This window comes from Pinus tabuliformis, chromosome 1_1, assembly GCF_031772625.1.
Source record: "Pinus tabuliformis cultivar Carrire ecotype Pingquan chromosome 1_1, CPIR1, whole genome shotgun sequence".
NCBI lineage: Eukaryota > Viridiplantae > Streptophyta > Pinopsida > Pinales > Pinaceae > Pinus > Pinus tabuliformis.
The window spans coordinates 62023649-62095737 of NC_142297.1; the positions used below are offsets into that span (position 1 = coordinate 62023649).

Consider the following 72089-nt stretch of genomic DNA (forward strand, 5'->3'; position numbering starts at 1 on the left):
CTTTGTTGGTATCTGCATCCAAGTCAAAGGGAGTGTGTCAATCTGCCCGGCCAGTGATGGATCACTTCGTGTATGGCATCATTAGTGGTGATATATGGCAAATTGAACCACTTCTGTTGTGGGTCCTTCCGCGCCCGAATATAAACAAGGTGGAATTCTGCCTTGAACTCAACATATTCAGACAGATGTTCATACATGGTTAGAGAAAAATGTGGACGCTAGTTGATAGCCATGCGGATGCTTGACTCCATCAGTGCCAAAAAAATATTCCTATTTGTGACCCACACAAGGTCCTTTGTGGCCCAGAGAGAGGCTAACTGTGCGGCCTTCAACAATCCTTCCTTTAATGGAGGAAATTAGTTGTCCTCCGACAGTTCCCAAGAAACCAGCATGACAGAGAGCAGCAACCACGTGTAGTGGAAGGGTTTTCTCTCATCTTGGGCCTTGCAACAATTCGCGAGGAACACACTACATAGATACTGCAACCAGTTAAATTGCACACCCTCCGCGCATTGTGCAGCTAACGAGATCATAGGCACCAGAACCTTGTCCGTGTGACATTTCCTCATAACCTTGCCAGCCAGTATCTACGTGGAAATCTTCACCGTGAGATCATTGATGGACATGATGGAATATCTACATGGCTCCTTGACAAGCTCAAACTTATTTTTCATTTTTTCTACTCAGTATTTCTCACTTGTCTTTTTGCCAAACTCTTTGGCTAGATTCAAGCCCTCATGTGGAAGGAGTGTAATCTTGTGGATGAGCATGTACATGATGGGGATAGGTGCGCCAAGCCATAAGCACCCATCGTGAACTAGAGTAAGAAGTTATCATATATAAGTGGTATTAATGTTGGAACAACAGTAGTGGGGCACCCATAGCAGGCTCAACAACCCAGATTTCTCTACTCCACGGATCCATTTAACTGATTCTAACTCGGTGACGCCAGAGGCTCTGTAATACACCTGTTTCATGTAGTTTTATGTCACAATATGGGGGAACCTCTCATGGTCATCTAGGTGTCAATACTCCATCTTTAATAAAGGGATCCCCGCTAAGCGAAGACCTTCAAAGGTTAGCTTTTCTGGCAATAGGGGTGTGTCAATAACAAATTTCTCTGAGTCTAGTTCCTTGGTGACCTTCGCCTTCCCTTTACACAGAGGGATATCTTCCCGTAGCTTATTGATGGGCTCTGCTCCCTTGGCATATATATCTTTCGCGCCCTATTCTGCTTCCCAATCTACAACCTTCTAGGGCTACTTGTCCTTCTTTTGGGAAATAGAGTGCTTTCTAGGTGTTGAAATATGGCAACAAGAATATTCCAATTTAATTTGTCCTTGAATTAAATTGTGAATTAAAATCGAATTTAGCCTTAACAGCTACTTGGAAATAATTAATTAATTTATTTTTTAAATTAATTAGCTGGAGAAATTCAAGTTAGAAGTCTTTCTAAATTCATGCAAGAGTTATCCCTTAAATTAAGGAGATAAGATTGAGTTATATTTGAGTCGTTAAGGAGATAAGATTGAGTTATATTTGAGTCGTAATTAGTTAACTCGGTTTACTGAGTTAAGTCTAGTTAGATTAGTTCCAAACTGTTTGAGGAACTAATAGTGAGTTAATAGTCAGTTGATGCATTAATGCACTCAACTAGTGCTACTCCAGTTAACTGAAGATTCCCTCATCAGAAACTCATGCATGTCTATTCTAAGAAAGACCCAGTTGAGACTAATGTTCAAGGATAGTGTACTATCAATTGCATGTGTTTTCTCATGGAGAAAACTCATGCATGCAGTCAAGGATTTATCCTTGAGGATTGCGTAGTTTTGAAGGAGGTTTTCCACTTGGTAATAGGCTAATCATCCATAAGGAACAACGCAAGGAAATTGGAGCTTGGAGGGCAGAGAGGAAGGCTAGATAGAATCCAATATTTCCTATGAGCATTTGTGAGGATTGTACTCAGAGCTAAGGCTTTGTATAATTCCTATGTATTTCCACCATGTATGATAATACAATAGTGTGGGGTTTTTAGCTAGCGCTTTCCCCAAAGTAGTTTCATGTGTATTATGATATTGATTCTTCTTCTTCTGGTTATATTGTTCATCTCGATCTTTAAGCTTTCACCAATTGATAGTAGAAGTAGGTTATAGTATTCTTCTTTGATTTATATTGCATTATCAGGTTAACCTATCACAAATTTTATATACTAGGTGACTCGCTCACTGGCACCAACCTCTTCTGCTTGTCCTTCTTTGGCTTTGGGGTCTCTCACACTGGTGTAGGATTTGGCCTAGGCGACCTCGATGCCATAGGCACAGGAGCCAGAGCCTCGATGCTCACAACCTCCGAAGAAACTCCTTCAGAGGTGACAGCTCCTCCAATGCTTGCAGTTGTAGCGGGACCTGGTCCTAACATGGCGTTGCAAATGAATTACCAGGTTAACTTGGCCAATTGATCGAATATGGGACTGGAGACCAAATCTTCAAAGAACTTACGACTCATATGTGTTAAACAGCATAGCTCAAAAATTCTAAGGATGTAAAGTGTTCTCTGTTGGACCAACATGCATGATTTATAGGGAATTTTGTATTCACATATAACCGCTCCCACCAAAATTAGTCCATTAATGTTGATTTGGTGATAGATCTCCGAAGATTTCAGCCTTAAATGTTTCCCACCCGAACATCTTAACCATCTTCTGGCTGTCAAATCATGAATAGTGACCTTGACGGTCACTTTTTGGTTGTGCTGTGTGATATCTCCCTCCATAGCACAGCTTCCTTCATGTGGCCTCTGGTACTATGACATCACCGCTTTTCGTGCAACCCCTCTATCACGTAGTTCCTTAAAATGGGCAGTGTAGTTTATAGTCCCATGCTCCCTGGCAACTTCCCGGAACACTGAGACTGTCCTGCCGTCATGTAGTCATTGAGTCGTACATCCTGTATACAGCTTCAATCGACTTCCATCCACCTTTCTTGAAAAAGGTTCTCCATTGAGCTTCGCGATTTGAACTGTGCCTCCATCTATAATTACTTTGACAACATATGGCCCCGGCTAGTGCATCTGAAACTTTCCTGGAAACTTAGCGAACTTACTATAATATAATAAAACCAAGTCATTTACCTTAAATGTGTGCAACTTGATGTGTCGATCATGCCAAGTATTTTCATATTCCTTCTGAACTTGCTAATGGAATCTAGCCAAGAATCTGTCTTCTTCGATCTCCATTAGCTATGCGAGCCATTCTTCTAAGGCTTTGCGGTCTTCCATCCCTGTGAAAGCCGCTATGCGTAGACTAGGCATGATATATTCCATAAGCATCACAACTTCTACCTCATAGACCAACCGGAAAGGTGTTTAACCTGTTAACTTCTTGCAAGTAATCCTGTACACCCATAGCACTGCCAGTATGTGCACATCCCAATCATTTCGTTGTGTATCGCAAATCTTGGTTAGATAATTCTCCAAGATCTTATTGAAGGCTTCCACTGTTCCATTAGCCTAAGGATGATATGGTGTACTCTTCTCACGATACACCTGGAATTCTTAGGTCAGCGTGATGATTGTCTCATTGAGGAAATGCGTATCGTGATCGCTCATCAATAATTTTGGGAAGTTGAATCTGGTTAACACATATTCAAACAAGAACTTTGTTGTTGTGTCCCCTGTACAATCATTCACACATTGTGCCTCCACCCATCTGGTCAGATACTCCGTCATGGTGATGATATAGTGTGCACCCGTTTTCTTACCAGGGAGTTGAATTGGTCCTACAAAGTCAATTTCCCATTTCTCAAAGGGCTGCAATCACACTTGAGGGTTCAGTGGTAGCTCATCCCTTTGCGATGGCTTGCCCGTTCTCTAACAAGCATCACACGCCCTACAATATGATTTGATATCATTGTGTAACGTAGGCCACCACAAGCCCGCACACAAAATCTTTTGTGTTGTTGCTCTTCATACATAATGTCCTCCCGTAGCTCCTCCATGAGCTTCAGCGAGGATTCTATTTCATTCAAAGTCAGGGACATACCATTGGAGTATTTCGTTTGATCCCATCTGATATAAATGTCTAGCAATTACTGAGAAATTGATTGTGCACACTACCAACTATTTCTTCTGTTGGCTGGTGTATCCTTCTGGAGTCGTCCCTGTGGTCAAAAAGTGGATAAGATCTGCAAATTGATCATCCACTACGTGCATTGCAAAGAGCTACGCGTCGGGCGGCCCTTACTCCAAACTAGTAGGATCCTCCCCTATTTCAATCCACGACAAATGGTCAGGTCCCACATTCAATCTTCCAGGCTTCACAATTACCTCAAAGTCATATTCTTGGAAAAAAAACAACCATCTACATATTTCCCCCCCAACACAAGCTTGTTGACCAAGTACTTCAAGGCAGAATGGTCGATGTACATCTTGAAATGTTCGCCCAGAAGATAATGTTTGAACTTTTCGAGTGCATACACCACATCTAATCCTTCGCATTCTGTTGTTGAGTAATTCTTCTCAGCCTTTGAAAAATTTCTGCTTGTGAATGCTATAGGATGATCCATCTCTCCTTCACCAGCCTGTGTCATCACTGCTCCTAACGAAATACACGAAGCATCAACATGCACATGGAATTCCTTCTTCCAATCTGGGAAGACCAAGGTCAGCGTGATGACCATCTTTTCCTTCAACATATCCATATTGCACTGACATTCTTCATCCCAATAGAATGTAGCATCCTTCTTTAATAGCTTCTCCATGGGTGCGGTAATTTGAGCATATTGTTTGATGATCTTTCGATAGTATCTAGTATGGCTAGCATTGCACGCAGCTACTTAATGCTCCTTGGGGTCTCTAATTTGACTATTACCGTAATCTTGGCAGGGTCCACCTTTAGTCCTTGTTTTCACACCACATGACCCAGCAAAATCCCAAAGGGGACACAGAATAAGCATTTCTTTAGGTTCAACATAATCTGATATCTTCAGCATGTATCCAAAACTAAGCGTAGACTAGAAACATGGTGCTTCATTAACCAAAACATTGTCCAGTCATCAAAATATACCTCCAAGAATTTGTGAATAAACTCCTTAAACATCGCAACAACTACACACGAGAATATCATCGACGCATTCTTGAGTCCAAACGGAATTACTGTATACTGGAAACAACCCCATTCTTTCACGAAGGTTGTTTTTCTCCTTTCTTCTGGCGTAATCTTAAAATGATGGTACCCAGAGAACCCATTAGTGAATGAGTAGGCCTCCTACCCTCCAACATTACCAATGACCTTATTGGTAAATGGTGTTGGAAAAGGGTCATGGACACGGGCATCATTAATCTTCCTATCTACGTAAATCCGTATTTCTCCCTTCTATTTCTTTTCTTGGACCACCATTGGGCTTACCTAGTCAGATTCCTCCACGGGCTCAATAATACCTGCCTCAAGCATCTTGTCCAACTCTAAGCAGACCTTTTCCTTGTATTTAGGATTAAGGCAAATTGGCCTCTACTTAATAGGCTTTACATCCGGCTTCAAGATAAAATTCATTATGTCCAAGTCTCCTATGATACCTATCAGGTCCGAAAATTTTGTAGGAAACAAATCCTGATACTCGCGAAGCAACTCAACAACTTTATCCACTGTGGCATCATCCTAGTAATCCCCAAATTTTTTCAAATTTTGTCTCTGCTTCCATGCCAATGTTTACTTGCCTAGTTTTTAATGGCGGGGTGATGTCCGGATTTTCTATCTACAAACCTTCGACCTTGCGGTGGCCCTCTACCTATGGAATACTGATATCCCTTGGATCTACATCCTCCCCTTCCGCAATCATATTATATCATTCCAATGCATGGCGCAGCTGGGTGCTCCAATCTGGTTGAACGAATTCCAATGGATCATGCAGAATTCTGAAGATCACTGCCTTAACCTCCTGCAAGGCTTCATCAATGATTTCGAACCCATCTTCAAAACTGAAAGTCATTAATAATCCTTCCCTTAGTATATCCCACTCTATGTTGCCATGGCAAAGCTCCATTTCTAGGTACCAATTCATAGGGATTATATCCAAAGTGTGACAGAATAAATGCACCCATTCTGGTTGCGGTTTTGTTCCATAAACTTTAGTCCATTTTTCTGAATGATCATGTATATCATTCCTCCCATCATATTTCTGAGTAAGAAAAACCTTTGGGCAACCAAATTGCAACCTCATCGTTCTCCTATAATCTCGTCATTCATCAAAGTTGTCTTTGTGTGTACCCCACCACCGTGCAGGCGTAGTACACAATGCCAAAACTAGTGCTTGAAAGCGATGGTCCTCAAGTACTTTTCTTTCAAAGGCGTACAAAAACTTATCCACATCAGTTAAACCATTATAATAAGGTAATACGTCTACTGACACACGACACAACGATTTAATCATCATGTTGCAGTGCAGCGTAGATACCTCATGCAACATGTTCTTCCAATGCTCCAATTCTTCATCTAAGTTTGAGGTGTATGAGCTTTCGCAGTCCCATGCAATCCTTCCATCATCTGTCGGATGAATCCAATATTGATCTCACGTTATAATTTTATAGATCTGATCCAAATCATTATCATTCTCTTCATAGTCACAGATTGGTTCAGTATAGCGCGGTCCTTCTACAGGGCCCAACGTCACTACCACACAGAGTGATTTCCTTTCAAGCCACATCATCAGCTTCTTCAAGTTGATGACTCCATTCATATCGATGGCCTAGTCAATTCCAAGGAGCGCGGGGCATGGATTATTGTCATCGATGATTTCTATCACTTCAAAATAGACTAGTGCGCTCACACCTTCTATATCCATAGTGACTCCATGTAGTTGTCCCATAAGGATAATATTATGTTGGTTTGCCATCCTCAGTTGGACCGGGGACCATTGCAGCACAGGTCTCCCCATTCGCTCCCATGTCTATTTAGGCAAAACGTTCACAGTAGATCCTAAGTCTAAAATAACCTGGTCCATCTCATAGTCTCTTATTTATGCGATGAGCCTCATCTCGCGCCATGTTCTTGCCTTATGTTTACCATACTTTCGGACTATGTGGTGTCCCTCAGGAGCATTTTCCTTACCATCACACTTGTTTATCAACTCTTGTAGCCCTTTCATAGCCTTTCTATCACGCAATAATTTCATACACGTTTCAAAGAATGTGGTAAGCACAGAAGGGTCAACTTCCATCGGCGTGCTGGTTTCTAGCAGTTTGTCCTAACTTCCCGAGGTAGATGCCTCAGGGAAGCTTTTCTTTGCGTCTGTAAACGTTTCCTTCACGCATTCCAGATGAAAACCAATCTCCTTTTTCGGGGCTTTGCGGACCCATCCACCTTCTTCAGATGTTTTTCCCTTATCTTCACCTGTCGTCATTCTACTTCACAGCATGATATTCACATTTGGATCCTCCTCACGGAGCTCAACCCTCATCATTTATAAGTTCTGGGTAAGTTGTTGAGGCTACGCTTTCTTCTCCTACATCTTAGCAATCAACACAGGACATTCTTCTATTATGTGTTCAAACTAAGTACAGTATTGACATGATGGGTGAGTCTGACTCGTACACTCCCGTGCATAGTGCCCTAGTGTTCCACAATTATAGAAAATGATCTATCCACAGCCTCTATGAGGTCCTCCTCCTCCTCGGCCTCGCCCGCGCACTTGATATCCTCCACGCACTCCTCCAGCGCCATGATTCGGAGACCAAGTTTCTGATTGCATTCGATATGTAGGTGTCCTTTCCATCATCAATTCATAGCTACAGCAATGGTGCTCATCATCCACCAACTTCCAAAAATCACAGAACAATTGTTGTGGTGTCTGCACAAACATTTGCAACAAATGGCAATTATATGTGACATGTTTTCCAACCACCTGACAAATAGCACACCATAGTGTGGGTCCCGCACTTGGTCCTACTAGAGCCTCCTGCCTCAAGGGAATTGCCTCCCCCCTTTGATATAATTTGCAAAGACAGGGCAATGATATTTATCATGCCCTTAGCTTGAGGCACCACACCTCTTTGTGCACCTCCAGCCTAGCCTCTTTTTCTTTCTTCAAGATCTGCAATTCCAAGAAGAGTTTCTACAAATAAGAGTGAATTTGTTAGACTCCCAAACGTGTCCTATATAGGTGTTTCATGCAATCTCCGGAGCTTCCACATGAGTCCTTATCTTTTGTTGTGATAAAGCAATCCTTAGGTGGGGTAGGAGCGAGGTTATAAACCACTCGCGGTGTTGACTATCTGTGAGATGCATATTAGCTTTGTAGATCACGCACTTCAATCTTTGATCTAACTCCCAAGGCATTTCACTGACCCTCATCATGATTTCCTTGAAGCCAATTACTGGTTGTGAGTCAGACTTAGGCTTACCGAATTCTTTGTTCAAAGCGGCCTGAGTGTCTACTAATGATGCCAATGGATTATCGGTGCATTACTTAATTTACCATGTCAGCACGTCTTGTAGGGCGGTAGCCAACTATGCCTTCTTTATATTATCATCTGTAATCTATTGTGTTGTCCACGCAACCTTCGCAACAAACCAAAACTGATCTGCATCCTCGCTTCCTAAGCCCTTGATAACATGCAACTTCATTGTATTCAACATGTTGAATGATGGTGGTGGTGGTAGCCATGTGGGTTATGTCTCTTGTGGAGGTGGCATGGACTGATGATGTATTCACGGAAAACCCTGCTTTATCAATTAGAAAGAGCTCCGTAGTGAGGTCTATACTACTCCTTCGTCATCACTTGAAGGAGGCCCGCTCAACAGGGTATATTCAGGACTTGTTTTTCCTTAATTTCTAAAGCTCCATCCACTCCGCGTAGATCCAAACATCAAGGCAATGGCATAATCCATTTTTCACACAATATCATATTAATCCAAGTATACAAAGATCTCAAATACTTACCTCGCGGTCCTTTGAAGAAGCGTCGCTCTGTGATCTGATAATCACCCTATGAGTGACCTCAGTTGAAGATTTATTAAACAAAAGGTATTACATACTCGTGTGCTGGTGTGTGTGTGTGTGTTTTTTGTTATTGAAACAACGGATCGATCAAATTGCCAATACACAGAAAATAAGTGGAAAGACAGCAGAGAAATACAGTAAGCAACACAAAGACACAAACAGTTTTTAATAAGGAGTTCACCCTATTCTCCAAGGCTATGTCTCTGATCCAGCTTAAGTGGTGGCCTTGTTTTATTGTGTCTTACAGCAAAGAAATTACAATACAGGGACTCAATATGAGTTCTCCTGAAGTAGATTTTGCTTGGTAGGGTGGTTCTTGGATTCCCCAAGCCACTCAGAGTACACAGACTCTTTTTCATCCTACCAGCTCTGTGACCCTTGGTCTACAGTGGAAAGAGCCAAATGTGATGCTAAGTCCAGATAGATTCCTCTATGGGAAGGCTTGAATCTTCAAGCTCTCCGGTGTTCGACGCTGCCTGTGGTCAGCTCGGCCCTCTATCTCCTCTACTTGGCTTTACTGTTCTCTGTATTCAGTCCTCCTCTCAGGGTTCACTATTCACTGTCTCTCCTAGTATCTTGGACTCCTCTCAATTTGGGTTCCCAATCAACTCCTCTCCATTCGACTATCTCTGTTCATGGCTTTAGCCATTCAATCCCTATGCCTGTTCAGTTCCTCTCCCGCCTGCGTCGATTCTCCTTCCGCAATTGTGCTTGGAGTTCCCCTGTTCGGCATCAGCATGAACGCTCGGGAAGTGGCCACGTGTCCCCATCTAACTGGTGCCAGCATGCTTTGTCAGTTCGTTTCTTCGGTTATGTCGTGGATACGTTATTTCTCCACCATGGTGGTCAAACTGATTCAAAATCCCTTTAGAATGCGGCTTAATTCCCTGTCAATTCCGCTTCTTTCTATTGAGCATAATCTCATCCGTTTGATCTAGGCTCCTCAAGATCCGACGTCATATGCACGTCAAGCGCGGTTGACTTGCTCAAACGATAACGCGTGATCATCGGTGGTTTTCTCTCTCCTCCGCTGCCACGTGTCGATCAGTGTATGGGATCTCTCCTTTCCTGTCCAAAACCTCTTACCATTCAAGGGCGCCCCGATCAAAACCGTCGATTTCCAAGTGCAGGTCCCGCCATTGTACTTTAGCGCTTTTACCTTTTTCCGCCCATGGTCCTCTGGTTCCCCCACGTGACCAGGTGCTCGGGCTTTCCTATTTTGGCCCTGTTTGCCCAGCGATGCGCTAAACGCGCATAGAAAATCACCTCCTTTTCCCGATCCGGGGCTCCCAGGGGCTATTTTGGCCATTGTGCGGTCTCTATGGGCCTCGGTGAGCGCGCTTTGACCGAGGTCCTCATCGTTCCACGTCGGCTGCCATGGCCACTAGTTCTAGGTGTTTTTGAAGCCGTTTTAGATGTCATTAGAGATTTTTTCGACCCAGTGATTTAGTCATGGTTCTTAACAGTCTTTCTATGGATCCAATTCGGATCATGGCCTCCCTACTGAAAAAGCTTTTGGACCACCAAAAGTTGGTTTTCTTCAAGCACCCACTAAGTGAGGAAATTTATGTCTCACCTGCCCAATCTCAATCCACTTCGTACTGCTCAGCTTCAAAACTTTAAGCCCAATCCTGAGGTATTCCACCTGTCCACTGTGTGTCATCCTTACCTTCCTGTCGAGCACTATGTCTTCACGTAACTCATTAAGATATTCAGGTAGCAGGTCATCAACAGAAGGTAATTGACTCTGCTCTTTAGGGTCCTCAATCATTGAAGGTTCAAACAACCTCAAGAAATCTACGTTCATGACTGAGTAGATGTGCATGTAAGCTAATAGATCAAGGCGAAAAGCATTTTCACCAATCTTCTCAAGTATCCTGAAGGGTCCATACCTGAAAGGTTTTAGCTTTTTACCTTCACCTTGCATCCTGTCCTTGCTGATATACAGCCAGACTTGGTCTCCAACTTGAAAACTATGCTCCATCCAATGCTTATCATGCCTAGCCTTGTACTTGGCCTAGCTCTTTTCCAGCTGTTTCTGTGCTGCCTGGTGGATTTCCTGGATCTGTTCAATGAACCTAGTTGCCTTGTCCACATCACTGTGTTCATCAACCATGGTATCTTTACCAAAGACAAAATCCAAAGGAGACCTTGGTAAAAAACCCAAACAGGTCTCAAAAAGAGATCTCTGTGTAGAAGAGTGTTTGGCTCTATTGTAAGCATGATGCACGTAACACAAGTGTTCATCCCAAAGCTTAGGGTGTTTGCTGCAATATCCTCTCAGTAACTAGATCACCATCCTGTCAACTACTTCTGTCTGGCCATCTGTTTGTGGATGAAAAGTTGTGCTTTTCTTTAATTTGGTGTCCATTAGTTCCCACAGACTTGACCAAAACTTCCCTACAAATCGGGTGTCTTGATCAGATACAATAGAAGTGGGCAATCCAAAATGAACCCATACATGTTCAAAGAACAATTTTGCAGTTTGTTCAGCTGTAATATGTTTACTACAGGGTATCAAAATACACATTTTGCTGAACCTATCCACAACAACATATAGGTAATCATGACCTTTCCTAGATTTAGGCAGTCCTCCAAAAAAATCCATGGAAATTATTTCCCAAGGGTGAGAAGGAACTCGCAATGCAGTGTACAAGCCTAGTTTTCTATTGTTGGGCTTGCTTTTAGCACACATAGCACACCCCTTTACATATCTAGAAATTGTCTCGCTCAATTTCGGCCAATAGCAGAACCTTTGCGGCTGTGCAACTGTTTTACTTACCCCAAAGTGACCTGATATCAGAGAAGTGTGGGCTTCCCTAATTATCTTTGCTCTCTCAGTTTGTGGAATGCAGAGTTTCCCACAATGATATAAGAGTCGGTCCTTCACATGATAGTCCAATTCTTCTACTCTTTTGCCTTGACTCAAATTTCCATATACATCCTTGAAGTCCATGTCCTAAGCATACTGTTCTATGTAGCTTTCATGCAGCACATAATTATGCTTGAGTATGGTAGATGCATTTATAATGGGTCTAGATATCATGTCTGCAACCTTGTTATGTATTTCCTTTTTATCTCTTATGACTAAATGAAACTGTTGTAGAAAACCCATCCATTTGTAATGTCTTGATTGTTGCAACTTAGTTTGGGAGTGTAGATATTGAAGTGGCTGATGATTAGTATGTATTACTATTTCTTTGCCCATTAAGTAATGTTTCCACTTTTTCACACTCTAAACTAACGCATACAATTCTTTATCATATGTAGGATAGTTAACTACTGCAGGATTAAAAGTCTCAGAATGATAACATATGGGTTTACTGTGCTATGTCAACACTGCTCCCATGGCATAGTCACTGGCATCAGTTTGGATCTCAAATGGTCTTTGTAGATCTGGCAGTGCTAGTACAGGTGTTGTACTAATTTTTTCTTTCAAGGTGTGGAAGGCTTTCTGTTGTTTGCCTCCCCACTGAAACACCTTGTTCAATATTGTCAAAGCATGTAAGGGAGATACAATTGAGGAAAAATTGGAAATGAACTTCCTCCAATATTGTGTTGCTCCTAAGAAGCTTCGTACTTCTGTAGCAGACTTGCGTTTAGGCCAGTTTACAATGACTGCCACTTTAGAGGGATCGATTTTCAATTCACCTCCCCCTACTATGTGACCCAAATAATTTAGAGAGGTTTTGACAAATTCACATTTGGAGAGTTTAACATAAATTTTTTCTCTTTTCAAAACATCTAACGTCTGCTTAACATGCTTTAAATGTTCTTCCCACATTTTACTAAAAATCAAAATGTCATCTAGGTACACGATAACAAAATCATCAAGAAAAGGTCTGAGTACATCATTCATTAATCTCATGAAAGTAGCAGGAGCATTAGTTAGGCCAAAAGGCATAACCAGCCATTCATACAATCCCTGCTTTGTTTTGAAAGCAATCTTCCGTGCATCTTGCTCTGCAACTATGACCTGATGGTATCCACTGTGCAAATCCAGCTTGGTGAAATAAACAGCTTCCTTCAATTGATCTAAAAGATCATCTATGTGAGGAAGAGGATAACGATTTTTTATTTTTATCTTATTCAGTGCTCGGTAGTCAATGCACATTCTCCACGAGCCATCTTTCTTTCTCACCAAAACAATTGGTGACACACATGGTGATATGCTAGGCCTGATGAACCCTTTCTCGAGCAACTCTTGCACCTGCTTCTTGATTTCAGCATTCTCTAAAGTAGATAACATGTACATCCCAATGTTAGGCAAAGGAACATCTTGTTGCAAAACAATATCATGTACTATTCCCTTTTTGGCTGGCAGACCTTGAGGTTCTTGAAACAAGACATCATACTTTGAAACAATCTTTTCTATATCAGCTTGCTGATCAGAATTACAACCCTCAAATGCATTGGTTTTATCAGGTTTCTTTTCCTTTACAACCATTAGTAAGAACTGTTTGCAGGAATTTATCATTCTTTTCATCTGCCCTGAGTTTATGAGAGTATAATTATTCTTGAGCTTGTGAGCACTTACAAAGTATTCGATTCCTCCTTTAACAAGTAGATACTTGTTCTCGGCTCTATAGAAAATAGCCTTCCTATCATACAAGTAAGGACTTCCTAAAACAATTCCACATATATCTAAGTCAATTACATCTAACTCAACCTCATCTACAAATGCTGACCCAAAAGAAAACTTGAGTTTGCATTGTCTAGTCACTTGTAGTTGTGCTTTATCATTCAACCATCCTAATGGGTATGGTTTCTTATGAGGTGTAGTTTTTAATCCCAATTTCTTTACAATTGCTTCAGAAATTAGATTCACTTGTGAGCCACTATCAAACAAAGTATCAATCTTTTGATTTTTGGAAACAACTCGAATATGGAAAAGCTCATGTCTTTTTCTCTCATGTTCTTCATCAATAACAGATTGAGCGTAATTACTATTAGATGCTTCAGAATTCTTACCTTTTATACCTGCGGCTGCAATGATTGTTTCATCTCCCGAGTCTGACCCCAAATCTTTTTGAATAGCTGCAGCAATCTTCTTCTTCTTGCCCTCGGACTTCTTAGGTCTCAGCTCTGGATGTAGAATCCAACAGTGTTCATCATCATGCCCCTCCTTTTTACAGTGAGTGCATGAAGCTTTGCATTTTTGTGCAGTGTTAGCCTTCCTTGCTTTCCACTTCTGCTTTCTTTTCTCCTTGCTCTTGCTTACAGTGGGTTGGGATGGTCCCCCAACTTCTGGATTTCCATTCTTTCCTCTAGCTTCTAGATGAGTAGCTTGTACAGATACCTCATCTATACTAGTGGGATTAAACATGAGGATGGTATGCCTCATGTAGTTGTGTAGACCACCAATGTACTTCAAAAGAGTTTCTGGTGAGTCTAATGAGATATCCAACATCAATGCTCTTTTTCTGAACTCTTGAGTATACCCTTGCACACTTTTCCCTTTCAACTGCCGAAGAGTTTGCCAGCTCATCATGGTTTGTTGCATGTAGGCCAATGGATAGAACTGCTTTTTGATTGCAGCAACAAATTCACTCCAGACAGAGATGGTCTTACCATGCTTCTTCATATCATCTTGGGTTCTGCCTTCCCACCAAACCAAGGTAGTGCCTCCTAGGCGTAGGCTTGCCAGCTGAATCTTACTCTTGTCCGAGTCTATGTTCTGGTAACTCTGCAATACACATCAATTTGTCTAATCCAATTGTCCAACTTTTCAACATTTATTTCTCCATAATATATAGGCAAATCAAATTTAACATCTAGTTTAATCAAAGATGCTTTCTTATTATGCACAGGGCTATTAGGAGGTGTAGGGAAGCTTTCTACTTTTCCATTTCCTTTTGAGTGGTCATGGGAATGAGATTCATCTTCTTCTTTATCTTGTTTAGAGCCTGATGAATCTTCATCCTTATGCTTTCTAAAGTCCCTATACACTTCTTCTACCATAGACTTTATAGCCAGGAAACTTTCTATGAATTGAGGGTCTAGCCCTATAGAACCTTCTTCTGACATTGTCTTCCGAGAATAGACTCTCCCAATTTCAGGATTAGTTCCCACCAACTCTCCTTCTCCTTGTTTGAGGTTTGATATAGTGAGAATTCACAGCTAAACTAGCACAAGCTTGTCTAACCTTACAGCCTAGAGATCTGATACCACTTGATCTGATAATCACCCTATGAGTGACCTCAATTGAAGATTTATTAAACAAAAGGTATTACAGACTCATGTGCTGGTGTGTGTGAGTGTTCTGTGTTATTGAAACAACGGATCGATCAGATTTCCAATACACAGAAAATAAGTGGAAAGACAACAGAGAAATACAGTAAGAAACACAAAGACACAAACAGTTTTTAATAAGGAGTTCACCCTATTCTCCAGGGCTACGTCTCCGGTCCAGCTTTAGTGGTGACCTTGTTTTATTGTGTCTTACAACAGAGAAATTACAATACAGGGACTCAATATGAGTTCTCCTGAAGCAGATTTTGCTTGGTAGGGTGGTTCTTGGATTCCCCAAGCCACTCGGAGTACACAGACTCTTTTTCTTCCTACCAGCTCTATGACCCTTGGTCTACAGTGGAAAGAGCCAAATGTGATGCTCAATCCAGAAAGATTCCTCTATGGGAAGGCTTGAATCTTCAAGCTCTCCGGTGCTTGACGCTACCTGTGGTCAGCTCGGCCCTCTGTCTCCTCTACTTGGCTTTACTATTCTCTATGTTGAGTCCTCCTCTCAGGGTTCATTGTTCACTGTCTCTACTAGTCGCTTGGACTCCTCTCAATTCGGGTTCCCAATCAACTCCTCTCCATTCAACTATCTCTATTCATGGATTTAGCCATTCGATCCCTATGCCTATTCGGTTCCTCTCCTGCCTGCGTTGATTCTCCTTCTGCAATTTTGCTTGGAGTTCCCCTATTCGGCGTCAACATGAACGCTCGAGAAGTGGCCACGTTTCCCCATCTAACTAGTGCCAACATGCTTCGTCGGTTCATTTCTTCGGTTATTTCATGGATACGTTCTTTCTCCACCGTGGCGGTCAAATGGATTCCAAATCCCTTTAGAATGCGGCTTAATTCCCTGTCGATTCCGCTTCTTTCTATCGGGCACAATCTCAGTCGTCCGATCTGGGCTCCTCAAGATCCGACGTCATACACACGTCGAGCACGGTTGACTTGCTCGAATGATAACGCACGATCAATGGTGGTTTTCTCTCTCCTCCACCGCCACGCATCGATCAATGTATGGGATCGCTCAGCTCCTGTCCAAAACCTCTTACTATTCAAGGGCACCCTGATCAAAACCGCCAGATTCCAAGGCGCAGGTCCCGTCGTTGAACTTTAGCGCTTTTACCCTTTTCCACCTGCGGTCCTCTGGTTCCCCCACGCGACCGGGTGCTCGCGCTTTCCCATTTTGGCCCTGTTCGCTCAGCGATGCACTAATCACGCATCAAAAATCACCTCCTTTTCCCAATCCGGGGCTCCCAGGGGCTATTTTGGCCACTGTGCGGTCTCCATGGGCCCGGGTCAACACGCTTTAACCGAGATCCTCGTCGTACCACGTCGTTGCCATGGCCACTGGTCCCAAGTGTTTTTGATGCTGTTTTGGATTTCATTAGAGATTTGTTCGACCTGATTTAGTCATGGTTCTTGACAGTATTTCTATGGATCGAATTCGGATCACTCTACTACATTGTAACTGACTGAGGTATCAATCGCAAATTCTGTTACAAATCCTCCTATGACTCGATAAAGCCATTGATCAATAGTGAGTGCGATCTTATCTTCAGAAGCTTCCAATCTCCGCACTAGCTCCGGGGTCCACATTATTGGACCGTCAATCCTCCACCTTCCTTGGTCGTCTGCCAACTTAGCGATCCACTCATATAGTTCAATCGGGAAGGTGCAAAAGAAAATTTCATGTATTTCTATGTACAAATACCTATCCAACCACTGTTCTTTTGTCAGGCGCAGATTTATATTTTTTTTCACCCCAAATTCTTAGATTTTTTATCCAACCACTTCTCAATTTCCTTTTTGGTTGGATTCCACTTATGTGACATCACAGATCTCTTTATGCAAATCCCGATTTTAGCAATGGAACCATTTTTTGGCTTAGGGGGTCCCAACCCAAGTTCATATTTAGTTGCACCAAACATATCCCTACACTACTGGCCCTTTAGGCATCAACCCGCGAAGCGCGGACTGAAGTCTCACCCGAAGCAGTAGGGGGGGATGCTGGAAACAAGTTTCTGCACCCAGAGATCAGTGTCATGGAAAATTTCAGGGGTGAATGTTAGCCCTTTGGTGAAATTAAGGGGTTTTAAATTTTTAGTGGGCGAATATTTTGTATCATAGTACATTTTTACAAATCACCTTAAATAGCCCACCTTGTTTTAAGGGAGAGGGTAAAAAAGGTAAATTTAGCCCTTGAAATTAGGAGTTACAACCTTCCATTCGCCCTAATTTTCAAGAATAGGTTTTATTTAAGTGAATCCTATGGGCCAAATACCATATTTATAAAAGAGGTATGGTAAATTAATAAAAATATAAATAAATGAGAGGTATGGTAAATAAATAAAACATTTTTTATATTTACTTCATAAGTCACCTTACATACATGCAAGGGTGTAAACAAATAAAAATATAAATAAAGTGGAGGTATGGTAAATAAATAAAACCTTTTTTTATACTTACTCAAAAGGTATGGTAAATAAACGCGCCTGAGCTGCAGCCGCGCAACTGACCTAGGTGATCACAATGCAGGAGACTGAGCTTCGGCCCTCCATCATGGCCCTTCCGGAAGCTCCACCGGAGGGGATCGATCCTCAACTGGCTTTTTCAACACTAATTAAATCATTGCCCCCACAGCGCCCCTGACCAACAGTATCAAAATTTATCAAAAATCTGGATGTTCTTCAAGAAGTCAGCTTGCCTTCACAATGCCCCCGACCAACAGTATCGAAATTTATCAAAAAGCTAGATGTTCTTCAAGAGGTCAGCTTGCCCCCAGTTCTCCCATGCATGGCTACCCTGTCCCTAGCAGAAAGAGGACTTATAGGTCAATTCACAGGCCCCTGGCCATCTCCAAAAATTGTTCAAAGATGGGTTGAAAGGAACTGGTCCGACAAAATACAAGGGCAAATCTCCATCAGATTATGTGGGAAAGGGTACTTCACCTTCCACTTCGAAACTACAGAAGATAAGGATTTAATCTTCAGAAATGGGCCCTATTTCATGGACTCAAGGGGCCTGTATCTCAACAAATGGACCCCGGATTTTGATCCAGAGCTGGATTTTCCTAGTGCAATCCCAATTTGGGTCCGGCTCCCTCACCTCCCTCTTCATTGTTGGGGAGATGAATCGATTCGCGCCATTGGGAATGCAGTCGGCAAATATATTGATCACAATGAAACAAAAGAAAATATGCAAGCATGTGCGCGGATCTGTGTTGAAGTGGACCTATGCAAAGGCCTTCCGAAAGACATCAAACTTAAAGTGGATGAATGGAGCCACATATAGCAACTGGATTACGAGCAGATCCCCTTTAAGTGTAAGGTATGTCACGAATATGACCACTTTTCCAATAGATGCACTAAGCTTATTGATGTAGAAAATGGATCACAAGAAGAACAATGGGAAATGGTTAAAAAAAAGAAAACGGTCTCTTCAGTAAAAGCTCCCCTTGATTTAGGCCCTTCGACCTCCTCTGCAGCCCATCCCACCCCTTCCTCCCCTGCTCCCTCCTAACCACCCCCCCCTCTCCCGTCCTCAGACCCTTCCCTCATCCAACCCCTTCTCTGTCCTCTCCCCTCCTGATCCCAGGAGCCCCCTCTCCCTGAAATCCAACTCCAAGACACTATCGAATTCTCATTGCCTCTTACTATTTCCTCTCATCCTCTTCTTGATCCTCCCCTCAACTGAATTACCAGAAGCTCATCTAAAGATCACGGGGTTTCTAGTGAACCCTCCAAGAAACCTGGCCCAGGCAAGAAATCTACTAAGCAGCACAAGAATGAGAATGCGCAAAAGGACATAGCAATGGGAACGTAGACACCCATAGAAACTTATATCCTAGAACAGCATGACAAAGAACCAATCAACAAGGACCAAGGGGGGCGAGCATCTCCCCGCACACCGCATATCCAATGATGAAAATTATTTCTTGTAACATCAGGAGACTTGTGCACCCCTATAAGGTAGCATCCCTAAGGGATCTTATCATTTCTGAGAAGCCAGGAATTATTATGTTGCAAGAAACAAAACAAAACCACAAGGAAATTAGTAAAGTCATTGAGTAGTAGAGATAGTATAGAGGAAGCATTAGTGAAGCAAGAGGAGCCTCAGGAGGAATAGCAACAATTTGGAATCAAGGTATATGGAACTGTATTTTGGAAACAATAAATCAACACTGGATCAAAACAACTCTGGAAAATAAAGCAGATCAGCAAGCCATTATCATCTACAACATCTATGTGCCGAATCACCGCAGAGATAAGGATAGTTGTTGGCATGATCTAAAAGACAGTCTGGACGCAGAAGAGAACACTAACATTATTCTAGGATGTGACTTTAATTTAATCCTCCACGCAATGAGAAAAGGGGAGGCAGTTTTACACCTGATCCATATAGAATACAGTTGGAAAATATCATGCAGGAGCATGATCTTATGGATGTCCTTCCAAAAAACCATAGATACACCTGGAAAAACCGCAGGATGGGTGCTGGTAACATCATGGAGCGGTTGGACAGAATTCTCATCAATATTACACTTCTCTCTGCTTTCTCCGTCGGATATGCTAACATTCTAACGTGCTCTGCCTCCGACCACTTCCCAATAACTCTAACGCTAGAAAATCATAGGCCACTTGAGCCCATCCTATTCAGATACAGTTCTCTCTGGAATGATATACCAGCAGTTGCAAGAATTGTATACAGCTCTTGGATCCAACACGTGGACGGCTCTCCCAGTTTCATTTGGGAAAAAAAACTACGGAAAACAAAACAAGCCATCAAAGAATGGGCTAAAACAAAGTATCAAGAACCAGAGAAGGTAAAAAATTAAATTAGAAACAATCTGGAGAGTATCCAAAGTGCAATAGAGGAAAATGGCCTTTCCCAAGAGAACAAAGAGCAAGAAAATGAACTCTACTTACAGCTATACTGAGTTAACAGAGAAGAGGAAACAAAATGGAGGCTCAAGTCGAGACAATTATGGTTACAAGGGGGTGACAAGAACTTAGCTTTTTTTCACAAGCAAACGACAGCCAAAAAGATAAGGAATAATGTTAGCTCCATCCTAGATGCAAAAGGTGATAGACAAAGCATTCAGGAAGCCATTCGAAGAGCTGCTACAGATCATTATCGGGACCTGCTAACTGAAACAAAGGAAGCAGAGGATTATACAAATTTATTGCAGCATCTCCCAACAGGGATAAGTAGGGAAATGAATGACATTTTAAGCAAGGAGATAAATGAGGATGAAATCGGGAGATCAATCTGGACTCTTCAACCTGATAAAGCCCTAGGACCGAATGGTTTTCCCATCTGCTTTTATCGAGCATTCTGGAGAATTATTAAAAAGGACTTGAAAAAAATGCTCAATTGGATCCAACAAAAAGGCAAAATAGGAGGATATACCAATTCTACTCATCTAGCACTCATCCCCAAAGAAAACAGGCCATCTTCCTTTGCTTGTTTCAGGCCCATATCACTCTGTAACTCCTCCTATAAAATCTTGACAAAAATCATTGCTACCCGCCTAAAGCCTTTGCTCCCTTCTCTCATTTTCGAAAATCAAGGGGAATTCCTATCTAACAGACAAATAAGGATTCCATTTTACTTGTGCAAGAAGCCATCCATTCGAGTCAAACCAAAAATGAGAAAGGGTTTATCCTCAAGCTTGATCTGGCCAATGCATTTGACAGAGTCAGACACTCCTTCCTCTTGGCAACTTTGAAGAAGATGGGATTTGATGACCGCTTTCTCAACCTCATTCGAGCCTACATTTCGGGGCCATGGATCTCCCCTCTTGTAAATGGCGGACCTGGAAAAGCTTTCCAATCCTCTAGAGGCCTCCGACAAGGTTGCCCCCTCTCACCCTATCTCTTCATCCTAATGGTTGAATCCTTCAGCAGAGCGTTGGACTTCAACCGGAGGGTTGGCTTAATCACAGGAATAAAATTTGGGGATGAGGTCAAGAACATAAATCATTCGCAATTTGTCGATGACACCCTGCTGTTTGGAGGGGCCTCCACCACAATAGCCAAGGGCTTCAAATCTCTCCTTGACAAATACATGAGCTACTCTGGCAGAATGGTAAATAATTTGAAAAGCTACATATATGGCTGGAACACAACAGTACAGGTGCTTCACAATATCGCCAACATATTTGGAGTCACATGCAAGTATGATTGGACTCACTTCTCTTACTTGGGCATGCCTATAAGTGCTGAACCTTTGAGAGCAGAAGTCTGGGACACAGTAGTCGACAAAATGAAAGAAAAGTGCAGTAGTGGGGATCTATTTGGCTCAGCCCAGCTGGTCGCCTCACTCTTCTTAAGTCAGGTATATCTTCTCTCCCCCTATATCATTTTTCTCTTCTTCAAGCTCCGGCCTCCTTCCACAACAAAATGGAAATCGTCCTTCGCCAATTCCTATGGCAGGGGAGGAAAATGATAAAAAGAAATTCAACTTGATTAATTAGAAGCAGGTGATCCAGCCCCAAGACCGAGGAGGTCTTGGAATTAGATCTCCTAAATTTATTAATTTAGCCTTTGGGGGCAAAATTGTCTGTAGGCTCATTACTGGACTCCCAACATGGTGGAAAAAAGTTCTAGAAATTAAATACCTCAATTTTCCTAGATAGTAGCTTCTTGATTGAGATATTCCCAATAGAGAATCCTCCAAAATTTGGCAATTATGCAAGAGAGCAATTCCACTAATCGCTCAAAATACTTCAAAAATCCCCAAGGGAGGTGCAAGCATCAATATTGGAGCAGACAGAATCATGGGTCAGCAACCAATAAACAGACATGGGGGAGTCCACCCTATCCTTTCCTTTTTTGAAAGAACAGGCATTCATTACCTGGACTAGATCTCCCAATGGGATCCCCACACCCTTCTTTGGTTAGGTTGGGCCTTCCTAGCCATACCCAATAGTCTTAATGCAAGTCTTTCTGTCCTTCAATCCCATTTGCACAGTATAGCCCCTGTCAAAAAGAACGATCTTGATGGGTTTCGTTGGGACCCATCTAGATCCTCTTACACCATCCAAGCTGCTCACCATTATATTTGCAACATCAGCTACCCCATGCCAAGTTGGCACCACTGGAAGGTGGTTTGGAAATCCGAGGCAATTCCAAAAGTCAGGCTTTTTCTCTGGACCCTCCTCAAAGGGAAAGTCCTCACGGCAAAAAATTTGCAAAAGAGGGGAATTAATGGCCCCTCTCGTTGTCCTAACTGCTTAGCTGCTGAAGAATCAATGCATCATCTCTTTATTGAATGCCCTTTTGCCATCAACTGCTGGAGGAACTTGTCTCATAACAATCAAATCCCATGGAACACCCAAAACACCATAGGAGAAATTATTTACAAATGGAAAAAAACTACCCCTGGCAGCACAGGAAAAATAACACAGTGAAGAGAGTCTGGGACATTCTTCCCCACAATATGCTATGGAATATTTGGTTGGCACGAAATCGAAAGGTTTTTAAGGATAAGGACTCGACTGTTAGAAGCCTTTGCACCAAGGCAAGGAGTCTTGCCCTTGAGATCGTCTCAGTTAAGAATCTGAGAAGTATAAATGTTAGTGAACTCAGAATAGAAGAAATAATTTTCATTGGACACCTGTTAGACCAAAACACCAGCAATCAAAAGGGCAACGCTGCTAGCAACAGAAACAACAATGTTTCCTCTAACTAGAAGATCAGGTTAAAAGAAGAAGAATTCGCAAGTTGGCTTAAAACAACAATAGGCATTATCTTTGTTTCGATGGGGCCTCAAAGTCGAATCCCGAGGCAACAGGGGCGGGAGGAGTTATTTTTAATGCTAATGGGGATAACATACTCTCATACGAGTGGGGTCTTGGCCACACTTCCAATAACAGAGCAGAAGCCTTGGCCCTTTACCAAGGTCTTATCCAACTTGGGAAGCTTGGTATAGACACAGTCACGATATTGGGAGACTCGGCGATAGTCGTCAGTGCAATGGTTCAGAACAGGGATCTTCCCAATGCTCTCCTTCAGCAGATTATCAGACGGTGCCAAATTTTAGGACACACCATGAAAGATGTGCGCTACTATCATGTTTTGCGATCGCTCAATAAAATTGCTGACAGTCAAGCCAACAAAGCTTGTGCCAGATCACTAGGCTGCCTTATCTGCAATGGCGTGGAATCATTTCAGCATATACCATAATGAAGAGACCTCCTGGATCCGAACAACATCTCAGCTCATCCGATATACCTTTGGTTTCTATTGTTCCTTTCTCCCGAAGGAACAGTAGAAAAGGAACAGCAAAAAAAATGAAATAGCAGAAAAGGAACAGCAAAAAAAATGGAACAGCAGAAAAGGAACATCAAAAAAGAAAAACATAGCTCCAACAAGTTTGTCAAGCTTGAAGCAAGTTGGCGCCGAAGACAAACCTGAAGAGTCCACTGCTCGACACATCAGCCACAATAATATAGATTGATATGCTTTGTAAATGTTGTTATTTGCTACTGCAGTTTGTTAGGATTTACCTTTGGTCTTTGGTTTTTAGAAGCCCAAAAGGTAGGATTAAGGAGGAATTTTGTTTAAGTTGTAACTCCTTCTTCCCTAGCTCTTCTTGGCACCTCAGCATGTATTTCAGGAGATCATTCTCCCTCTCTTTTTTAGATTTATAATAGAAACCGAATTTGTCAAAAAAAAAGGTATGGTAAATAAATAAAAATATAAATAAACTAGACATATGGTAAATAAATAAAACCTCTTTCTATATTTAGTCCATAACCGTCTTTCTATTTATGAAGGCTCAAAAAAGAGGTTTTATTTAAGTGAATCCTATGGGCCAAATACCATATTTGTAAAAGAGGTATGGTAAATTAAAAAAAATATAAATAAACGAGATGTATGGTAAAAAAATAAAACATTTTTTTTATATTACTAAGCCCCGAGAAGAATCAAATATCATGATATGCAAACTAGCATAGAGTGAAAAAATATTTGATCCCTCTCGGGGCTTGGTGGATCAAGAGTAAAAATGGATGTTGTATTTTAATGTATGTTAAACATTTTAACTTGGTTAAAATAAAAATCAATTATTAATTTTATTAATTTTATAAATTACTAATAGTAATTTTTAAGCTCCAGGTTTATGATAACCCATGGTATTGATCTATGGTAATACCATGGTATTCATGTGAGCATAAACTATTTAAAAGGGAAATTCTATAATCTTAAATCCATCTTAATTCTAGGTCTACCAAGTGCTCAGAGGGATAAATAGGTTTCATCCCCCTAAGAGTGGTAAAAGTGGAGTTAAGATGGATATAGGTTGGTTTTTATGATAATGAAGATATTAAATAGACTTAGGAAATTATATTGTAAAAACATCTTAAGGTGAATAGTTAAAGCTACATTTAGTCACTTCACAAAATTTAGTAAAAAATACCAATATCTCCATTAATATTGGTTTTTAACTTTTTCTGATTTAACAAAAAAAATTCAAAACAATGAAACCTTTCAAAACAATGAAACCTTATCTCTCTTTCCGCATCACGCTAGCAGAAGATTTCTCACCATTTTTCAAACATTCTCAATATGATATCTTCATGAAAAAGTTTAGCTACTAATGTTGGATTAGTTGTTTGAAAAATAAGTTGTTTGTACAACCTTTCATCTTCTGTGCTATTCTTAGTTTGTCCTAATGATCTGTAGGGGTTGGAGCCACTGCACCATATTTTCCTAAAAGGTGGAGATTGTTCACCAAAAAGGAAATTAATCTACATGTTACAGCGTTGTTAAAAAATGTGAGACCTATGAGGGTAGTGAATTATGCTAATAAGGAATTTAGATTGGGAGAGACGTAATTAAATTTTATTATTTAATTGAAGATTTCCAATTAAAATAATAATAAATCTACATTTGTATATTCATAATATATTGATTGGAAGGATTCTCACAATGGTCACTTCTTTCAATTAGATCCCCTTCAAGCCTTTGGTATACCTAATACTTTCTTATATAATATAGTTGGGGCTTGCTACTTGTTGGCATGTTGAGGTAAACAAACTTGATGTGTTTTTTTTTATCTCGCAGTTGAAGTCTATGGAATAAGAAAGAAATTTGATAACTTGAAAAAGGTGGTAGCTTGACAAAAGTTGTAGAGAAAAAATTAGTCTCTCCTACCTTGACATAACTCGTTGTCAATATCAGCACCTACAAGAACTTTGTTTTGGAATATTATCAAAACTAATATAAGGATATGAAAGAGTGTATTGTAAGAACCTTGACAAACACGACCACTGAAACTTGGAACACTGTTTGTATGAAGAGAAAAGTATGTTTCTTTTTTCCAAACATGTATGTTAGTATATTACAGTTTAATGAATATGTTTTCTTATTGTCATATATGGTTTCATACTTTAACAAAACATTCGCCAAGACTTCACAATGTTTTATTATTCAATAAAATATTTTCCAAGATCTTACAAGATTTTATAATTCAGTGAAAGATTCTCCATCACTGTACAAGATAATATAATCTGGTGAGAGATTCGCCAAAAAAATTATATATACATATTATATTATTGATAAAATCGCCTCCCATTTTTCCTATGTATCATAGGGATTAGCCCATTTATTATACATATAAATTTAAGGTGGTTCTTAAAATTTTCCCTGATCAGTATGATGTCCTTTTGTGACCTAGCTCTGCCTCCAGATAGAACTATAAGCCCTCGAGGCTTGGTACTGTAACTTCCTTGAACAACCTCTACACCTTCGCGAAGGTCCACAATCATCTCTTGCGAACCGTGAACAGACAAATTAGCTACTTACATGTGCCATAGCTTATCCTTATATCAATATTTACTCAGATCTACCTGCGTGCTCAATAAACTTAACAGAAATTATTATAACCTTCGCATAAACACTTAACACTCATTGTGTTTATATCGCAATTATACATAAAAGAAGTAAAGTAATAAAACACAGGAATTTCTTCAACGATCTTCTTTATTGATGTTCAGTATAAGGTTACAGTCTCAAAATTTCCCCATGCACTCAGCTGCATGGGTCCGCGCACTCAACTGCATGGGTCCGCGCACTCAGCTGTGGACACTACTTTAGGCCTCTATGCACTCAGTTGCAAAGCCTTTCCCCCTTCTAAGGCTTCGCTCGCCGTACCCTTAGACATAGATATCCCTCATTTTTTTCTCTATCTATGCCTTAGACTCACTAAGTCACAATTATTTATACAATCCCATGGTCTGTGGACCATGGGTAGATCTCAAAACCTGACTCAGCCTTCACATAAATGAGAGTAAAAACCCTTTTTGACTCTTGACTAGCTACGCACTCTGCGTCCACAATTTGCAAATACTTTACATAGTTTTACATCAAAAGTTAGGTTTTTCCCCAAAATTGACCCAGGGGACCCCATCCCAACAATCACAATTTTTCCTTCTTATAATCTCTTTTGCTTCTTTCACATTGTTGGGATCATATCCTAGTGTGATTGCAATATCCTCTAAAGACTTTATTTTTGTGTCTTTAGCTAGAGAAGAGATCTTCTCTAATTTGAGATGAGAATGGATGTTATTTATATAAGCTTGTAGCCTAGAAGTTTCCATTGCTGAAGTTGTCAAAGTGGAGTACAACATCTCCCATGTTTGCTTGTGTAGGTCTATTTGATCAATTGGATGAATTTGATCAGTATTGAAGGAAAAAATGATTTTTTTATAATCTTCATGAGTCTTTGGGAAAGGGACCTCAGCATGTAGGAAGGTTATCTACATTTTCCCTTTCTCTATGTCAAAGGAAGAGAGTAGCCTATGTTGTGAAGAGGTTGTCTGCTTCCAAAATTGTGTATATGTTGTAGCTTTTAGCAGTTCATTTTTCTTCTTGATCTCTTTGTACTTAGCAAATATGTTTGGTTCAGCTTGGTCATGAACCAATTCCCCTAACTGAGAGGTGTCCAATGGCTCTTGGGAGGCTGAAGAGGATGGAGATCCTATAAAAATATCTTCATCCCTCCTTGAAGCATGAGGGCCTATCAAAATAATAGTGGACTGTGTATTTTCTTCTTGAAAAGCTTGCTCTATTGGATTGGTCCTTTGCCTCTTCTTGTAGATCTGAAATTCTTTCTCTGGAATTTCTATGGATGTAGGGTAAAGGTGGATGGAGGTTGAGGTAAATGAGTGAAAGGTGATCAAAGCCCCTAGCCAAGGTTTGAGCCTTTTGGAGGCTAGTTTTGCACTAGGATGGATGCTCTCGATGACCCTAGGGAAATGATCTCATGAACATAATTTTTAGGATAGAATTTGGGGTTCACAAGAGAAGGTGAGGAAGTCTAAGTTGGAGGTGGTGAAGGTTCCCTTTCCTGTAGATCCAAACAGCCTTGCAATCATCACATGCATACACCCATTTATTATTGACAAAATAAAACAATTAGTAGTGGAAAAAATGAGTTGAATTTAAATGTTATCAAAACTATGTCAGCATTATGATCTAATCAATAAACCAACTCATAAGCTACAACAAGAACATGCAAAATAAGATGAAAAACACAAATCTTCTTCCAAGAAATCATAAACATAATGATTTTGGGTTGTGGTTGTAAATCCTTATATTCATGCTCCCATGAGAGAGATGAGGTAGAGGCTGCAATCACATATTTTGATGGATTATTCTCTACTGAAATGCGAGAAACTAAGTACTCTAAAACTAAAAGAGATACAAATACACAAGAGGGACCTAAGCCACTGGGGTTGGGCCCAAACCCAAGGGCCTTGGCCCTCTCGAACTAACTCAGCGATGAATCAATAAGTAGCTTCTAATTATCATTGAATCAATGTCTAATACATCAAATAACAGTCAAAATAACAGTGCCAAGTTCCTAAGCTCAATAACTACCTAGCTGAAAACAAAACTCAAATCCTAATGAGCTCTTCTACATGCTTATTTATACAAGAGGGTAGCTACTAGTAGCTCCCTATAAAATAGGAATATCTGTCTCCTACAACTCAAGAATTCTATATCTTGTTCCTCATTACCTACGCTTTCTTGACTGCCAATGACCTCGAGTTGATGAGAGAGAGTGTATTGTGATGTTGGGTTGATTGAGGGAGTTAAAGAGGTGGACAACCCCCTAGATTCTCTTCTGTTTCCTACTCTGATCCCCTACATAGAAATCATCTCAAAAATTTCTCCACTTCCTGTAATTAAACCATATTAGGTGACATGACATGACAAACACCTTTAAACACTCCACTTCCTGCAATTAAACCACATTAGGCCACATGACATGACAAACACCTTAATCCTTCTCACTAAGTATAATATAACAAAAAAATGTAAATTAATGTGAGAAAGAGATAGTTCTAAAGTTGAAGGATTGATCCAGGTGGATGTTGGTGGCCACCCACCAACCCATTTGGACCCCCACAACTGTCTCTTTCAGTCTTTTCAGTTTCCTAAATTGTAGCACGGTTTACTATTTTTGGCAGTTTTTCGGGTCCTGAACTTCCGGAGCCGTTTTGAGGCCCTAAACGACGTTTTTTTGGGATTCTGGGGCAACATGGGTCCATGTTGCTTCCCAAAGTGGTAGTACTCGGATAGATCTTTCTAACGAGCTATCGTGCGCGTCAAACGGAGATCGTATGCCAAAGTTACGACCCCGGGAAATTGATGTACCAATTTACCCAAACGGGGCCCACAATTTGGCGTTTCATCTTCTAGGGTTAGGTTTCGGGATGTGAAGGGTTTTCCATTGTTTCTCAACAATAAATAGGCCTTCGAGCCTCATTGTAATACAGTTCGGAACAGTTCAGAGGCATGTAGTCACACATCTCTTCTCAGAGATAAGCTACCATCGCCCTAGCTGGTTTATTTCCATTTCTGGTTGTAAGCATATTTCAATATTTTCCATTAATGAAATGAAGCATTATTTCCGCTGCATCTATGTGTTTATGGTTATTGCATCTCTGTATTTATGGTTATCTCTGTAATCTATTGCGTTCCTGTTTAAATCCGGATCAAGGATGGCATCATGACCCTTATAATGTACCTATTGATAAGCCTCATCAATATCCATGATAGAGTTTATTAAGAACACTATCCCTTTTCATAGCAATTGCATAGTTGACATATTATGCATTTTATTTTGAGAGGGGGATTTTCTTACCACTAGGTTTTCTTTGTTTACCTCGCTATTTTCATATTGTGTCCTACAAAATTTGTTTCATGAGTACCTAACATAGCTAAAAACTGCCAAGAGTCATTGATATTTTATATAATTGTTATGCATGAGTATCTAACATGGCTAAAAATGGTTAGGACTCATTCACCAACATACTCCTCGATTATGATTCAAGGGTTTGTTGGCATACATTTCACTCAGTTCATCATGACCTCACCTAGGCCATCATTTGGTCCATTTCCATACTTCATTAGGAGCACATATGACCAATTTTCATTCACTTCTATACCTTCCCTACCATTTGGGATCATCACCTAAACTTGACATTTTCTATTATTAGTAAGTATATTTTTAGTAGGGGGACTCCTAAGATGACGTGTTGATGACAGGGCACTGGCCAAACTATGACATGCCTATTTACTCTCCATTATTGCAGATTATCTATACATAATATCCAATATGAATTTCTTCTCATGCTTTTGGAGATAACCTACCTACCTTATTTGTTGACTTTCAGTGTTATTTTTGGAGTTTGCATGAGAATTTATTGCATGTGAGGCTTATTATATCAGTTCTCACTCATTTTTAACACCGCTTACTTTCAATTCACCATATTATTAGATATTTTCTAATTTGGAGTTTCCCGCTCCATTTTCTTGACTTACTAGTTATTTTAAGAACATTAACTAGTTAACGAAGAGCATGCGCAAGGGAAACCCATCCTAACAAATTGCTTTTCTTTCTTGGAGAAGATATTTATTGTATTCATGTTCATAAATAATAGCATATTGGAGTTTCATGAGTAACTCAATTTGTCTCTTTGGTTAGTCATTTTTCTCAATAGTTTTATTCTATTCTATCTTGTTTAGCAGTAGCTAGTGTGGTGTTTTTTCATGCTTAGATCTTGTGCATGTGCTTAAAATCTAACATAAGAGGAAAAGGGGAACCACCTTGTCTTTAAATCTTCTCTCAAGTGATATAGTTAAAAATCTTATTTTTAGATCATTATTTTTTATTCTATTAGTATTTGGTATTCTTTTCTTTGTACTTTTTCAGTGTTTTCCACTTCAGATTTAGGAATGTTGCAAGCAACTTAATAGATATAACTCTAGGGTTTGTTTGTGTCTTAAATTGTGCATGCTCTAGTTATAACCACTAGGATTGTATTTCTTCCTAACATTTGCATGAAATGCACAATAATGAGTCTTCAAATTTGAAAATAGAGTGTCTATCTATCTATCTTCTTGACTATCTCCCATAAATTGACTCTAAGACTATTTCTTCCTTCTCCTTAATCCCAATTTAGGATCCTCTAGAACTAACTCTCCACCTTCTTGTTGTCTCTTTAGTCTCGTCGTCTTTCACTTAGTATCCCTTTCATAGACTACAATAAAAGCAACTTTAATACCAATATGATTCATAATCAATCAACCTGCAGTCAACTCAATTCACCAATATGTACTCTCTATCAATTATTAGAATGTATATATCTATATTTATTGATTTGTTGCGTAATTAAAAATGAAAGTATATTTCTTCATAACAGTTACATTGGGGCAAATACAATCACATATATAATAGACACAAATATAATCACATATATAATAGACACAAATATTTACCATGGAGAACCTAATATGTGAACATTGTTAATGGAATGGGGTATGCTCGACACTTATTAATCTCAATGAATTTACATAATCAAAGGCTCATTGAAGTTTTGAAACATGGCCAAACCTAAAGAACAACAAGCAAGAGTACCTCCCCTTGATCTAAAACGATGTTCCTCCCTAAAAAAAAATGATATTGGTATCAATTGATTCAATCTCTCTACCCTGTAATGCCCATGCAAATGTGGGTGTTAATCAAACTTGAGGTAAATGTCTATCATTCTCAAGATTTTGAACCCATACCAAATCAACCCCCTCTTAGCCTTATCTGAACCTATTTATCTCTTTCTTTCAATTGAATGTAAGGAAAATTGTCCTAAAAACCTATTGCCCCAAATTTTGTGTGCTTTCCTTGCTTATCTTTAAATGCCAAATGATTGTAGTAATAAATTACCACTGAATCCCTAGTACCCGAGCTCCAATTGTCCATGTCATGGCCTTTTGAGCCCTTTCTATGTACCGTGTTGTGGGTTGTGATTGTCATGAGGCCTCAAGTGCTCCCTTTAACCCAACTTTATGTCTTTGATTTGGGGTGGAAGCTGAAGGTTTATGCCTCCCATTTTCCATCTCCAAGTCATGCCCTTCCATGATTTGCATTAGTGTGAGCCCTTACATTTTAAGTTGTGCAAAATGTGTAAGGGTAGATGTTGCTGAAGAAAATGTAACTAGGTTCAGTCTTCATAAATGTACTTTCGATATTTGTAGTTATTCAAGAGAAAAATTATTATTTTTATATTATTTGTCAATGAGTTTCTTGCTCATTGAAGTAGGTCAAGGACATGGTTAAGTGCTTCTAGGAAGTCAAAAAGTCAATGTATTTATATAAGCCCCTTAAAGGGCATGTTACATTGTGTATAAGGCCAAAGGAATACCTCCAAGGCAAGTGCAAGTCCTCTCCATGCAACACCGTTCTTCAAAAGAAGCAAAACGATGAAAATAATGAAGATATGGTCAAGTCAGCCTAAAGACAGAATGTCGGCCTAATGTCGGCCTAGAGGAGGTGCAGTGCTCTATATATAGAGAGGATGTCCACTCCCTCATAAAGTAAACAACGCAAGCTCTGAAATCAACGAAGAGATAAGCCGAGAAAAGGAAGGAGAAGCAAGTCTAAAGGGTCCCCAAGAGTGCAGCGAAGGAAGGAGAAGCAAGTCTAAAGGGTCCTCAAAAAGGATCTTGTTTGGTCAACAAAAGAAGAAGTCTGCTTCAGCGAAGGATAGAAGAGGAACATCTCATCTAGAAGGCTCACTCAAGGAAGGTTTATCTCTAGACAAGAAACAAAGAAGGAGGATGAAGTGATGGGAAGAAAAGTGTCGGAAGGAGGAATTATATGTGTCGGGAACCAAGTGCAGAAACAAGGAAGGACTTGACTTGTGCTTTGAGGAGATCTTAGTCAAGAGTCTAGGGTTTGGCAGTGATCAATAAGAAGCTTCAATAAGAGAAACTTACTGAAGGGTTTTTGTTAGGTCCCTATAATACTAATGATTCCCCCATTACTATTGTCATTTTTGCCCTTATTGTTATTTTTGTGCCCCTATTGTCCCCATATTGTTATTATTGTGCTCCATATAAGCCCTCTATTGTTATTTTTGTGCCCTTATATTATTATTGTTATGTCGACCTGATTATATTGTCACCCCTTAGACTCCTATATATAGAAAGGAGGTTTGTCATTTGTATCATCAAAGAATTGTTCATTTTTGTAATGTAAACAAGGTTTCCCCCTCGAAGAGGTTGATTTTGAAGTCATTGATCTATCTTTTCTTCTATTTTGTGAGCTAGTTGCATAACATTTGGTATCACAGGTTTAGATTCTAGGGTTTTGCTGCTCCAAATAGGTCATCGTGGAATTTTCTCTATAACGCTTTTTCTACGACGTTTCAGACGCTGAAATTAAAACCCATTTGAGCTGAAATCTCGATGAATCGTGGATCCGAATTTGAGATCTTGTCTCGCTACATTTTAGGAGATATTATCCAAGGAATTTATTGTTTTTGTAGGATCCCGAATTATATCTCAAACAGGTGACCTGGGGAAAATAGTCATAACTGTGGCTCTGAGCATCAGATTGAAATTTCATAAGAAGGTACAGAAACAGAACGAACTATAGTTTTCTGTGTACCGCTTTTAGGTTTGAAGGTCAAAATAGTGACACGTGGCACTTCATACAAGTTCACTCTACTGAACTAGTCTATAATTAGGTCATTGTGGGAGATTCTGAATCTTGTAGAATCCAATATTGATCAGAATTGCAGGGTTGGAACGAGGACATAGAGAGCTACCACAAGACATAATTTCAGACCTGAGAGTTCCAAAATTACAGAGATACAACAGAGTCATTATCAAGCTCCTATAAAGCCAAAAAAAGTGTGTAGTCTTTTTAAGATTTTGCATAAGTTTGGTTTGAAAAATTAGTTTGAAGGAATTCAAAAGACACGGTGAAGCATAATTATCATTAATTGATGCCCCGAAGAAAGAAAATAGAAACACCTAGTAAGAAACCTGAAATTTCTAGCATGAATCATGAAAAAGAGGAAGAAATGCAACATGATATATCAAAATTACAAGACCAAGTGCAACAAATTTCACTCTCACAAAAAGTAACAAAAGTTAAGATGGATGGTTTAAAGAAAGGCGTGGAATCTAAGATGGATGGCATGGAAGCTAAGATGGATGGCATGAAAGCTAAAATAGAAGCAAAACTTAAAAGCAATATGGAAGATTTGAAGATAGATTTGACAAATTTGCTACAATGAATGCTTACTAATGGCGAAAGGGTAGTAAAGGAAACTCATGATGAGAACAAAAGAAATGTTAATCATGATTTCATAGACTCTACCATTGGATTGAAGACCCACCATGTTCCAAAGATTGATATGAGGAAGTTTGATAGCAAGGATCCTGTAACATGGATACTACAGATGGAGCAATATTTCTATCTCCATAATGTGCAAAACACAGAAAAGGTAGGCAATGCAACTTTATATTTGGAACCCAATCCGTTTTATTGGTATTGATGCCTTTTCTCTCGTAAACAAATTGTCACTTGGGCAATTTTTACGAAAGAAATGATATCACATTATGAGGATACAAAAAGCAACACATTTTTTAGCCAATTGATAAATCTCAAACAAAAGGGTTCAATGATGGAGCAAATTGAGGACTTCCAAAAATTGAATATAAGGGTAAAAGATATTCCAAAGGAGCATATGATTGATGTGTTCATAGAGATTTTAAAAGATAACATCCAACATGAGATTCACTTTTAGGAACCTGATTCATTGGAGAAGGTATTCAGGTTGGCAAAAAAATGGAAAGCAAAATTATGACAAAAGAAAGCCTACTACTCACAACTATAAAGATGGAAGTGTTGTGGCCTCTAACCTTCCACAACCTACAAGGTTGACACCACAAAAATTGGAAGAAAAAGGAGCAAAAAGGCTTTGTTACCGTTGTGATAGAAAATACACTAAAGGTCATAAGTGTGCTGAGAAGAAATTATTTTACATAGATTGTGAAGAGGAGGAAGAAAATGAACAATAAACAACAAAAGAAGAGAATATACACTAGGAACAAACCCTACAGAAAGAAGTAATGAATCTGACAATATCATGTAATGCATTGGTCAGAATTACCACTTCTCAAACTATCAAGATAGAAGAACATATCAAGAAGAAAAAGGTAATATTGTTGATTGATTCGGGCAGTACCCATAATTTTATTCATTGTAAGATAGCCAAGGAATTGAATTGTTTCATATATCCAACACTAGAGTGTCAAGTGATGGTTGCAAGTAGAGGAACCATAAATTTCTCTGGAAAGTGCCATAATATCATGCTATACATGGGAGAATATTTATTGAATAGCCCAATGTTTTCCATTCCAATGGGTGGTGTTGATGTTGTACTAGGAATCCAATAGATACAATCTTTGGGTACAATAACTTTTAAATTTTCAAGAACTTTTCATGAATTTTTTTTCGGAAGGAAAGAAGTTGAATTAAGGGGTATCGCAAGGAAACCAGGAAAGATAATAAGCTCTAATAGAATGACAAAGCTTCTAAAGAAAGAACAACGAAGCGTAATTGCACAATTATGTTTGCTAGAGGTTCCCACATCGAAATCATATATTTCTCCAGATCTCCAAAAAGTCTTGGACAATCATTACAAGGTATTTGAGACTCCCAAAGGCCTCCCACCTATTCGTGATCATGATCATGCTATTCATTTGATTCCAGGAAGTGTTCCTCCAAACATCATGCCTTACAGATATCCCTATGTCTAAAACAGTGAAATTGAGCGTATGGTTGCAAAAATGCTAGAGGTTGATATAATTCAACCTAGTCAAAGTTCTCTCTCTACTCCAATAGTATTGGTGCACAAGAAGGATGGATCATGGAACATGTGTCTTGATTATAGGGAGCTCAACAAGCTCACTACTAAAGATAAATTTCCCATTCTTTTCATTGATGAATTATTAGATGAATTGCATGGATCAATTTACTTCACCGAGTCGGATCTTCATTCAGGATATTATCAAATCGGAATGAAGATTGAAGACATTTTGAAAACAGCATTGAGAACTCACAACGATCATTATGAATTTTTGGTCATGCCTTTTGGCCTTACCAATGTACCTTCTACATTTCAAGGTTTGATGAATTCCATTTTCAAACACTTCCTTAGAAAATTTGTGTTAATACTTTTTATGATACTAATCTATAGCAAGTCTTGGAAGGATAATGTTCAACATGTTGACAGGGTGCTCAAACTATTGGAGAAAACAATTATATGCAAAAGGCTCCAAATGTTTCTTTGGAGTACAAGAGGTGGAATATCTAGGTCATATTGTATCTCATAAAGGTGTTAAGGTAGACCCTAGCAAGATTAAATTCATTAAAGAATGGAAAATCCCCACATCCATAAAGCATCTACGAGGATTTCTCGGGTTGACTGAGTATTATCGCAAGTTTTTTAAGAATTATGAGAGAATAGCAGCACCTCTAACAATATTATTGAAGAAATATACCTTTTCATGGACTCCAGAAACAACAAAGGCCTTTGAACATCTTAAAGAGGCAATGTGCCAAGCACTGGTCTTAGCTACGCGAGACTTCACAAAAGCCTTTATTGTGGAATGTGATGCCTCAGGAAATGGAATTGGTGTTGTTTTAATGCAAGAAGAAAGACCCGCTGCTTTCGTAAGTCATCCAATCAAAGGGAAGTATTTACACAAAGTTATTTATGAGAAGGAAATGTTGGAAATGCTACATGCACTTAAAAAATGGCGACCCTGCCTAATGGGAAGACACTTCAAGGTAAAAATAGATCATGATAATCTTAAATACGTTTTAGAACAAATATTATCTTCAGAAGAGCGGCAAAAATGGATCACAAAGATGTTGGTTTATGAATTTGAAATCATATAGAAAAAAGAGAAGCAAAATGTTGTGGTAGATGTACTCTCAAGAAAGGATGAGGATGTGGAAGCATTGCTTTGCGTCATTTCTATTATCCAACCAGGTTGGATAAACGAAGCAAGGGATGAATGGAAGAATGACGAAGAAGTGTGGGCACTCATTCAAAAGTTACAACAAGATCCCAGTACATCTGATACATTTAGCTGGAAAAATTATTCATTATAGTACAAAGATCGTTTATACCTATGTAAGAATTCCCAACTCAAACAAAATATTCTTATGGAATTGCACACCTCTCCCTTAGGAGGACATTCAATATTTTTAAAAACTTACCACAGGGTTAAGAAAGAATTTTTTTGGGATGGCCTTAAATCTGATATTCAAAAGTTTGTGGCAGAATGTTTGGTTTTCCAACAAAATAAAGTTGAAACAATTAAGACCCCAGGTCTATTACAACCTTTATCCATTCCAAGCCAACATTGGGAGGAGGTTTCAATGGATTTTATCATAGATTTATCCAAGTCCGAAGGAAAGAGTGTCATCATGGTTGTAGTTGACAGACTTACCAGGCATGCACACTTTTGTGCATTATCTCATCCATTTAAAGCTAGTACAGTTTCTATTGCATTTATGGAAAGAATTCAAAAGCTACATGGAAACCCAAAGATTATATAAGCGATAAAGATCCCATTTTCACTGGAAATTTTTGGACAAAAATATTTTCTTGTCTTGGTAATCAGTGAGCTCATAGCTCATCTTATCATCCTCAATCTGATGGGCAAATTGAGATAGTAAACAAATGTTTGGAAGGATATCTTCATTTCTTTGTATCTGATAAATAGACACAATGGGTCGAAAGGTTACCTCTAGCTAAATGGTGGTATAACACTTCCTTCCATACTATAGCAAAAATGACCCCATTTATGGCACTTTATGGATATGATCCATCGTCCATCACATCATATTTAAGAGAAAATTCTAAAGTTCAAGCAGTTGAAGATCACATCGAGCATCAACAACAAGTTATCCAACTCTTAAATAATAACCTCACTTTGGTGCAGAATATAATGAAACAACAGGCAGATCAACATCATAGCGAAAGAAGTTTTGATGTAGGTCACTGGGTATTTCTACAGCTACAACGATATAAGCAAATAACCTCAAGCAAGCTAAGAAGGATAATAAATTATCACCAAAGTATTATGGTCCGTACAAGGTGTTGCAAAAGATTGGTACTATTGCATACAAATTGGAGCTTCTCGAGTGCTCCTAGTTTTCCATGTTTCATGCTTAAAGAAGGTTATAGGTGACAAGCTCCCAGTTCAAACAATATTGCCAGAACTTGGCAAGGAAGGAAAAATCATATTCAAACCTGAAGCAATCACAAAAACAAAAACTCGACAGCGACGAAATTCATAAATTTCGGAGTATCTCATCAAGTAGAAAAACTTATTCGTTGAAGATTCCACATGAGAGGATGAGAATTTTATACAAAAGCATCCAGAACTACTCAAGCATTAAAGACAACACTTTTTTGAAGGGGAGGGGGCTTATTAGGTCCCTATAATACTAGTGATTCCCCCATTCCTATTTTCATTTTGGCCCTTATGGTTATTGTTGTGCCCTTGTTGTCTCCATATTGTTATTATTGTGCCCCATAAAAGCTCACTATTGTTATTTTTGTGCTTTTATATTATTATGTTGACATGATTACATTGTGACCCCTTAGACTCCTATATATAGAAAGGAGGTTTTGTCATTTGTATCATCAAAAAATTGTTCATTTGTGTAACGTAAAGGAGGTTGCCCCTTTGAAGAGGATGATTATGAAGTTATTGATCCATCTTTTCTTCTATTTTGTGAGCTGGTTGCATAATAGTTTTTCGCTCTAAGAGAGAGGTTTTGGCCCTGGCAGAGAGCCAACATTTGTGTTATTGTCCTTGTGTTTTTGGTAGCAGTTTGATGAAACACACACATGCATTAATAAAAAGAAGATCAAGCTAAAATAACTGTAAAATTGCTTCACAAATTGTTATAAAGTCAAGAAGAATCACACTACATATAATTGCCCTAGATTCTTCCAGAGATGTTTCTTCGTCTTTTCCTCATGCTTCAAATCCCTGTCTCACTTTATCTCTTCTCCAACAATTAACTTAATCTATCCTTTGGGACAAAGGGTAGAGGTAACACTCCCCCTCCAATCTCATCCAAAGCTTTGCATCCTAAAACTTTACCTTTGAAGGCTTAAACAAAAGTGACTCTCACCTTGCTTGTTCCTCAGGCCAAAGTCTTTTGCGCAAAAGACATATGATAGAGTTAACACTCCGCCTCCAAACTCCTCCAAACCTCTACCTTTTACAAGGATTAAACAAGAACTTCCACCCAGGAATGTAAAAGCTTATGGCATACCATAGTCTTTGATCAAATAAAGAGGCTTAAATTCTGTGGTTTTTGTTGAGATTTTCTGTTTTAGTCAAATAGGCAAAAATCTTTGAAGGATGACAACAATAGGGATTCAGTTCCTAGATTAGCTCCAGGTTGTTGGGAGGGAGTTAATGCCTCCTATATTTGATGTGAGGGAGTTATGAGGCTGTTAGATTCTCTATGCTATATAACAGGCAGTCATTCGGGTGATTTGCTAAGAGTGTGTGAGGATTTCATGATGTAATCTCCTAATTTCATTAATATATTCCTGATGCCTATGTTTGGTGGACGTAGCCCAGATTGGTTGGGTGAACCACGTTAATTCTTGTGTTTATGTGCTTGATATTTTGCTATGTATATTTATGTTTGCTGTGCACCTGATCCAACAATTGGTATCAGAGCGATGTTGGAGTGCTGGCGCTGTTGATTGTTGTGTGTGGAATCCTGGAGTCTGCGTGCTGGGGCGTTGGGCGTTGGAGGTTTTGTCGTGCTGGGGATTGTTGTCCCACTGCGCGGAGATATATGACAGCGCGGTGTGTTTTTTGTTCAAATAAAAAAAAAAAATCTACAACAGCAGAACCGATTGCTATCATGGGAGCTGGCGTTCTATTTAATACAGTTGACCAAGAAATGGCAGGGACCGGGGACGTGAATGAGCATCAATCACATGCGTAAGACAATCGAATCCATTTTTTTTTAAATATGTATTTGAGATATTCGATATAAAGTGATTTAAAGTGAGGAGCATTCGATATTGATTTAAAGTGAGGAGCACGTTGGGACATTCCCAACGTATTTAAAAAAAAAAAAACTACATTCTTGTCATATATGTGCGCGCGCTTCCAGAATATTTGAGTCAGAAATATGATCTGCTGTGTATTTATTTGATCTGCTGTGTCTTCAGTCAGTTTATTTGTTTATTGAAATTCATGTAAGACAACACGAACGATAAATAAGACCAATTTATAATGCACAACAGAGTGAATCGTGAGTGAATAATTGACTCAAGTCCGATACGCCGATTAGTGCGATTTGTTTTTTTAAAGGCAAAGGCAGTGGCATACAGCCATAGGCAGTTTTCTTTTACTGTAATTTTGCACAGCAAAACAAACAAAAAAAAATTGTTTTTTTTTCAAAACAAAGGCATAGGCAGAAAAAAAAATTGTGTGAAGTGCAAACGGAAGATATTTTTTGAGGCATAGGCAGTTTGGTTTTTTTTTAAATTGCTGGTTTTTTCAAACTGAAATTGGAGATTCTCTAACAAGATGGCCAAAACACAAAGTGCCCGTTTTGAAATTGAAAAGTTTAATGGCAAGAATAATTTTGAGATCTGGAAGGTGAAAATGCACGATCTGCTGGTTCAACAAGGTGTGGCGAAAGCACTGTTGGGGAAAAACAAAAGGCCTCCTTTCATGACGGAGGATGAATGGGATGAGATGGACGATACAACTCTAAGCGCAATTCGGTTATGTCTGGCGGACGATGTTCTGTTAAACATTGTGTCAGAGAAAACCGCCGCAGGCCTGTGGACGAAGCTTGAGAAGCTCTATATGACGAAATCTTTGACAAATCGAATTCTCCTGAAACGGCAGCTTTACAGTTTGCGGATGAAAGAAGGTACCTCAATTGCTGATCACCTGAATGTTTTTAATACCTTGTTGGTGCAATTAAACAGTCTAGATGTGAAATTTGATTCAGAGGATAAGGCAATAACAATATTATGTTCTTTGCCTGAATCCTGGGATCACTTTGTTACTTCCATAAGTTTTAGTACATCAGAAATTCTTGAATTTGACGATGTTGTTGGAGCCTTGTTGGCTGAGGAGACGAGGAAAAGGTCGAATGCAGACACCTCTACATCAGAGGTAATGATGGCCAGAGGTCGCTCACGAGAGAGACACTCCGGGGGAAAACATAGCGACTCTCGTTCAAAATCCAAAGGTAAGAAGCCCAAGGTGAAGTGTTGGCATTGTGGCAAGGCTGGACATCTGAAAAAGGATTGTTGGAAGCGAAAGCAGGCTGCTAAAGAAGGCTCTTCGACAGAAAAGAAGGAAGCCAACACCACGGATACAGGTTCAGTATCAGGTTCAGGTATGAGTGATGATGTATTGTCAGTTAATATTTCAAAACATGATCAACATTGGTTGTTAGATTCCGGGGCATCTAACCACATGTGTATACATAAAGATTGGTTTAAAACATATAGATCAATTGATGATGGTGTTGTGTACATGGGTAATGATGTAACATGTAATATTGTTGGGATTGGAAGCATACAACTACAAATGTTTGATGGCACAACCAAAATATTAACTGATGTGAGGCATGTACCAGATTTAAGGAAAAATTTGATTTCATTAGGAGCACTTGATTCAAATGGATATAAAACTGTAATTCAAGGTGGAGTTATGAAAATCTATAAAGGTATCTTACTAGTGATGAAGGCTAAGAAAGTAGGAAATCTATTTCAGTTAGAAGGTAGAACTGGGTCAGATCATGTGTTTGTGTCTGAACATGACAGTAGTTCCATTCACTTATGGCATCAAAGATTGGGGCATATGAGTGAAAGAGGATTGAAAATTTTGGCTGACCGAAAGTTACTTCCTAATCTAAGATCTGGAAAATTGGATTTCTGTAAACATTGTCTGTTTGGTAAACAAAGTAAACAAAAGTTTAAAACAGGCAAACATACTAGTAAAGGCATACTTGATTATATCCATTCAGATGTTTGGGGTCCATCTCATACAGCGTCATATGGTGGCTCATCTTATTTTGTATCATTCATTGATGACTTTTCTCGGAAAGTTTGGGTCTTCATGTTGAAAAAGAAGTCTGATGTTTTTACAGTTTTCAAGCAGTTTAGAGCATTGGTAGAAAACAACACTGGTAGAACAATAAAATGTTTAAGAACTGACAATGGTGGTGAGTTTTCCTCCAAGGAGTTTGACAGCTATTGCAAGGATGCAGGGATCAAAAGACATAAGACCACGGTTTATACTCCTCAGCAGAATGGAGTTGTTGAACGCATGAACAAGACTCTTCTAGAGAGAGCAAGGTGTATGCTGAGTAACGTCGGGTTGCCAAAGGAGTTGTGGACGGAAGCAGTGGCAACTGCTTGTTATGTGATAAACCGATCTCCATCAACGGCAATAGACTGCAAGGTTCCGCAAGAGGTATGGACAGGACACCCTTGTGACTATTCTAAACTCAGAGTGTTTGGTTGTGATGCATATGCTCTAGTGCCTAAACATCAGCGAACTAAATTAGATCCAAAGTATAAAAGGTATATCTTTGTTGGGTATGGTGATGGAACAAAGGGATTTAGATTGTGGGATCCTACTACCCGCAAAATCATCATCAACAGAGATGTAAGTTTTAATGAATCCTCTCTTGTACAGTTAGATGTAGATAGAAGATTGAAACAGGATGATGTATCTGATTTCCAGCATATTCAGTTTGACAGCATTTCTAATGATAGTCATAATGACCATAGTTCAGATTCTAGTCATGAACAGGTTTCAGAATCAGATTATGAACAGGGTTCAGATGGAGGACATGAACAGGTCTCAGATGGCGATCATGAAGAAGTTCCTTCAGTTGATAGACAGCCAGTTGTGGAAGCACCAGAAACATTCTTAAGGAGATCTACAAGGATCAAACGTCGTCTGAGAAGGTATGACGATCATGTTACTTCAGTTGCTTTGATCGCTAATGATGATGAACCTTTGTGCTATCAGGAAGCTATAGAAGGTTCAAATAGTGACGAATGGAAAGCAGCCATGAAGGAAGAAATGATGGCCTTAGGTAAGAATGGCACGTGGGATCTGATTGAACTTCCCAAAGGCAGGAAAACTGTGGGATGCAAATGGGTCTTCAAGTTGAAACGGGGTGTGAATGATACGGAAGACAGGTACAAAGCTCGGCTGGTTGCAAAAGGGTTTTCTCAGAAAGCTGGCATAGACTTTCATGAGATATTTTCACCAGTGGTTAAAATTGTTTCAATTAGAACTGTGTTAGCATTAGTGGCTTTGTTTGATTTGGAGTTGCAGCAGTTAGATGTTAAAACTGCATTTCTACATGGTGATTTAGATGAGGAAATATATATGGAACAACCGGAAGGGTTTGTTCAGCATCGCAATGCGAAATTTGTCTGCAGGCTCAAGAAGTCATTATATGGCCTGAAGCAGTCGCCTCAGCAGTGGTATAAGAAGTTTGATTCTTTCATGTTGAGTCAGAAATATGTAAGAAGTGAATATGATCATTGTGTTTATTTTAAGCAGTTAAATAATGGCATGTTCATTATCTTAGTATTGTATGTTGATGATATGCTTTTAGCAAGCAAAAGCATTAAAGAAATCAACAGGTTGAAGACTCAGATGGCAAGGACGTTTGATATGAAAGATCTAGGAGCCGCAAGATAGATTTTGGGCATGGAGATTTTCAGAGACAGGAGTAATGGTAAGCTGTGGCTATCACAACAAAAGTATGTTGAGAAAATACTTTTGAGGTTTGGTATGGATAATGTGAAGCCTGTGTCAGTCCCTTTAGCTTCCCATTTTAAGCTTTCTTCGAGTTTATGTCCTAATACAGATGAAGAAAAGGATTATATGTCTCGAATTCCTTATGCCAATGTAGTAGGATGTTTGATGTATGCGATGGTGTGTACGCGACCAGATATTTCTCATGCAGTTGGGGTTGTCAGCAGGTACATGGCAAATCCGGGTAAAGAGCACTGGTCAGCAGTAAAATGGGTGCTTCGGTACTTGAGAGGCACAAGTAGTTATTGTATTTCTTACAATAAGAGTAGTGAATTTGTTTGCGGATATGTTGATTCCGATTTTGCAGGTGACTTGGATAAGAGAAGGTCAACTTCAGGGTACGTCTTTACTCTTGCAGGTGGAGCTATCAGCTGGATGTCAAAGCTACAGAACATTGTTGCTTTGTCCACTACTGAAGCAGAATACATTGCTGCTTCTCATGCTTGCAAAGAGGCGGTTTGGTTGAAAGGTTTGCTTGGTGAGTTTGGTAGGTTACAGGATAACATCAGGTTACTTTGTGACAGTCAAAGTGCAATACATTTGGCTAAGAATCCGGCCTATCATAGTAAGTCAAAGCATATTCCAATCAAATATCATTTTGTAAGACAGGTTATCACTGAAAGGGGAGTTTCTCTTGAAAAGGTGCATACAAAGGAGAACTGTGCAGACATGTTCACGAAACCAGTTTTGTTGGAGAAGCTACGCTAGTGTTTGGCTTCTCTTGGCTTGCAGAAAAGATAAAATAATAATAACAGGGCATCAGACGAATTGTTGTCAAGGTGGAGATTGTTGAGATTTTCTGTTTTAGTCAAATAGGCAAAAATCTCTGAAGGATGACAACAATAGGGATTCAGTTCCTAGATTAGCTCCAGGTTGTTGGGAGGGAGTTAATGCCTCTTATATTTGATGTGAGGGAGTTATGAGGCTGTTAGATTCTCTATGCTATATAACAGGCAGTCATTCGGATGATTTGCTAAGAGTGTGTGAGGATTTCATGATGTAATCTCCTAATTTCATTAATATATTCCTGATGCCTATGTTTGGTGGACGTAACCCAGATTGGTTGGGTGAACCACGTTAATTCTTGTGTTTATGTGCTTGATATTTTGCTGTGTATATTTATGTTTGTTGTGCACCTGATCCAACAGTTTTAAACAAACCCATGACTTAAACGAACAACTTTGGATGGAAATCAGAGCTACATACTTAGCCATTTTTCTTTCTTCAAATGTTCCATTACAACCGTAACTCCGTAGACATAGGTTTTCTCTTTATAAAAAATGATAGCGTTTGTTTTAAATTTTTGTGCTTAGCAAAACTGTATATTGTCACTCCGAGACCTTTAATAGAGTCTATTGTAAAAGCTCTAAGAATTGGATCATTACTCTCTTTATCTTTTTTTTGAGTTTGGCGTGCCTATATATATAGATATAGATATATATATTCTCAACTCACTGACCTGAGATCAATCAAACAGTGTGCTCCTCTTAAGTATCAACCAAGAAGAAAACATGTTTGCAACCTCCATTTGACGCTCCAATGCAGTGCTTGTTTGAGGGTCTACTTTCTCCTCCTGCATAGTTACCTGAGATCAATCAAACAGTGTGCTCCTCTGAAGTATCAACCAAGAAGAAAACATGTTTGCAACCTCCATTTGACGCTCCAATGCAGTGCTTGTTTGAGGGTCTATCTTCGTCCCCTGCATAGTTAAGTTTCTAATTGGTCTAGTTAGGGTGCAAAACAACAGAATTTCGCTACCTAAATGGCCTTTTAGAAAAATATAGCATATGTGCAACATACAAACACCATCAAACATGATATTAAATACCACGAAAAGTCTGGGGTTTTAATTATGAAGTCAATAAAAAGATAATCTGCATCAAAAATTGTGAAATGCATGTTTTTGTATTGTTTCTAAGTAATCTGCCAAGAAAACCAACCAAAGTCAGGGATAAGAGAAAAGCAAAGAGGTCTATTAATCAATTTAACAGAGAAATTATATATATATATATATATATATTAGAGCAAATTACAAACTTTACTCAAAATATCTAGAAAGATCATTTAAATCTAAAGACAGGGCACTGCATAATGTAATATTATATTTCACTATGATTATAAAATACCAATGCAAATGTCTCTTCCATCTTCTCAGGTCATCATGTTCATTTTCCATTTCTGGTAGCGACCCTTTGATAGCAAGAAATTTTTTTATTTCAAAAAGGTAAAAAAACCTACAATACAGGTAGCAAGATCATTGTGTACAGACAAATGAGATAGCCGTATTACAGAATAATCATGTTAGGACCTTAAGCTAATACTCCAAAAATATAATTGCTTATATATAACTTTATCTCCTACAAATCCCATAACTTCATAAGAAAGTCCTGCATACAGAAAAAATCCGCCAGAAGGTACTATATATTCACTGCAATCAACTATACAAATTTACATAACATGAAATACAATATTATGTCAATTACTGACACAATTCCCTATTTGTGTGCTTGTTTATAGTTATGACTGAGCTTACCAACCTATCAAAAGATTCAGCCAATACGGGTTAACACATGTCTCTCTTTGTACAGATGTTGTACTCGCCTAACAAAGGTATGGCATGCACATATTAGCTGAAAAGCATAAACCTATTGCATCATCATCACCAGTGATCTCCACAAGAACAAAATCCATTCTTAAAATGGTGGAAACGGTTTGCATCCCTTACAATAATTTCTCGACCAACAATCTTAGAGATGAACTTAGTGGCATTATGGCAGTCGCTACACACACGGAGGTTTTTCATGATACGAATGGGGTTGCCTGGGCTTGTACTGATGATCCCAAAACTAATGGCTAGCTTCTCACTATGACTGCATAAAATGTTTTCCTTCATCTCCTCCTCCACATCGTGTAGCACAAGATTTGTGTTAGGCACATAACCTGCCTTCTTCATTTGCCCATACAAGGTTTCCAACGTTGCATAAATTTTTTCAGATTGAGGATGGGTTCTGTCTCTGACGAGGAATGCATGAACCTCTTTATTTACCTCAATAAAACTGCATCCTGGTTGCTTCTTCACTTCCCTCTCTTTCATCATTGTCCTCAACTTTGCAACCTCTTGCCACCTACCTGCCTCGGCATATATGTTTGACAACAGTACATAATATCCAGCATTATTTGGTTCTAATTTGAAAAGATGTTTTGCTGCTTGCTCTCCAAGCTCAATGTTGCCATGAATTCTGCAGGCTCCGAGCAAGGCTCCCCAAACATTACCCTGTGGCTCTAATGGCATCTTTTTGATAATGTCATATGCTTCATCTAGATGACCGGCACGCCCAAGAAGGTCAACCAAGCATGCGTAATGCTCCAGTTTAGGTGTAAGGCCATAATCCGACTTCATGCTTTCAAAGTATTGCCATCCCTGGTTGACTAATCCTGCATGAGAGCAGGCAGTCAAAACAGCAGTGAAGGTGATATGATCTGGCTTTGTGCCTCTCTGTTGCATTTTGGAAAAAAGAGCAAGAGCATCCTCACCATGACCATGAATTCCATAGGCTAAAATCATTGCATTCCATGAGACCGCATCTCGATTTGACACTTTGTCAAACACTTGTCGAGCAATTCCTATATGCCCACATCTAGCATACATTTCTACAAGTGCAGTGCCCACAGCAACATCGGATTCGAATCCACTTCTAATTGCATTACCATGGATCTGCTTACCGTGTTCTAGAGCCATTAAATCAGCACATGCAGGAAGAACAGTAGCCATGGTGATTGAGTTGGGTTTTATTTTCCTGACTTGCATTTCAATGAATAGTGCCAAGGCTTCATGGGGATGTCCATTCTGGGAATAACCTGCAATCATTGCAGTCCCTGACACGACATTTTGTTTAGGCATTCTTTCAAATACTTTGTGGGCAATGTTAACATTCCCACATTTGGCATACATGTTTAAAAGCCCAGTTCCTACAACAACATCACATGCAAAACCCCTTCTTATTCCATAACCATGGATCTGCTTACCTTGTTCCAAAGCCAACAGATCTGCACATGCAAGGAGAACACTAACTATCGTAATTGAATCAGGTTTTATTCCCTGGACTTGCATTTCATTGAAGAATGCAAAGGCTTCAACGGAATGGCCATTCTGGGCATAACCAGCAATGATTGCATTCCATGACACAACATTTTGTGTATGCATTCTTTCAAACAATTTGTGGGAAAAGTTAACAACCTTACATTTAGCATACAGGTCTACAAGTGCATTGCCAACGACAACATCAGATTCAAATCCACTTCTTAATGCGTAACCATGTATTTGCTTCCCTTGTTCCAGAGCCGTTAAATGGGCACATACAGACAGAACACTAACTATGGCAACTGAGTCAGGTTTTATTCCTTGGAGTTGCATTTCAATAAAGAATGCTAACGATTCATGGGGAAGGTCATTTTGGGAATACGCAGCAATTAGTGAAGTCCATGACACAACATTTTGTTGAGGCATTCTTTCAAACAATTTCTGAGCAATGTAAACATCCTGACATTTGGCATAGAGGTCTAAAAGTGCATTGCCAACAACAACATCAGATTCAAATCCATTTCTTATTGCATATCCGTGTATCTGCTTACCTTGTTTCAGATCCAATAAATGGGCACATGCAGACAGAACACTAACCGTGGTGACTAAGTTGGGTTTTATTCCCTGGACTTGCATTTCATTGAAGAATGCCAATGCTTTATGGGAATGGCCATCCTGGGAATACCCTGCAATGATTGCATTCCATGACACAACATCTCGTTTAGGCATTCTTTCAAAAAGTTTGTGGGCCACGCTGACATTCCCGCATTTTGCATACATGTTTACAAGCCCAGTACCCACAAGAACATCATTTTCAATTCCACTTCTTATTGCATAACCATGGATCTGCTTACCTTGTTCCAGAGCCAACAAATGGGCACACACAGGCAGAACACTAACAACGGGGATTGAACTGGGTTTTATTCCATGGACTTGCATTTCACCGAATAATGTCAATGCTTGATAGTGTAGTTCACTATGGCAATAACCAGCAATTATTGCATTCCATGACACCGCATCTCGTTTAGGCATTCTGTCGAACACTTCGCGTGCATTGTCTATATACCCGCAATTGGCATACATTGAGGTGAGTGCAGTGCCCACAAAAACATCCGATTCAAAACCCCTTGCGATGATATCTTCATGAATCTTTATGCCTGCTTGAAAATTCGCTAGTTTGCCGCATGCATTGATTGCAGAAATAAATATCGACTTGTCGGGATCTATGCCTGCGCGTTGCATCTGATAATACATCCTCAGAGCTTTGTCCCAGAGACCGTTCTTTACATAACCTCTGATTGTGTCGTTCCATAACAGAGCAGTGCTTTGTTTCTGTTTGTGTATATACGTTTGTGTGAATTGGGTTTGGTCAGTATATGCATTGGCACATGCTGAAATTTCTCTCGCTTTCTTCACTTGATACCTACGCCGCTGATTAACTGCCGCAGCAACAACACTGGAGGTGGGAGCAGAACAACGACCATAGAAATAAAAATAGGGATGATAAGATTGCAGAATTGTTGTGGGATGTAAGGAATTTTCAATGGGAGATGGAGAGTTACGTAGGCATGGAGAAGAAGGCAGGAAATATAGGAACATATCCATCCTATCAGGCAAGCCAGGGCAGATGAGGCCTACCATGACATTCCCATCCTTCACTCTAATTTTGCCGCATCAGTAACTTGTACATCCCTTTGTTGGAATGTTGATATCTGTACGGGACGATATGAATCTCACAGCCACACTACTTGAGCCAAAACTTGGCAAAGGTATCACAGGTCTGTTTTTGTTCATAATATCTGAACAGGATTAGCATGTTCATCCATGTATTTTCCTTTTCCATCCTCCCATGGGAAAGATATTCAAAAATTGGAAGTGACATGATTCGCCGAATATGAGTGAATATGATGCGTTCCATTGTTCACAGTGGGTTTTGAGAGGAGATCGTTCACGAGCAATTTTTTCTTTGTTAAATTCTATGGATAGGATAACAAAGATACCTCTCTCTTACTTTTAGGCACTCATTTTTGTTCTGTTTTCAAATTAAACTCTCAAGTTGATTTAAACATATAAAATTTTGGTGGTAACGCAGAAAAAGTTACACATTTTTTCGTATCATGTGCTCAATTTTAGCAAGAGCAGAAAGTATTATTTTTACTCAAAGGGTCCTAGATATATTCCTCACCTTCAATATATCTAGCCGCAAAAAACCTTAGTCCCTTGCCCAATATTTGGCATCTAATATTTATTAGTATATGTTATTTGGGAATGTTAGGATATATTTTTGATGTGATAGCTGTGACTAGAAAGTTTGATTTTGGATCTCACTTGATTATTTCTACATTTTTTTTAGTTGAACTGATGAGATATGTTTGGGGGTTTGAATTTTTTATGACTTGGATTCACAAGGGCTTGCCAACATGTTTCTTGTCATTTGTGCTACCACCCATGGACAAATTATTTCTACATATTACCAATTCTTCATAGTTTGATATAATATATATGTAATATGTAGGAATAATCTAGGTAAGATCCAAGATCAAACCTTCTAGTTGTCACTATCACATCAAAAGTATATCCGACATTCCACAAGTCAGGTATACCAATCACTTATTACTTAGCAAGATCTTAGATGTCATGAGATCTATTAGTTTTTTGGGTTCTCTCTCCTTACTCAAATTTATTTCATCCACTAGCTTGACTATGTAAGGAGTATTCTCAAGTATTATCTGCGAAAGAAATAATACTTCATTATTTTGATATTTTTCTTAATTTTACTTTGAATTTTATATGGGCTTTATTCAAGGCTACAAAATTAAGTTTAAAAAGAAATAGTACAAAGTTCTTTTAAGAAGCAATCTTCCAAAAATACTTTTAGAAATTTCAAGACATTATAGAAGTCACATAAGATAGTTTTGAAGGTGTACCATAACTTTGATAAGTCTTTATAAAGACCAAGGCTAACATTTAGAATTACAACAATTAAATGATCAAAAACTAAAGGAGAAAAGCATTATCCAAGTTCTACCCAATGTTAGGACTATATGTAGGCTAGTTAATGACAACCATTTTTCTTTCATGGGGAAATTGTAGGTGTGCATGAGAAAGAATGCAACTAACTTCTTAAAATACATATAGCTCCTACCAAGTATCATGTTGAAGTCCATAGGAGCATCCAAAACTTCTACATCAGTAAAAAATATTTTACCATCTAGGCAATAAGCAAACTAGCTAAGACTCCTAGAGGTTAGGAAAGATTCCCATCTCAAAATAAGTTGCAAGGAGACATTACTAAGAGAGCCCATTTGCTTGTAGACTATTGGTGACATGACATATGAAGAGGCTTCTTTATCCTCTGTGCATTGAAGAATGTCAAAAGTCCTAAAAGTAATTTTGACTTGAGAAGCCATAAATGAGGGAGAGACAATTTAATAGTATATAAATAAATGCCATCAATATAGAGTGATCTAGATTGGATCACTGCATAATTTTTCATCCATCTCGATGCTTTTAGAGTGGAAAATTTGAAGGAATTAGCTTACGGGAGAAGTTTTATGATGTGACCCATTTTGGAGAATTTGGGTCTATAATATTGTGGGATAGTTTGAGGCCTTAAAAGATGTTTTTTTTGGGTTAAATCCTTCTCACTTAAGCATGAGACCCTATGACATTTTTCTACACTCGAATACCTTCCCAAGGGTGCAAGAATTGTGTCAATTGGAGTTTGGATGCATAATTTGGAAGGATTCCATGTCAACCCCCATTGCTCATGGAAAAGGGGCTAGCCATGTGGGGATATGAAGAAGACTCTAGAAGGATTGAGTTGTAACTCATTTGTGATCCAAGTGAAAACTGGTGGCTATCCACTTTTTTCCATTGAACCAACATGGATCTTTAATTTTTACTAGATTCCACAACTATGATATTCCCCACCTAATGTTTAACCTTTGCAATATTATTTGAGTGGAGATTGGTGGCTATCCACCTTTTCCATCAAACCAATGTGGTCAATATTGTATTTTTTATTGTTAAACTCAAATTTTTTCCATTCATGGGTTACAACCTCATGGTAATTCCCCATAATATTCACCCATGGCATTCACCAAGGTATCCACCCATGGCATTCACCAAGCTATCCACCCATGGTATTCACTCATGGTATTTAATAACAAAATAAATAGTGCAAGTGCATCTCTCCCAAGTGAAAAGTCGCCTGTAAATAATATAAATATGTGCCTTCACCTTTTTAAAAGAAGGAAGTTTACATATATTTTTACCATTCGATAAAAAGAATTAAGCTATTTTCGTATCATTGTTTTATATACACTTGTGACATATTCTATTGTCAATATTTGTGCTACATTATTTTTTATACATTTGTGACATATTCTATTGATGATACTTTGTCTCATTCCTTAGGCAACCCAAATTAGTGGTATTATAGCAATTTTCTCCATATCAATTTCCAACACATTTCTCTAACAAGGTCAAGGTATAGAGAATCAAATCTCAAGCTAGTTTGACTTGAGGAAAACCACTCTCACCAACCCAAGCAACCTCTCATGGCAGAAGAAAATAGAAGTGATGGAGTAAGAGATCCTACCAAGTTGTTGCTTGAGCAAGCACTCACGGACAAAGGAATGAGATGATGGAAAATTTCATCTATATGCTTCGATGATTCCAACAGTGGCCAAGGAATGTTCAACAAGAAGCAAGTTTGAAGACGCAATACCCTTCAAGGTGCAAGTTAAATTTTATATCTCATTATTTGAAGGCCACATAAATTTAAGTGCCTTAGAGAAATGGTTGAACATGCTCGAGGGTCACTAATCTATCCAAAAACAAATTGGTAATGAAAAGATCAATTTTTCGCTCCTTAAAATCATTCCCCATGTCAAAGCTTGGTGGGAAGGTTACTTGGATGAATCTATGGCATTTACGAAGGAACCTACTTGGGTAGAATTTGTGGATTCCCTCAAGGATTTCTACCCTATGGGGTACTATGATGACTAGTACATAAGATGGACCACTCTACAATAGGAGAGAGACTAGAAAATGCTAGACTATACCACTATTTTCCATACCTTGCACTCACATTTGGTATCAAAGAATCTAAGTAGAACTTGTTTCTAAAGTACGATAGTGTCCTACATAGGTACATCCACACAAATATGGATTTCTTGGATATCTACTCATTGGGAGTCACTTATTAATATGTTGTCAAAATTGAGAAAAAATTGAAACAAAGGAATCAACAAGAGTTCAGGTCTACAAATCCTCCATAACATAAGCTTGGAAAAGGTGGCCCTAACTCACATAAAAAGGGACATAGAAAGGAGAGCCAACCTCAAGACAACCATCCCAAGTCACAGGAAAAGAATGACACTGGAAAGTGGTGTGAGTTCCACAAAATCCCATGGCATAACATTAATAATGACTCTTAAGAAAATCAATATTGGTTGAGCTTAAAGAGATGGATCCCAACTCATATTCCAATTCTGAACAAAATAAAGGAAAGTTGATCATTGATGCAGAACCAATGCTACCATTGTAATTGTGAAAATCCAACCAAAAGAGTTAGAGGATATTGAGGAGGGGGGGGCCCTATTTCATTCATAGTTGTGGGTGAAGGGAACTCCACAACATTTAATTATTGATAGCAGGAGCCAAAGTAATTTTATCTCCACTGAGGTCATCAAGAGTATAAAGCTCCCTCCCACCCCCTATCTCCAGCTAGGTTGAATAGGAGGTGTTTCTTTGTTCTAACTTGATCGCCATGGTCTCACTGTTTAGTCAATTTAGTATGTCCTAAATTTCTACATTAATTATCAATCCGGGAGTCGTAAACTGATGAAGTGTGGCGCACTATATGTGCAAGGCAACCTCTTTCTTAGTTTTTATTGTTTTCAGTTTTATCTTGTTTTTGGGGGTTTTATCTTGGTTTGTCTCCTAATGAAAATGGAAATCCTATTCCTAAGTTTTAAGAATACTTTAGAAGGCAATTTTGGGTATAGATTTTAAGGCAATTATGTCCTTTATGATGACTTCCAAAACTTAACATTTCAGAGGATCTCAAAATAGTCTAGTGATGAAATTAATACTTGAACAAGAATGTAAATGTGCAGCTAAACAAGAATGTAAATGTGCAGCTACTTGAATCAAACAAATGATGAACTACTAATCATGAAATCTCTATCGTTGCTGCCCATCTAAATACAGAAATAAAATTTAAGCTATTGCACTCAAACAAATCAAAAACTGCAAACTAATAAAAGTAAAATCAATTCACTTCATTTATAGTCTGATAGCTCGCCAAGTAGTCTTTTTGGGGTTAAGCTATGGCTCTGGAGATAATGTCAATAATATGAGGAATTGATATCTAATTGCAGAAAAATAAAGCTAAAATCAAATCACATCATTCATAGTCCAATAGCTCGCCAAGTATTCTAAGCTATGGCTCTGGAGATAACATCAATGATATGAGGAATTTGATATCTAATTGCAGAAAAATAAAACTAAAATCAAATCACATCATTCATAGTTTGATAGCTCACCAAGTAGTCTAAGCTATGGCTCTGGAGATAACGTCAATGATATGAGGAATTTGATATCTAATTGCAGAAAAATAAAGCTAAAATCAAATCGCATCATTCATAGTCCGATAGCTCGCCAAGTAGTCTAAGCTATGGCTCTGGAGATAACGTCCATGATATGAGGAATTTGATATCTAAACTAACTGACAAAGCAAATGAATAAAATTGAAATCAAAGCATAACTGAAATTAAAAAGCTAAGAAAAGCAAAGTTAGCAGAGAGGCTAATCTCATGTCACTAGTTATCGTAAAAATTGTATGAAAATGCCTGGGCCTAGCCTATCCTGAAACACACACTGATCAGTGTTAGCAACAATATACAATGCTTGAAAAATCATGTACAGGACTGTAACGTTAACATCATAACTATCTTATGAAATATACACAGGTGAACAAATTATGAAATATGTACAATGGAAATAAGGAAACAATACATAAAAACTTTACAGCAATAAAGAAAACAAAACCTCAGCGTGCAGGGGCCCTCTGCACGGCCTTGGTCAACACGCTATCAGTCTGGAATTACGCTCACACAGTCATATAAAATAGAGTCTTGTTATATTGCAAAACAGAGGAAGACTCCTCTCGTTACAACAGCAAGACCAGTTCACGGCACAGTACAATGACTAACAACAAAACGACATAAAAAACTAACTAACTCTATGCGTTTGCAAACGCGTTATTTATAAGGGAAATTACATAACTATTTTCTTATGAAACACCTTTAACAGAGGACACGTAAAAAGAGAGCATCCATGAGTTTAGAATGATGGTTTCCGAGATCATTCAATCTATCAAAATATGGTTGTTGGATTTGTGTCGTGGAGGTAGTCTACAACTGTCAAAATGAACCCAAGGATCCAGGAACGGCCTCAGACCCTTCACGTGTTGAAAAACAGAGGCTTGTTGCCATAAGACTCCTTTGTTTGACCACTGTTTGACCACGGCTTTCCTTTATGAATCTGGCTAAACCAATAGGACCTGATCCATGTCCAGATCATTCCTCAACTGCCCACGTGCATCGTTTTGCTTGATGACACATGCATCCTAGAGATTAACAAAAACAGCTGTGGAAAGTCAAATCAGCGACGAAAAGCGGTTGCATTTCGCAACTACTGAGAAAAATCTAATTCAAATAGCAAACGCAAAAACATAGTTAGAAAACCACTTAAATGCTCTTTTAGAATCAATATGCAATGATCTTTGATAGCTTATGAGGTACTCGTGAGGGGAAAAAGTCTAGGAAAATGTGTAGGAGAGATGTAGTTTCAGGGCTCAACATACCCCCACTGTGAAGGTGTTGGATGTCCTCATGCAACCAAAACTTTGATCATCCTCCCTTTAGTTCATGTGTTCTAAGACCTCTGCCAACACATCCAGCCTTCTTTTCTTCTTTCTCGAGACCACTGTCATCCTCGGCTTCCTCATTAGGGACTTGAATTTGAGGTTGATGAGATCTCTGCTCAACCTCTTGCTCTTTTTCTTCAATTTTCTATTTTTCTTCTGCCATATCCCAAGATGCAACATGGTGTTGTCATGAATAATCTTATCCAACTTGCTCTGTTCTCTCAATGTTTCATTTTCTCTTTTGATGTGTCTATTTAGGACCTCCAGCTCAAAAACTTCCTGTTTTAGTGATTGGATTAGAGCTTCCTGGGCTGTATTAGGCTGGGCAGATGAAGTGCCTTGATCTGTGGCAGTTTTCTCCAACGTTTCAATATAATCATACATTTCTTTTTGGGTTGGATCTATCTCAGCTGTATTCTTCCTTGGGTTGTCCCCAAAATCTAGTTGAGAAGGACTGATCTCAAGATCTGGCTGAGAAGGACTAATCTCAAAATCTAGCTGAGGAATAGGAGTATGGTGTGGGCCACAACCAGGAGGGATTGTTGGAGGTTGTTTCGGTGTTTCCCCTCCTAAATCAATGAAGTGGGGCCCTTTAGTTTGTACTTTCCTCAGTTTTCCTTTAAGTCTGGAGCTCCTCCTTAGATTTTGTGAGCCAGTGTCTTCTTTCTCCACACTCTGTTTTTCTTTCCCTTTCCTTTTTGTTGCAGCTGATTCCTGAAGGTAAACTAGTCTTTCAGAAAGTATTTAGCGGTCCTCTTTTGAGGAAGGTTCCGGGGTCTGATAGACAACTTCAATTTTTCTCTTTCCCTTTAATTTTCTTTGCTTCCTAACCTCAATTCTTTCCTTCCTACTTTCTGGCAGCTTCTCTTCCTTATTAGTTTCTTTAGCTATGTTAGTAGGAGTGTCCTGAATTCTCACACTTGTTTTCCTTCTCCTACTTTTCCTTGTTGAGTTGCTCTCGGGTGTTTTAGGTGGATCTTGAAAGAAGTTTCTAACTAAAAACTGTTCCCAGGTGTCCTTCTTTTCCTTCAACTATTTTTCAATCAAAATTTTTACAAGGCCGTGATGGTACAGGTGGGGTTCTTTGTCCTCCAGATTCTTTTGGACAGATATGGACATCTTTTCAGGCTATTCAATAAAAAGTAAGGCAAATTAATGGTTTGATTTTCTAGAAAATACATCAACAACCGGGTGTGGTACAAGGATAATTTTAGGGGCGAATGTTCGCCCTTTGGCGAAATTAAGGGGTTTTTAATTTTTAGTGGGCGAATATTTTGTATCATAGTACATTTTTACAAATCACCTCAAATAGCCCACCTTATTTTAAGGAAGAGGGTAAAAAAGGTAAATTTAGCCCTTGAAATTAGGAGTTACAACCTTCCATTCCCCATTTTCAAGAATAGGTTTTATTTAAGTGAATCCATTCGCCCATTTTCAAGAATAGGTTTTATTTAAGTGAATCCTATGGGCCAAATACCATATTTATAAAAGAGGTATGGTAAATTAATAAAAATATAAATAAATGAGAGGTATGGTAAATAAATAAAACATTTTTTATATTTACTCCATATGTCACCTGGTGTAAACAAATAAAAATATAAGTAAAGTGGAGGTATGGTAAATAAATAAAACGTATTTTTATACTTACTCAAAAGGTATGGTAAATAAATAAAAATATAAATAAACTAGATGTATGGTAAATAAATAAAACCTCTTTTTATATTTAGTCCATAACCCTCGTTCTATTTATGAAGGCTCAAGAAAGAGGTTTTATTTAGAGGTATGGTAAATTAATAAAAATATAAATAAACGAGAGGTATGGTAAACAAATAAAACATTTTTTTATATTTACTCCATAAGTCACCCTATATTTACCAACACTCAAAAAATGGGTTATATTTAGGTGAAACTTATGGGCAAAATACTATGGGACAAATACCATGGACTAGATTGTTATTAATACCATGCAAAAAACCATTATTAACCCTAATATTAGAATTAATAAAAATAAAAATGGCACATGGTATTGACCCATGGTATTCACCAAAATGGCACATGGTATTGACCCATGGTATTCACCTGGAATGTAGCATATTTAAATGGGGGAATTAAACCAGCATAGATCCATCCTTACTCTAGATCTACTAACCCCCGAGAGGTATCAAATATCATGATATGCAAACTAGCATAGAGTGAAAAAATATTTGATCTTCTTGGGGCTTGGTCAAGAGTAAAAGTGGATGTTGTAATTTAATGTAGGTTAAACATTTTAGCTTGGTTAAAATAAAAAATAAAATAAAAATCAACTATTAATTTTATTCATTTTTATAAATTACTAATAGTAATTTTTAAGCTCCAGGTTTATGATAACCCATGGTAATACCATGGTATTCATGTGAGCATAGACTATTTAAAGGGGAAATTTTATCGTCTTAGATCCATACAAAGTTTTATTTTTTAGTTAAAGACTCGCCAAGATCTTACAAGATTTTATAAATAAAAATCAACTATTAATTTTATTCATTTTTATAAATTACTAATAGTAATTTTTAAGCTCCAGGTTTATGATAACCCATGGTAATACCATGGTATTCATGTGAGCATAGACTATTTAAAGGGGAAATTTTATCGTCTTAGATCCATACAAAGTTTTATTTTTTAGTTAAAGACTCGCCAAGATCTTACAAGATTTTATAATTGAGTAAAATATTCGCCATGCCTGGTGAGAGATTCGCCAAAAAATTATATATACATATTATATTATTGATAAAATCGCCTTCCATTTTTCCTATATACCATGGAGATTCGCCCATTTATTATATTTATAAATTTAGGGGGGGTTCTTAAAATTTTCCCTGGTGTGGTACATATACATGGACCCAAATCGTCCTTCACGTGTAATAAACTTCTGGATTATCAATAATAGACTGGCCCACTTTTCTTCTAAAGCAGAGACAGGGATTCCACGTTTGAAAATGGTTATATCCATACCTGGATTGCATAGGATAACCCTCCAGGCCCTCTCGTCAAAGCTTTTGTTTTTGAACCACCGTTCCCCCTCCTGTGAGAGTTCCATTGCGGCTGCGATAGATGCCTCTGTGACAGAAAATTTAAGGTCTCCAACCTCAACTTCCACGGCATTAAAAGAACTCGCAAATGTCTTCGTAACTTCTTTGTTGTAGGCTCTGAATTTCTGGATGAACTGTAGCCATCGTGCCTTCCTTAGTATGTTTTTCAATTGGGGATACCCCTCCATGAATTTGGACCCTTCCAGTTCTGCTCTTAGCAAAAGACCCATTCATACCTCCTGCCTTAAAATACGTCTGAGTGAATAATGGATTAATGAAGGTGAAACGACTGTGTTAGCAGGGAATGGAAAAGGTTTATGGAGAAAAACCAGTAATTGTAAATGAAAGAGCAAAGAACAAGTAATGAGAATGAGTTCGCGGGAGTGTAAACAGGCCGGAAATAACAAACGAGATAGTATGGGAATAGGGTCAGCTTAGATTTTGAAATAGATGGTTGCGGAATAAGCATGAGCACATTCTCAAAATGGTTGCGGAATGTGCGATGGGACAGAGCCGTGATCAAATATATCACGTCCTCATAATTACCCAGTTCAGCAGGTGGAATGCCAACGTACAAATAAACACGAGTTAAATTTGAAGGCGGATCATGAGGCTGTTAAAAATTAATGCAAGGTTCATGGAGAAATCATGTAAAGGTCATGGAGCGGTTATGGAAGCTATCAATGCTAATCATTACATATAATGGAGCCGTGGTTTCATAACTATATAGAATGTGCTTTTTTTTTTAAATGCTATTTGAAATAAATCTTGCTCATACCTTGGAATTTTTGCCACTTTCGTCCATTAACCTTTGATTAGCTGCTTCCTGTTGGTGCTTTAGGTGCTTTATAACTTCAAAATATTTTCCTTTGTCATACCTGCACTTCGTTCTCATCATTATTTGGCTAACATCTGACTATCAATGTTGAATAACAGAGTGTTAGCTACGGAATCAATCAACTGGCTGCAGAATCAGTTTCTAGCTGCGGACACTGAATTCATCTGCGGAAATTGACACAGTGAACATATGACTGAATGAAGATGGAAATGAATGATGACTGAGTGAATTATATATGAAAATTGTTCATGAAAGAAATTTTATTGGCGAAATGAGATGATGAAATGAAATGAAATGAAATGGAGTGAAGTGAAATGAAGTGATAAAATGAGGAAAGATTTTTTTGGAAAATATAGGACATCAGAAGTTTCTGATTTTCACCCTATATTTTCTGTATAACACTGCCAATCAGTGATTGGTTTTCAGGCTTATACATTTTTTTTATTTTTTTTTAATAAAACAGAAAAGAACAAAGACTAGGCTGGTGGAGAAGAAGGATTCTTCTTCACCAGCCTTATTGCAGAATTATCTTGAAAGATTTTGACAAATTCCTCCTTTAAGAGTGGCTTATGATAGATCTTTAATCTGTAGACATTCACAATAAGAGGAGTTTGATGTCCATCAATGGTTTTGATTCTTACCGCTCCATTGCTAAAGATTTTGTCAATCTCATATGGCCCAAGCCAATGAGTCTGAAATTTTCTTTTGAAATCTTTAAACTTGGAATCAAATAGCAATGCCCAATCTCCTTCTTGAAACTTTTTCTCCTTGATGTATTTGTCATGCCACTTAGCTCTTTGATATTGAACTAGATCAGTTCTTAGGATTTCTTCTTGTCTGATCTCATCTAGCTCATTCAACTGCTCCATTCTATGCTTTTGGGCTTCTGATAGATCCATTCCCAACTGAACTGCCATCTTGAAAGTTTTAACTTGGAACTCAATGGGGAGTAGGACTTCTTTCCCATAAACAAGCTCATAAGGAGAATGTCCTGTTGTATTCCTCCATGTAGTTTTGTAGGCCCATAAGGCTTCAGGAAGCCTTTTTTCCCAATCTCTTCTATGTAGATTAACAGTCTTGGTAATGATGCCTTCAAGAACTTTGTTTGTAGACTCACTTGACCATTTGCTTGCGGATGGTAAGGAGTAGATTTTATGTGCTTGACTTTGTACTCTTCCATCAGCTTCTCCACCAGTTTGGATGTGAATTGACCTCCCTGATCTATCACAATTTCCCTTGGAACACCAAAGCGAGTAAAAATATCCTCATAAAGAAAACTAACAACTGAATGCTCAGTAGCAGAAAATAATGCTTTGGCTTCTACCCATTTAGTGACATAATTAGTACATACCAATATATACTTTCTTTGTTTATATGGTGGGTTAATAGGTTCAATGAAATCTAAAGCCCATTTTTCAAAGGGTTTGATGAGTACCTATGGCTGCAATGGCATTTCATTTGAAAGGGTAGGTTTCCCTACTCTTTGGCAGTTGTCACATCTTTTGACATATTGTTTTGCATCTTTGAAGAGGGATGGCCAATAATATCCTAAAGAGAGGATTTTATAGATTGTCCTTTTGTTAGCAAAGTTTCCATTGCATGGTTCATCATGGCATGCTTTGAGAATATCAGGCATTTCATTTTCCTAACACATCTTCTGATCACAAAGTCTGGCCTTGTTTTAAACAATTCATTAGAAATCCATGAATATTTTGAACTCTCCTGAATAATCTTTTTTCTTTCACCAGGAAATAAATGTGGAGGTAGTTTCCCTGTAACCAAATATTTAGCTATATCTGCATACCAAGGAGTCTTAGTAGTTACCGCAAATAAATATTCATCAGGAAACTTGTCCTCTACAGGAGAATCTTCTTTAGTATTCTAAATCCTAGACAAGAAATCAGCTACTGTGTCTTGTTTCCCTGGTCTATCTAACACAGTAATATTGAATTCCTGTAAAAGTAAGAGCCACCTTGTAACTTTGCCATTATTAATGGGTTTGTTCATTAGATATCTAATTGTAGAATGATCAGTATGAATAAAAGTTTCATAGCCTGTTATATAATGTCTAAACTTATTGATTGCATGAACAACAGCTAAGAATTCTTTTCAGTCACAGTATAGTTCAATTCTGTAGGAGTTAAATTTTTACTGGTATTGTAAATGGCATAAGGAACTAAATCTTTCTATCCCAATATAGCCCCTAGAGTTGTATCTAAATCATCTATAGAAATATGGAAAGGGAGTTTCCAATTTGTTCCTCTCAAGATAGGCGCTTCAGATATTCTTGTTTTCAAAGTTTCAAATGCTGATTGGCAATCAGGAACCCATTTGAATTCACAGCCTTTTGTAAGTATTTTGAAGAGTGGAGATGCTATTTTAGTGAAGTTTTCTATAAATATTCTATAATATCCAATAAATCCTAGAAAACTTCTAACATCTTTTTGACAATTTGGAATAAGCAACTTGGAGAAGAATTCAAGTTTTGATCTATCAACTTTAATCCCATCCCCTGAAATATGATGTCCCAAAACAATACCTTCAGTAAACATCATAAAACATTTTTCATGGCTTAGTGAAAGGTTTGTTTCTTTACATCTTATAAGGACTTTTTCCAAATTTTCTAATGCCTCTTCAAACGAATCACCATAAACTGTAAAATCATCCATATAAACCTCTACACAATCATGGATTAGATCAGAAAAAATTCGTAGTATTGCTCTTTGAAATGTTACGGGTGCATTACATAATCCAAAAGGAAGCACTCGATAAGCAAAAGTTCCCCATGGACAAGTAAATGTGGTCTTATCTTGATCTTCAGGTGCTACCTGAATTTGATTATAACCACTAAAACCATCCAGAAATGAAAAGTACTTTTTGCCTGCTAATGTATCTAATACTTGATCGATAAAGGGCAAGGGAAAGTGATCCTTCAAAGTTGCTTTGTTCAATTCCCTGTAATCAATGCATACCCTCCATTTACCATTCTTTTTGGGTACTATAACCAAAAGAGAAACTCATCGGCTATCTGAAATTGGGTAAATGAAATTTACATTGAGTATTTTTTGGAGCTCTTCTTTCACTATCTCCCTAAGATTTGGATTCATCCTTCTCTGAACTTGTCTGGTTGGTCTATTGTTTTCCTCGATATAAATATGATGGATGTAAGTCTTAGGATCAATACATTTCATATCAGTATACTCCCATGCAAATGCAGTAGAATGTTTTTGAAAGATTTTGGTTAGCTCTTCTTGTTGTGACTTTTCCAAATTTTTGTTGATATTCAGTGTTTTTCTTGGAAAAATCTCAATGGTAGATCTACCAAACCCTTCCATAGAGTAAAGAGACATTTTTCTTGATGATAGATATTCAATATCAGAATCTAACTGAAATTGTGTGTGGCCATATTCTGAAGATGTTTCAAAATTTTCTAATGTGTTCAAAATTTGACTATCTTCACTAATTTCAGAAACAGTAAAGACAGGTTGTATAATATCTTCATCTTCGACCCATTCATTGTCTCCTATTTCTGTAATTGCCTTTGCTGGAGGATACAGATTGAATTTCTTTGTTGAACTACCATAAAAAAATGTACATATCTCCATATCTACAACTAATGAAATCATCAACTGTGGCTAGCCAAGGTCTTCCTAAGATGAGTGGATGCCCTCCTAAATTACTATTGGGAGTCAAAATCATGAAATCTACTGGATAGTCCAAAGAATCTAAGGAGACTGAAATATCTTCTAGTACACCATCTGGTTTGATTATTGATCTATCTGCAAGTTGCAGTAAGGTGGGTGTAAAAAGAAGATTAGAAAGTTTAAGCTATTCCATAGTCTGTCTACTCATAATGTTGATAGCAGCCCCTAAGTCAATCAAAGTGTTTGGAATTTCTATCCCATTTATATGTGTCTTGATAATTGGACTACCTGGATCTACATACTTCTGCATGGTAATTTTTCCCATCATGATATCTGCAATTTTTCCTACCAGGTGGATTCTTCTTGTATCTCTTGGTTTCCTTCCCGGTCTTTTAAGACTCAAATCCTTTATTGTTTTCTCTAGAATAGGAATCTCTCTAATGGCTTGTAGCAAGGGAATCTTGATACAGACATTCTTTAACTCATCTAGGAAATCATAGTGAGGCAACAAGATTTGTTTTTCCACCCCTTTGTCAATTTGTAATCTTTCAGGGAAAGGAGGCGTGGATAAAGATGCAGGTTTTTCAACTATAGGAGTTGTGGGGGTTGACTCTTTTTGTTTTTGTTTTTGAATGGTTGGGTTTTGAAGAGATGCTTCCTCAAAACCTTTATTGACTTTAAGAGAATCCTCCTCAGAAGTACCTTGCTCTTGAACATCTATAGAAGGTTTTTATAAAACTCTACTAGATTTGAGTTTAACATCATTAAGAGGAACAATCATATAGGTAGGAAATTGTTGTCCTTCTACCATGTAAGAATTCTGAGGATTTTTGTTGTTGGGATTTGGCACCATGGCTGGGCTGGTAGTTGATTTGTCTTTTGTTGAAATGGGAGCAAGAGTTGAGAATTGGATTTTTTTGAGAAAGTTGTTCTTGTGGGAATGGTAATGAAAGTTGTGGGTTTTGATTTGGAATTGGTGGATTTTGTTGATTTGGAAAAGATGGAGGATATTGATAAAATTGAGCAAATCTCCCATAAGGATTTTGCATCCCTTGTGCCCATGATTGGTATGGATTTTGAGGTTGGGGCCAAAGTTGTTGCCAAGAATTCCAATTTGGCGGGAGCTGAAAGTTCATAGGATTGTTAAAGCCTTGATTTTGTGGCCCCTGCCATGGTCTTTTTGAAACAAAACAAAGGGACTCTACTGAATTTGGATCTTCCTGAAAGACAACTTTGAGCCCAGGAAATGAAGGACAATCCTTGGTCTCATGGTTTTCTGAGAAAATCATACATGTTTCTACAACTTTTGGATCCAAGGGACATTCCCTTAGAGCATGTTTCTTCCTACATTTTGGACAAAAGATGGCCAAGGCATCAACTTCTGCTTTCTACTTGTTTTGTATTTTAAGGGTGTCTAGTTGTTCACTAAGGCTTCCTATAATATTAGTTTTGAACTCATCAAGCATATTACCAATCTCTGCCCTACTTACTGATCCAGTTGCAGATTTGTTTGCTCTAATAAGAGAAGGGTCTCTCGGCCCTTTTCCTCCTGAGAGATGGACACATAGTTCTGTTATGTCATGAATTGGAAGTTGAGAAATATCTCCCTTCCCAATCATGTTTAAAATATCTATCCATTCATCTCTAATGGCTTTCAATAGAAGGGCCTTCAAGGTTTCCTCATCTAAGTTACTCATTTTTGCTCTCTTTAAGTTGTATTGAAATCTTTCAAGTAAATCTTCCAAGTTTTCATCTTCTCTTTACATCATCTTGAATACCTCATCCTTATGATTGGTGGGCATACAATAATCCAGGTATCTATCAAAAAATGTTTGTTTCATATCATTCCAAGTCCTAATAGATTGAGTGACTAATCCCATGAACCATTTCAAAGTAGCTCCTTTCAATGTTGAAGGAAACAGTTTGAGTTTTTGAGAGTCTTCCTATAGTCATAGGTTCAGCACAAGACTTCAAACTCAAATAGTAATGTTTCAGGATCCTCACTGCAACCCATAAAAGTTTGGGAGGATAGATGGTGAAATGTTTTTCATTGTTGTATGAGCTTCCTCATCGGCTATAGGGAATCCAAATGAGTTATCTCCATCCCTATTTCCCCCATTGTTACCTCTACCTCCTCCATTGTTTCCTCTTCCTCTACCTCGACCCCCTCCTCCAAATCCATTTACTACTTCCTCTATCATGATAGTTTCTTCAGAGTCCTCAGAGTCTTTTGGTTCTTCTATTAATGGTGAACAAGGAAGATTTTCTCCCTCCTCTTCTTAAGGTGATTCTACTTCTTTGATTACAATATTATCCCCTATAGAAGTGAAGAAAGGTTCTTCTCCTAGATCAGATTTAGTAGATAGTGTGGGAGAGTCTCCTAATTCGGCTACTGCCCCTTGAATTCCAAGAATCCTAAGGCTGGGAGTATGAGTCAGAGATGATGGAGGTTTATCTTGCCTATGCCTTGAAGTAGCTAGAGTTGTGAAAATTGAACTTTTGACCCTAGCTATAAACCTTCCCCTAGAATCTCTTGCTCTATGCATGTCATCTTTTTATTATATATATATATATATATATATATATATATATATATATATATATATATATATATATATATATATATATATATATGTTGGGCTAATAATTCTCTTTTTGGTCTTCTAGATCACACTAGGTGCAAGAAGAGAGCATAATCAAGAAATTATTAAACTAATAACTCTCTTTTCTTGTCCTCTAGATCACGCTAGGTGCAAGAGGAGAGCATACTTGAAGAAGTTATCAATTTTTCCCTTTTTTTTTTAAGAGATCGGCTACCTAGTTACACTTCCCCGGAAACGGTGCCAAAATGTTTAGTCAATTTAGTATGTCCTAAATTGCTACATTAATCATCAATCCGGGAGTCGTAAACTGATGAAGTGTGGCGCACTATATGTGCAAGGCAACCTCTTTCTTAGTTTTTGTTGTTTTCAGTTTTATCTTGTTTTTAACGGTTTTATCTTGGTTTGTCTCCTAATGCAAATGGAAATCTTATTCCTAAGTTTTAAGAATACTTTAGAAGGCAAGTTTGGGTATAGGTTTTAAGGAAATTATGTCCTTTATGATGACTTCCAAAACTTAACACTTCAGAGGATCTCAAAACAATGTAGTGATGAAATTAATACTTGAACAAGAATGTAAATGTGTAGCTACTTGAATTAAAAAAATGATGAACTACTGATCATGAAATCTCTATCTATGTTGCTCATCTAAATACAGAAATAAAATTTAATCTATTGCACTTAAACAAATCAAAAACTGCAAACTAATAAAAGTAAAATCAATTTACTTCATTTATAGTCCGATAGCTTGCCAAGTAGTCTTTTCGGGGTTAAGCTATGGCTCTGGAGATAACGTCAATAATATGAGGAATTGATATCTAATTGTAGAAAAATAAAGCTAAAACCAAATCACATCATTCATAATCCGATAGCTCGCCAAGTAGTCTAAGCTATGGCTCTAGAGATAACGTCAATGATATGAGGAATTTGATATCTAATTGCAGAAAAATAAAGCTAAAATCAAATCACATCATTTATAGTCCGATAGCTCGCTAAGTAGTCTAAGCTATGGCTCTAGAGATAATGTCAATGATATGAGGAATTTGATATCTAATTGCAAAAAAATAAAGCTAAAATCAAATCACATCATTCATAGTCCGATAGCTCGCCAAGTAGTCTAAGCTATGGCTCTGGAGATAACGTCAATGATATGAGGAATTTGATATCTAAACTAAATGACAAATCAAATGAATAAAACTGAAATCAAAGCATAACTGAAATTGAAAAGCTAAGAAAAGCAAAGTCAGCATAGAGGCTAATCTCATGTCGCTAGTTATCGTAAAAATTGTATGAAAATGCTCGGGCCTAGCCTATCCTGACACGCACTAATCAATGTTAGCAACAATATACAATGCTTGAAAAATCATGTACATGACTGTAACGTTAACATCATAACTATCTTATGAAATATACACAGGTGAACAAATTATGAAATATGTACAATGGAAATAAAGAAACAATACATAAAAACTTTACAACAATAAAGAAAACAAAACCTCAGCATGCAAGGGCCCTCTGCACGGCCTTGGTCAACACGCTATCAGTCTGGAATTACGCTCACACAGTCATATAAAACAGAGTCTTGTTATATTGCAAAACAGAGGAAGACTCCTCTCGTTACAACAGCAGGACCAGTTCACGGCACAGTACAATGACTAACAGCAAAACGACATCAAAAACTAACTAACTCTATGCGTTTGCAAACGCGTTATTTATAAGGGAAATTACATAATTGTTTTCTTATGAAACACCTTCAACAGAGGACACGTAAAAAGACAACATCCGTGAGTTTAGCATGATGGTTGCCGAGATCATTCAATCTATCAAAAGATGGTTGTTGGATTTGCGTCGTGGAGGCAGTCTACAGCTGTCAAAATGAACCCAGGGATCTAGGAACGGCCTCGGACCCTTCACGTGTTGAAAAACAGAGACCTGTTGCCGTAGGACTCCTTCGTTTGACCACCGTTTGACCATGGCTTTCCTTTATGAATCCGGCTAAACCAATAGGACCTGATCCATGTCCAGATCATTCCTGAACTACCCACGTGCCTCGTTTTGCTTGATGACACCTGCAACCTAGAGATTAACAAAAACAACTGCGGAAAGTCAAATCATTGCGGAAAGTGGCTGCATTCCACAGCTAATGAGCAAAATCTAATTCAAATAGCAAACACAAAAACATAGTTAGAAAACCACTTAAATGCTCTTTTAGAATCAATATGCAATGATCTTTGATAGCTTATGAGGTACTGGTGAGGGGAAAAAGTCTAGGAAAATGTGTAGGAGAGATGTAGTTTCAGGGCTCAACACTCACTATGAAAATGGGGTTACAAAATTTCCTCCCAGTCCAAATTCACTAGAATTAACCTTGGATAATACCATAAAGCTCAACTCATCAAGAGCTTTCTGGTGATATAAATTTTATTGAAATTTGATACCCATATCAAAAGATATGCCATTTTAAAGTTTCACCATTTAAACCCTGCCACATAGGAAAGTACCTACCACATGGCAACCCAACCACACTCAAATGGTTCCACATCAATTTGGCACCAACATGGATAAGCCTCAGCCCTAGTGGCATCTGCCACACCTCCTCGCTCATTGGCTTACAAGTCTGTGCCCACTTTGTGAAATACATTAATCTTTCATTAAGTCTATCTCTTTATAATTTTGTCTCTTCCATGACTATGCACTTATACGAAGTTCTATACCCCCAGACCTTTGCACTATATCTTATTGGCATGCACCTCCATTTTGGCCCACATCTGCGCCTTACTGCCTCTTCCTCTCGCACTTGTACCAAATGTCTCGGGCCTCCAAACTAATTTGATTTAAATCTATACCACACCACCTTTAGCAGAAATGGTCCCACCCCATAATTTTATCGAATTTGACCTACGATGCAGTCCAGCCCGAAGTCCACCTACCACTAACCCCAAAGGGTCCCACACCAAATATCCATATCTGGTCCAATAAACCCTACACTAACTAAGACCATCCCATCTGGAGTCTGGTTCAACAATGATATAACATTCACCTTTACTTTTGAATTCTTGGACTCCTAGACCTATCCAGACTGGCCTTAGTCCAAATCTCTGAATATAGGAATTTTACACCTTGACTGCCCAGAATGAATTTCTGAGTTTCCTTGAATATTTTAGTGGTTTGACTAATTTTCCATTGAGAAGTTGGTTCTTCTTGAAACACGTACATTGTCATAAGAATATATCTTTAATTTGAGCTCAAGAACTTAAGTGTTGACCATTAATAAAAAGCTCTCACAGAGGCATAATTCCAACCATGTGCAGAGCTAAGAACAAGAAAATACATGGCTACAACATTTTGTGATTTTAATAAAGGAAAATAAAGATCAGTCAATGTTCTTCATGCTCCTCCTTGGTTCTTGAATAAACCAATATATCATCAACAAAAACTAATACAAACTTGTCCAAGTATGGAAAGAGCCCATTATTCAATAACACATGAATGTTGTTGGGGCGTTTTTGAGTCCAAATGGTGCGACCACAAATTCGTAATTTTTATACCTAGTTCTAAATGTTGTTTTATGAATTTCGTCATCTTTGATGTGTACATGATGGTATCTAGACCTCAAATCAATTTTCGAAAAGACTATTGTAACAACTGTGGTGAAAATTCCATGTAATAAAAGTTAATAAAGCCAAAATAATAACTGCGGTTGATGGGACACTTATTCCAAGCTGAACGTCGAGCAAGATATCCTAGTGTGGGTGTTAATTTGGTTATTAATGTCTAAGGAAATTCGAAATGGCAATGGCTAAGGCTTTGGAATGGAAAAATTGCATTTTTGGCACATTTATTTATGAAAATAATGGAAATTAGGAGAAAAGGGATGTGAAAAGTCACAGGTTGCATGTGAGGAGGAAATTGAAGGAAAATAATGGAAAATGAAGAAAATAGAGGACTCATTGATAAAAAGGATTCTAAGGATTATTTAGTAACCTTTTTTCAGTTCAGTGTTGGAGATCTCTCATTATTCTCTCTCTCTCATATTCTTGGAGACTTAGAGTTTTCTTGGAGCACTCTTGGAGGGTGTGGCATACTTGGATTTTTGGAGAAAGAAGGCAAAGGAAGAGCAAGAAAACACAAGAGGACATCGAAATCAACAACTGCAGTGGGATTTGCTTGCAGGTACCGAGTTGCATGTATGTTTTCCTCACTAGTTTTGGCATTCATGGCATATGCATGTGGATTATTGGTCATGACCTGTCACTAGCATGGAGGATTGCCTGGATTGACAGTGGATTGCCTAGCCTTCCCATTTCCTAGATAGCCATGGAAATTGTGGGTTTTTTCCCTTGTTTTTTTTGTGTTAGTTCTTATGTTTCCTTAGCTTGGGTTGAGTTATTAGTTCCTGGAAGCCCCGATTGGACAAATGCTCTGTAATCCCTGTAAAAACTTGGGTTGAGTTACAACTCCTAGAAGCATTGGTTGGACAAATGCTATGGAAGCCCTTGGTGGGTTGAGTTACTAGTCCTAGAAGCCTTGGTTGGACAAACGCTCTGGAAGCCTGATGGCAGCTGTGGGTTGAGTTACTAGTCCTAGAAGCCTTGGTTGGAACAAACGCTATGGAAGCCCTGGAAGGCTTGGATAGAGACCAATTTGATAATGGTTTTGTGATGTCTGACCGTGAGGTGGAATCATTGTTTGATGGGTTGAGGTGGATGGCCTCTGGAAGCCCTGGATGGTTTTTATTGATGTGTTCTATGAGATCCCACATTCATGCTTGGAATATGGCATGGGGGTGAATGGTTGAAGAGATTTGGCTTAGCCATTCTACGGTCGGGTGGAATGTGGAAGTCCCATCCTGGGTTTGGATTTTGCATCATCAATATGAGATTATTTCTCCTTGTATTTCTATGAGTATTATACTGGATTATATGTGGTTTATATGGTTGTGATTTCATGAGTATTTCTACTGATATTATGCTAGTTATTTATGTGTCTTTATGACAAAAGCTATGTATGACTCTCATGATTTTTTTACTTGTAAATGAATGATCAATGTATCTATGACCTAATGGATGAAAGGGAAGTTGATGTGTTGAGGCATCAATGTTTCTTAATGATTCTTAGCTAAGTACGAGACACCTATGCTCAGATATGTTGTTTACACCTATAGATTACATATTCGTGATATGTTTGGTGAAATTTCTGTCATGGCTAGTAGGGGTCAAGTCAAAGTCTCATTAAAATGGTTTCTTTTGCACTATCATTTCCTGAAAATTACAGTGGATTGAGCTCTAGGCCTGAAAATGTGGCTTAATTCCAGGGGATGCTGGCACAGAACTAAGAAAAACAGGCCTTGGACACTGGATTGTAGGCTTGTGAGAGCGTCCAGAGGTCCCTAGACATTGGCATGCCCATAGCATGAGAGCATCTAGAGGGAAATTTGTCTAAAAGTTCAGTGGGACCCAAGGGAAAACTGCCTAAAGTGTTGGATTGGTTCTTAAGAGTCCTAAGGTTGATGTTGAATGTTTGTATGGTGTGTTTCCATCAGTTCAACTTCCTTAATGTGACTTAGGAGGTTGAATCATATCATAGTGGCCTCTTGTCACATGTTTACCCCAACTGGCTAGTTGCTTGGGTAGATGTGGGAGGAGGGTGTTATAGAGTGGTATCAGAGCATGGTTCACCCCTCAGATTGGATGGGTCATGTGTTGGGCATGTATGCATGTCAGTTGCATGTGTGTATCTTACACTTGCATTCCATGTGATTGCTGCATTTGTATAATGTTAATCATTGTTGTAGTAATGTTGTCATGAGTAAATTGATGTCTTTATTGTGAAGTGTGTTGTCACTCACTGCTAAATGTGTTTTCAGTTGTCCAAAGTGAAAAAGAGTAGTGAAGTTTGAAGCCATATTCCAATCCACAGAAACTCTCAAAGCTAAATCAGACCCTCTCCATTGGGCAATGCTCAGAATAAGTTTTCCAATGGTATGTGTAAGTCCAAATGGACCTGTGGATAAAAAGTTAGAGCAGATTGAAGTTTCCCTTTAAAAGCCAGAAAAGAAAGACAAAATTACCAAGGGTAAGGTCTCAGCTCATCGCAAATCATAATCGGAGTTTTTTGAAAGCAACAACAAGGGAGGGCAGAGAAAAAAAACTATCAACGATCACATATTATCAGAGATCAGAGGTCTGGGAGCATATCGCAAATCGTAGATCGAGGGTTCCAGCAATCCCGCATATCAGCGATCACAAATGATAGAGGTCCAAGGTATGGGAGCATATCGCAGATCGCAAATCAGAGGATCATGCAACATGGTATATCAGAGGTTCCAGCGACATCGCATATCGGTGCATCCCGCATTAAGGCTCCGATATATCGCAGGTCTGACAACGGAGAAAAGTGAAATCAACGATCAGCGATCACTGATGTTGCAAATCGACAATCAGGGGTTTCAAGGTATAGTGTAATCGGAAGT

At 38.5% G+C, this 72089-nt stretch overlaps 1 pseudogene; it reads right to left on the bottom strand.

Annotated features, from left to right (window-relative positions):
- Positions 1-45839: 45839 nt before the first annotated feature.
- LOC149211563 (pentatricopeptide repeat-containing protein At1g11290, chloroplastic pseudogene) lies at positions 45840-49502 on the bottom strand (annotated as a pseudogene).
- Between the last annotated feature and the right edge of the window lie 22587 nt (positions 49503-72089).